General features: G+C 43.3%; 3 protein-coding genes across 12 annotated transcripts in view; 2 read left to right on the forward strand and 1 right to left on the reverse strand.

Moving 5' to 3' along the window:
• Positions 1-7149: 7149 nt before the first annotated feature.
• Positions 7150-12824, reverse strand: LOC105917682 (myeloid-associated differentiation marker homolog). Of its 4 annotated transcripts, none has more exons than XM_012852556.3 (3): positions 12566-12824; positions 9858-9904; positions 7150-8573 (listed from the first exon to the last, which is right to left on the reverse strand). In XM_012852556.3, exon 3 carries the CDS (start codon positions 8450-8452, stop codon positions 7604-7606), a length of 849 nt encoding a protein of 282 aa, XP_012708010.2. In that variant the 5' UTR covers positions 8453-8573; positions 9858-9904; positions 12566-12824; the 3' UTR covers positions 7150-7603. The 4 variants fall into 4 exon arrangements, with proteins under 4 accessions (XP_012708010.2, XP_012708009.2, XP_021166299.2 ...); XM_012852555.3 differs by having other exon boundaries at positions 9846-9904; XM_021310624.2 differs by lacking the exon at positions 12566-12824 and adding an exon at positions 10030-10247.
• Positions 12825-17317: 4493 nt separating this feature from the next.
• Positions 17318-52593, forward strand: arhgef11 (Rho guanine nucleotide exchange factor (GEF) 11). Of its 7 annotated transcripts, none has more exons than XM_036146049.1 (42): positions 17318-18571; positions 22616-22630; positions 22895-22977; positions 23072-23176; positions 25412-25461; positions 25557-25614; positions 25702-25901; positions 25996-26067; positions 26159-26263; positions 26387-26435; positions 27900-27937; positions 28057-28164; positions 28470-28532; positions 28625-28729; positions 31565-31663; positions 31824-31866; positions 31974-32070; positions 35213-35335; positions 35749-35772; positions 35892-36018; positions 37588-37681; positions 38292-38321; positions 38511-38643; positions 38719-38922; positions 39085-39132; positions 39357-39505; positions 39595-39735; positions 40716-40792; positions 41805-41930; positions 43270-43387; positions 43465-43613; positions 43706-43781; positions 43862-44044; positions 44122-44203; positions 44323-44394; positions 44551-44591; positions 46031-46180; positions 46270-46494; positions 46795-46914; positions 47042-47376; positions 48472-48604; positions 48703-52593. In XM_036146049.1, the coding sequence occupies exons 1-42, from the start codon at positions 18537-18539 to the stop codon at positions 48750-48752; spliced, it is 4335 nt and encodes a 1444-aa protein (XP_036001942.1). In that variant the 5' UTR covers positions 17318-18536; the 3' UTR covers positions 48753-52593. The 7 variants fall into 7 exon arrangements, with proteins under 7 accessions (XP_036001942.1, XP_036001943.1, XP_036001937.1 ...); XM_036146044.1 differs by lacking the exon at positions 17318-18571 and adding an exon at positions 18578-19032; XM_036146050.1 differs by lacking the exon at positions 22616-22630.
• Positions 52594-60609: 8016 nt separating this feature from the next.
• The window catches only part of LOC105917680 (vang-like protein 2), a 17776-nt gene continuing 7376 nt past the window's right edge, over positions 60610-71009 (forward strand). The window contains exons 1-4 of the mRNA XM_012852552.3: positions 60610-60850; positions 66741-66864; positions 66953-67560; positions 70618-70754. Of these exons, the coding sequence (XP_012708006.1) occupies positions 60780-60850; positions 66741-66864; positions 66953-67560; positions 70618-70754 (940 nt within the window). The 5' untranslated portion in view covers positions 60610-60779. The remainder of the gene's footprint in view (positions 60851-66740; positions 66865-66952; positions 67561-70617; positions 70755-71009) is intronic.

Consider the following 71009-nt stretch of genomic DNA (forward strand, 5'->3'; position numbering starts at 1 on the left):
AGAAGGAAGTATCTGCAGCAGTTGTGACAGGCCATATAATATAAGATTGGCTTTACTTAACTTACATTACAGATATCTGAAATTAATGTAACTAGACATATTTAACTGAGATATTGCTAATTATATTTTGAACAGAAAACATAGCAATTTGAGATATCTCTTACATTCTGCTTAGTATAAACAATGTCTGATTTACCAATAAGCAGTGTGCGATTTGCAAAAAAAACAGAGGGGGGGGGGGATCATTTCAAGTGTTTTATAAATGAACATAACAACAAGGTTATGTGGCCTGCATGCTGTCTGGCTCGAGACAGCATGCAACCTGTCCTGGGCGGGCGGGTGGAAAAATCGGCTGCTGCTGCTGCTGCTTCTTGTCTTGTGACGCTGCCTGCAAATCTTCATCATCCACAAAAAGTTCGTCCTGTAACATTACCATGGCTGTTTGTCCCGTCATCTACTCGTGACCTTTTTTGTTGATTTTTCGGGCCGAAATATGACAAAATACTTTAAAGTTCATGCTGCCACACGTTCTCATTCATTACTTGGTTAGCTAGCAGCTGCTCTTTCAGGTAAATAGCTAGATCCAGTAGGTTAGACTATTGTTTTTAAACTTGTGTCATCTACTGTCTGGACTCGGGAGTGGGTATTAGTTTACTTTAACCGCTTTGAGCAGAAAACGTATTAATACTCTTTAAAAACAGACAACAAAAAATTAAATTAACAAATGTGAAGGACACAAGACATGTATTTATATTAGGGCTGTCAAACGATTAAAAATTTGAATCGATTAATCACATAATGTCGATAGTTAACTCGAGATTAATTGCAAATTAAATTGCATGTTTTATCCTTTTATTTCGTAAAGTGTAATAGCCTGTTTGGGCATTTTAATATGCAATTTTGCAATAAATGACACTAATAAAATACATGCTTGTACAAAAAATATTTCTATTTTGTTATTTTTCAAGCACTTTTGAGAATTGGAATGAAGACATCCTAGTGCCAGATGTTAAACTCTGGACTATAATGGCTAAATGACTAATCATAACGCCCTGATGTTTACACAATGTGTAAAGAAATTTGTAAATAAATACCATGCAGATATATTTTTTTGCCTCTTAAACAAAGATAGACATGGTATTAGGCATATACATATAAATTAATAAAAATTTTACATTTTAATAAAGTCATACGTTTTATTGTTCGTTTTTACTCTCTCTGAGCTTTCACACCAACAACAATATTTTTGCTTGCTGTTTCTATCCATATTCATACAGTTTAAGCCTGGAAAAAGGTTTTAAATTTCCAGGTCATTCCAGTCTTACACTTTGCTTGCAACTGGGCAGGAGCTTAATAGCCTGAAAGAGACTGTTCAGCAACTGTTTAGTAACTCAAGGTCCTTCGTTTGGCAACGTAATTCAGCCTTAGTTTGTCAAATACAGAGATAACAAATTAATAAGCATTAAAGTACAGTTTATGGGTTGGGTTTCTGCAATGTTATCAGCATGTTAAAAGCTCATCTTCAGAACCAATGTCTGCTTAAAATGGTGATCTGCACCAAGTAATCTACTTTCAGCAGTTATCACCGGTTATTGCACCGTAAACTGCAGAAAATACGTGCAGAGTTGCTCTGTCTGCCTTTACTACCGTCGGCTCCTATGGCGGAGGGATATTTCAGCTGGATACAAAATGTCTAGTGAAGGCAGGTCTCATAATAACCGCTGTTTTGTCACTTATTTTAGAGCCCAAATAAGCGATTTCACTTTCAGAAACGTGCCCAAAAAACCGCAACCCGTGACTCATGAAATTTAGAAGCGCTTTTAGAATAAAAGAAGCCCAAAGTCGCATGAAATGAACAGCCTGTGCAACAGTGAGCGCAGGTCCGTTTTGCTCACTGGTTATGCTACAGTCTCTCTCTCTTGAAACTACGGAAAGCGCCGAGGGTAAAAGAAACACAGTCCGGAGAGCACGGCGGGGAAAAACATTAGGGAACGGTGTGTGTGTTTTGACACGCAATTAACGGCGACAAAAAAAATGTTGCCGTGGTGGTATTGCACGTTAAAACTGACAGCCCTAATTTATATACATTTTTAAATTCAGACCAGAGGGGAGGAGGAATGTATCCCCCCCAGGGATAAAACATGAATGACCAGAGGGGGGGACGTCACAAGCAGAGGGGGGTAAATCCCCCCCATCCCCCCCGGCAAATCGCACCCAGCCAATAAGTTGTAACATAACATATCTGCAAAACAATACTGACTACCTGAGACGTATAGCTCAAATTTCAAGAGTTAAATGGGATAGCTTGCTTTTTGTTTTGACTAGTCATAAGTCTAACTAAAGATAGCTCAAATTAACTCCATCCATCCATTTTCCAAACCGCTTAATCCCTCATGGGGTCGCGGGGTTGCTGGTGCCTATCTCCAGCGTTCACTAGGCGAGAGGCGGGGTACACCCTGGACAGGTTGCCAGTCTGTCGCAGGGCAACACAGAGACATACAGGACAAACAACCATTCACGCACATGCTCACACCTAAGGACAATTTGGAGAAGCCAATTAACCTAACAATCACTTTTTTGAACTGTGGGAGGAAGCCAGAGTACCCAGAGAGAACCACGCATGCACAGGGAGAACATGCAAACTCCATGCAGAAAGACTTGAACCCAGGACCTTCTTGTTGCAAGGCAACAGCGTTACCCACTGCGCCACTGTGCAGCCCTATGTAATTTAGATATCTTAAACTAAGATCCAGCTTGTGCAAATTAAACTGCAGATAACTTGAAAGCAAATAATGAAACAGTCCTTGTGTGTCTGATATCTTAAACTATCATTCTGACTTCATAGAACCGCAGACAACAGCAGTGTTGTATAGTAACAAAGTAAAAATACTTCACTGCTGTACTTAAGTATATTTTGGAGTACTTTATACTTTCCTCAAGTACAAAATGTTTTGATTCGTCGTACTGCATGAAGTGTCTGTTATGCCTGCCCAACGACGTGGAAATTCTCTTACAAAAAAGCCCCGTCCAACTTGAAGAAACACATCGAGGTAACTTCTTATGAAATGGTTATAATCCTCCTGTTTCAGTAACTATAGCTTGGTCACTAGGCACTATTGTGAAATCTTGATCATAAGGTTACCTGTATAAATGAACTTTGTTTGGCATTTTGTCAGTTCCACACGTGGTGTATTCAGCTTAAGCTAAATGTTGACTGTATCAGGGTACCTAGCCTCTTCTGTTCAAGGGGGGACAGAAGCCATAGCGACAGCAATTAAGACTAAAATGAATTAATATAGGAAAGGCATGCAAGTACAAAAGGACAAACCATTTACATGTGCTACTCTTTAAAACTGGAACAAACTTTGTGTGTGCTTCTGCTGTCTTAACAAACCCAAGATCAGCTGACTTTGCAGTCGAACTGCTACAATAGCTAATGATTACATTTACATGATGCCCAATGTTCAATACCAGCCAATTTATTTAAATAACATTGTACTAGATTAAGTATGTTTTGTTTGCATTTCTGTTGCAACCTAAGGAAATTAGTGTTTGTAACTGATGTGTGGGTGAGTCAATTTGTGTCCATTTTTGACTTTTTTGTTGCTGTTTCAGAGAAAGCATCCGCACTATGTTCAGAAATACATTGAATTGACCACAGCAAAGTCAAAAAGGGCCAGTGAACCACCCACCCCCGCCAAGCAGGCCACGTTGACTCACACCATAGCCATCACTCCTCAGAAGAGTATTGAGAAGGCCATCATCAAATATGTTGTACATGGGCTGTAGCAGTACAGCCCATGTACATTGACACCCTTTTCAGTAGTCGAGCAGGAGCCATTCAGAGAATTCATCAAGGACCTTGTCCCCAATGCCAAGATGTTGTCACAGGTGACACTTACATCCAAGATCGAAGATGGCTTTAACAAAATGAAGGCTGCGCTGATTGAAGCAATGAAGAGGGTCGACTACGTAGCTACTACTACTGATTGATGGTCGGTGAGAAGGCAAGGGTTCATTGGCGTTATGGCACACTGGATCAACCCGGATAATCTTGAGAGATGTTCAGCAGCCTTGGCATGCCGACAGCTGAGGGTAACCCACACTTTTGATCTCTTGGCCAATGCGTTGAATGACATCCACGCAGAATTTGAAATCAGAGGCAAGATTGTGAGGATGACCACTGACAATGGTGCAAACTTTGTGAAGGCTTTTCGAGTGTTTGGGGAAGAGGAAAAACAACAATGAAGAGGGAGTTGAAGCTGAAGCGCAGTCTGAAGTTGAAGGAGATACTGGAGTGCCTGAGATCTGGAGTACATTGACACTGCAGCTCTGCTGCATGAAGATGATGGTTTCGAATTCCAGCTGCCAAGACACCAACGATGTGATTGTCATATCCTAAACCTCATCATCACTGATGATGAGGTTGCAAACTCCAGTGACGGGTACAAGAAGCTGCACCATGCAATGTTTGCCAAGTGCTATGGCCTGTGGAACAAATGTGAAAGATCCACACTTGTAGCAGAGATGGTCGAGGAAGTCTGTTCTCTTCAACTTCTAAGGCCAAATAAAACAAGTTGGAACTCGTTGTTCATGGCCGTGGAATGCCTACTCAGGATTTGTAAAGAGAAGGGAGAGGGAGCCTTAAGAGCTATTGCCACCGACCTAAAGGTCCCAATGTAAGTAGGCCTAAGGTTTTTTTCTTAATTAAAAATGGAACAGCGTCTTCCGGCCGGAACATCACCAAGATGGCAGCACGTTAGGAGCGGTCCTGTCAAAACCCCAGCGAATTCACCTAAAGCCCCATTTCAGAAGAAGTACTATTTCAAGATTGTTAATACAAAGGGGGCACAGCTCGCCCTAAGCAACTTTTTTGGAGGTGGGAAGATAAATATACTGTTCAAGCCCGGTAGCCGAAGCTAAAGCTAACTAGCACCTCGTTAGCATCTTGCTCGCCGAGATTAAAGCCATGGCTGATCTAGATGTAATCCTCCAGGAACTCAGAGGATTTTGGCAGGAAAACAACGAAAAGCTAGAGACTATAAAAGACGAGATTTCCAAAATTAATACAAGACTGGACGAAGCAGAGAACCGAATAGAACAAGCTGAGGAGCGGATCCAAACTACAGAAGACATAGTGACGGAGATGCTAAAGCTACATGTGAAGCTAGAGGATAAGATAACAGATTTAGAGAGCCGCTCCAGACGAGACAACACAAGGATATACAGCGTGTGCGAGGGTGCAGAAAAGGACTCAACAACTATGGCATCATTCGTAGAAAAGCTACTACGTGAGGGTCTACAGTTATCCGAGGAGGAGGTGCCGGATCTTCATGTTGAGAGGGACCACCGCTCCCTCGGGCCGCAGCCGCCGGCGGGGGCACCTCCACGCTCCATCATCATCAGCGTTTTAATTTGTATTTGTTTTACTTATTGCAACTGCACTTTTCAACTAATATATTAAAACTGGACTTCACCTGTAGTACACAACTGATTTTATTTTTATCTTCAGCCATTTCTTTACTCTGTTCAGCGAAAATGTCTTATCATTCAGGACCTAATATTTGAAATAAAATAGTTTGTTCCATGGCAGTCAATTTGAAACAGTTGCAACAGATGATACACAAAGTGCAAAATGAGAACATATGTTTTTACTTCCGAAGATAAGGAAGGTTAATGAGACACCTAGAAAAATGTGACAGAGTATCTGCTCAGAGGCTTGAATTTTTTTTTTTAGCTTATAAGAAGTAATCTTATGCTTTCCTGAAAATCTTATTTAGCACTTTGTAGTCGCCAGATACAATCGAGTTGTCTTCAGCCTCTAGAAAATTATTCAAGTCATCTCACGGTTACAAATTGCCCAGGCATTTTCATCAAGCCATTTAGCATCATCTGTGAGCACAAGCATGTTCAACTTGTCACATAGACTTCAATTTACAGTAAATGGGAAGCCATTTACTGTAAATTGAAACAGAAAGCAACACGAGCATAGGGGTTAGGGTGACCACATCTTTGATTATTTTAGCTGGAGAGTGTGAGTGATTGGTTTAGCTACATCCAATTAGGCAAATTAAAGAAATTGAATTTTTCCAAACTGGGACTGCGTGTCTTATTGCACCAAGGTGAGGAGTAGGAAATGCAAGGAAATTTCCCTGATAATCGCATCTTTGCCTCGGATAGGTAATCCACGAAGAAATTATCTATAGGCTACTGAAATAACCTACAACAGTATGGTTGGTAAAGAAATGAAGTCAATGTCTTACTTTGGCTAATCTATTGTGGTGCGATCTTGAGAAAACTGAAGAAAAAAAAAATCCTCTACACCTAGGTGTGAGACCACAATAGGCAAAGATAGAAAAACCATAGGTTAAAAAGAATGGCTTAAATATGATCATCAATGAATAAAACTGGAAATCTGAATACTTCGATTTAGGGTGAAGAAATATTTTATGCTGGTTATACAGATGACTAGAAAAGATTCACTTTCCTGCAAAGAGCTAAAGCAATGGGGAGTAGTAAATCTGATATGACATTTTTCTATCTCCCCGAAAACTCCAGCTTTTTACAGAAAATATTGGTTATTGTTAGAGATAAGCTGAGGACCGAAGGACCTGTGAGAATGGTGCATCTTTGAAAAGTTTTCCTGTATCTTATAAATGTTTCAGAACTAACTGCTAAAACTGATTATAAATAGAGGTCTCATTGAAGCCATTATATTTTGTCCCGTTTAGTTTGAATGGAATGAATAATATCCATAAAACCTATGAGTTAAATAACAATAGTCTGATCACTGATGCCTTGACAAGACTTGGGTTATTCCTAGGTTGTCTCCTGGGTTTTATAATACATTTATAATACTGTACTGTAACTTTACATTATATCACTGTAACATAGCAAAAAGATCATTTCCATAATTAATATACTGCTTAACTATTTACTAGTTACCATGTTCAAGACTAGAGCTTGAAAATTAGAAAAGCAACTGGCTTCTTTTAAACGCAACAACATTTCTTAGAAAGATACATATTTTTCTTTAACAAGGCTTTTTCCTGTTCACTTTTCGAATCAGGAACCATTAACCAGTGCTTCACCTACCCCTGATGTTCCTGCAGCCCCACCCAGGCCCCAGCATTAAAAGACTCAGCCATATTACTTAGTTTAACACTTTATTTATTCTAATCAGGCAATAGAATCTCAAACATTTAAATATAAAAAGGCAGTAAAACATCTGGCAGGTAAATACTGCATGTTGGGTTATGATAAGTTTCCAAATACTGTTGGTATTCCCTTGTGTTCCAGTGTGTGGACCCTTTTTCCCTCTTTTTGTTGCAGAATTCAACAAAAAAAAAAAACTATGTTTTTTTCCCCATTCATGTAATAGTTGCTTTAGACAGCAACTTCAAACAAGCAACTTCACATCTAACAGCAAATACTGTAAGGCAGCATTGTGATTATGCAAACACACACCTACTATTCACACATACGTTTATGTTCTTGAGACTTTCTTTGTATGATCTAAAATAAGGGATAGGAATGAAGAGTCGTGTCCCTTCTGTCAGGAATTTCCGATCTGTGTCCGACGTGTCCTTTGTCTCCCCTCTGCTCAGGCGCTGATAAACACCAGCCTGGCGCTGTAGGCCAGATCAGCGAGGTACAACAGGAAGTTGAGAGCGGTGAGCACAGCCACGGCGATCAGGTTCGTGTCATTGCCTCTCCTCCCGTACTTCTTGTCGAACTGGAACACCGGCCAGAGGATGGTGGCCGTCAGGTACATGATGACGGCCAAGAGGCCGTAGGCTGACAGGAACTTGGAGAAGGGGATGGGGAGACAGCTGGTGCACTCTCCCACACACAGCACCACCACGGCCATGGAGAGGATGAAGCAGATGCAGTACACCGCCATGCACCACTTCAGGGCCGCGTGTTGGTCATAAGACACGGGGCTGCTCACCAGGATGAAGATGATGCAGGCCACAGAGGTTTGGCACACCTTCATCAGACCCGGGGCTGTTGCCATGTAACCCGCCACCTCTCCTGGCCTCGCCTTGGACAGGCTCACCTCTACTATGTACGCAATGGTTGCCAGGCAGGAGAAGACCGTGGAGGCAATGCGATGATCCCGAGTCTCGCCGTAGTAGTTCCGGTTCCTGAGAAAAAACACCGGGAAGATGATCGAGGCCGAGAGGCAGAGCAGGCAGGCGTAGCAGGCGACCGTGACGGGGAAGTTGGACCAGGAGACAGGGATTCTGGGCTGGAGGCTGCACTGCTCCACCAGCAGGACCAGCAGGGAGCAGGCGAAGCTGAACGCCCAGCAGAAGATGCACCAGTCCGCCATGCCTCCCGAGCCCAGCGCAGCGCCGTGTGCCGCCACGCTGAAAGCGGTGCAGGTGAACAGCACGGCTGCCACCCGCGCCCACAGCAGCTGGGAGCTGGGGAACCAGGTCAGCGGCATGCTGGGATGTCGGTCAGCAACGACGAGGTAATTTGTGAGTCTGAGATCGCCACGAGTGCTGAACCTGATCCTGTGTTGGGTTCTTGTCAGGCAGCGTCCCTCTGTGGGAGTGTGTCACAATCTGTGTGCAGAAAAGAAATGTTATCAGAACAAACTGAAGCTCTTTGCTGCATGGATTCCTTAAATTCTTAAAAAAAAAAATTATTAAATAACACTGAGTCTGGTGCTAAATAACTCACTGCATGCCTGTCAAGAGAAAACTGTTTAAGGCCATTAGAAACTGTGCAAAAATTCCCATTTTGTCACCAACACAAGCCTTGGGGAATTCCACGGATGATACGTGATAGAACAGCAGAAAGCAGGAAGCTGTGAGTTTGATTTCTGCTTCCTCCTCGCACATCTTGACGTGACCCTAAGTCACGTTGTGAGGTTAAGGGGATAAATGCGGCTTTAGTGAAAGCACTAGTCCACTTGACTAGAGAAGCGCTTTATAAGTTCAGTTCATTTCCAAGTTGTTTTTTTAACAAGACCGCCATGTATTTAGCTCCATCCATCTCCTCATCAACCCTGACTAGCTCCCTCATAGCTTGATATTGCCATCACTATGCTTTGATGTGCAGACAGTGTTTTCAGGCTTAGCTTTTCTCCACACATCGCATTTTTCACGCTGGAGAGAAAATTACATTTTGGCCTTCATACGACATGTTTTGCTGTGTCCCCTAAGAGTGCAGAACTAAAAGTTACCCGGGCAACCGACTCTCCCACCGGAGCTGTGGGTTTTCTACAGCTCCTCCAGAGCGACCATGGACCTCTGCGCTGCTCCCAGGATTAAGGCTCTCGTTTCCAAACCTGACCGTTTGGAAATGTGGACAATTCTACATGTTTTAAGCCGGGCTTACACTGTACGATGTTTTCAGTCGTGGTACTCATATACAGCTCAAACTGTACGACGAAACCACAGGGTTTAAAAGTTCACACCTCACCATATCTGTTCTTACACTGTGGCGCCCGACGATCTGATGCGACCTGGCTGCTCACACTGTACGTCTAAAAAGCACACATCGGGCGCTACTCGGACTCGTCTATCCGCAAGCCCAGTGTAAACAGTAGAAGAAGAAAAAGACGGAAGCATCGATGTTTACTGTTAAACATGAGGCTCACAAGAACGAAAGGCGATGCTTTGGCAATTCTACGAGTTGCTGCTCCGTAGTTTGACTCCATGGATTGAACAGCAGTTGTTTAAGATGATAAAAGATGATAAAACCTCATTACCCAACACCGCTTTAAACTGTGTTCCTTGGTCTTCTTGATGCAGTTTGCACAATAATGTCTGAGGTCTTTCAATAAGAGCTGAACTTCTAGAGTATATTACACACACGTGGACCCTATTTACCTATTATCCCACCTCTCTGCTGTGGATCGTGATGACAGGCTGCCGCTCACCCAGTGACCCTGCACAGGACGAAAAAAGGTGGAGATAATGAACATAAAGATGGGGTTTTGGACATTTTCAACTTTACAGGCAATGTAATGTAATATTTATTTTTTTTTTCATTGAGTTTACACTTCAAACGTACTGACTAATGAGCTGTTGATGTCTTGACTGCACAACTTGGGCTTGAGTCTAGACATGTTAAAGAGGCAGGAATGAGTGATGTCTCCTGCTCGTGATATGTCGCTCCTCCCACAGGAAGCTGGAGTTTGGCTGCCAGTGCTTACAAGGATTTGGAAAGTCCCTCAGATTAAACCAACATAAGAGCAGTAAGTCTCACAGGTTTGATGCTACTGCCCTCTTGTGTCCATTTGACAGAAGGCAAACAATCTGCCTCTAGGATTGAGAAGCTCCAAACTGAAACGAAGAATTTGAAATTTCATTTCTCATTTCAAAACTGAGTGCAATGGGAGGCAGCTTCTTTAAACCAATCTAAAACAGGAACTCCCTTAAAATACATTAATCATTTTTCCTCTAGGATGACACAGTTAAACACACTTCAGAGGTGTATGACTGAGGAGTGGACCTTAAACCCTAAACTTTAATTCCATTGTTATAAGCAGAGTATGTGTCTTTAGCTGTAAAATTACATTTTAATTGGCTCTGATCCATAATTTTCAGAAAACAATGGAAATTTTGACCTTTTCCTGTTCAGAACAGTTTGTTCAGCCTGTGAAATTAGCAACCTGCTTTGCTCTGCAAATACATTTTGTTTGTTGTAGTTCTTAGAAAATTGCAATCATCCGGTCAGACAAAGAAAACCAATCTGCCCGTGATTAATGGGTCCCACTTTACTGTGATCTGGTGCAAATGAAGCATTCACATGTTTGGACTGCAGCTCATTTCTTTCCCGTTCACTTCTCAGGCTTTTGACAAAATTCTCCATGTCAAATTTTAAATACCATTTTTAGAGTCAAATTTCAATTTTTTTCCTCTTTCTTTTTTTTTGTAAAACGTTTTAAACATTTTACAAATTATGAAACCACTCAGTCCTGAAGTTGGCTTTGGATTCAGCAGCATGGTTTACTGTTTGTTTCTTGGACCAATTTGGATCAGCCGAATTTTATCATTTACAAGACTTGTAAAACCTAGAGAGGATTGTCCTACAGTTAGTACAGATTTTTTAAGGAGCTATTACCGATGTGATATATTTACTTCACCCATTAACTTTTTTTAAGTCTCTGAGCTTTTAATAGTTTGTTTGCTATTTTAAATAAAGTTTAGGAATCACAACTCCTGTCATAAGTCAGTCTTTGGGCCTAAAAACAGTAAAATGGCCTTTTTTAAGGATTTTGGAGTGTGAGCAGATTATCTGTGGAAAAAAATACTTTAGTTTGTGACTTGCCAAAACCGAGATAGAAGTAATAAGGTAACAAAATCAATGCAAAAAAGGCTAGCCTAAATTTTTACAGGCTTTCAGGTTTAAACGCAAAATTCTACACTTTTAAGATGGTTCAGACTCAAATTTTTTTTTCTCAATTTTAGGAAGAAAGGAAGGAGACTTGGAAATAGGGAATGAAGTCTTGAAATGCAAATATCTTTCCATACCCAGTTTGTTTGCCATATTTATTATAAATTCATACTCTGCAGGACTGCTCAGGAAACCAGTTTAGAACATCCTTATCTGATGATTGAAATAACGAAAACGGATATAGTTAATCCACATTTATCCAGATTTAGAAAAAAATAAAAAAATCAGCTTGTACAGCCTACTCCTCAAACCGGAGCAGGATCCCTGTGAGCTGCAACAGGTTTGTTTCTCCCCCCCCCCCCCTCTTCTGCTGGTTAATGCATGTAGGTGTGCCTCTGAAGCATGGCAACAGTCGCTTCGCCTGAAAATTGATAACTTCATCAGCCATATAATCCGTTAGCTGGCTTCCTGTTATGGCTTACAGCACTAACTCACAGGAAGCTGCTGCTGGGGTCTAACTGCGTCTCCAGGAAGCAACATAAGTCACACAACTCACTCATGAAGCGGTTTGGAGGTAGAGAGCTCTTTGCACCTTCGTTTCTTTTTCAAGCACACTTTCTAGGTTGCTGGGGTTAAATTTTCAACCTAACCCACAAACCGTACCACCACCACCACCACCCAGTTTCAGAGCTGAGAGAGATGAGTGTTGGTTCAGCTGCAGCATGAGGGGGAGGGATGTGGCTTCTTTGCTGCTGATATGAAAACCACTTTGGGTTTGACTTCTAGATTTACTACAAGCAACCCCAGGAGAAACCCTGGAGCTCCTTTCATTATGATTACACATAGACCATGTGAAACAGATCTAAAGTGAAATAAAAAAAAAATCAAGATTCCTAAAAGTGAACTTTATAAACATACTACTTGTTACATTCTTTACCGGATCCGTTTGGCACGCAAAACAAAACGGCGTCTAAAAGCGGAACACGATCCGTAATGGTTTGGAGGCTTCTCTGCTTCACATGCGCGTTTTAAGGCGTGTGATAAAGAGGTCTCCTCCTGGCCCACATAGCGGGCATACCGCGCCCATTCCAACTGTAACCACCTCTGGGCCAGAAATCCAGCATGATCAACGCCATTCTCCAACTTCCGCTTCAAATATATCACAAAAACAAAGGAGAAAGGTGTGCCTCGACGGGACACTGGGGCTTACCTGTTTGTTGATCCGGGGTTCCAGCTCTTTCTTGTAGCCGTAAGCGTGAAGTTTCCGTCCGTGCGCTCTGGAAGGCGCAGCAGCAGCAGCATCATCATTGCCTCAGAATGGATCCCACGCCCCGCCGCGGCCATATTTGGTAAAAATGTTCAAAGCGTCTCCAGATGAGTTAGGTCACTTCCCCTCCTCAACAGGCCCTACCTCGCTTTTAAAGAGGAAAACCGCCTGGAAGCAAAGACGCATGAGTTCATAGCTGCTGCTGCTGCTGTGTGACCTGAGGTTTGCTTGGTCAGGGCTGATGCTCTGAACATCAGGATTTTAATCATTTGAATATAAAAGCAAGGAACAGATTTACATAAAAAAATATTCTAACGGAGTTTTAATATCGCCAACTGTAGTAGGAAGAAGGATCAATGAGCATCGAAGCAATTATATCGTTTTAATTGCAAAAAAAAAAAAACTCCCTCTTTCAAATAAACTTGCAGCAGAACTACATCTAATTCTCATTCTAATCTGCTTTGTGACCATGTGTCGTTTTCTGGACTTTTGAAGCAAGCTATTTGAGGGAAATATATGTTTGATTCAACGGTGTTGAATAGCTTGTCATGATTTAGGTTTTTGTTTCATTATTTTGGACTTTTCTTGGATCAGCCTTCACCTCTCAGCCACTATCCAATCAGCTCAGTCTCCTTCCAGCCAACAACCTTGCTGTTAATCAGACCCACCTGCTGCACTAATTAGTGAACTCTGGTCACCTGTCTACATATACCTTAGCCAACTCATCCTTGCCAGGAGGTCTCTTCTCATCTGATAGGATCTTATCTCGTGTGTGATGGGCTTTAACTACCAGTTCCTGTGTGTTAAGCCAGCTGGACTCTTCTGTTTGCTTCGTTGAAGAGGGTTGCCTGTTTCTCCGTGAGTTCCAGCTGCCCGTTCTGGTGGTTCCCTGGTCCACATCGCCTGTTCTGGTCTGTTCACTGCCTGCACCTTCTGCCAAGTCTGTTTCTGCTTACCCGTCTTGGCTGTCGCTACTCATTTTCATAATAAACCTTTTTTTAAAACGTAGCTGTGTCCGGCTGAATATCGGGTTCACCGGCAGTTACCATTACATAGCTAGAAATCTCATATTCAGTCCCAGGCAGCCTTAGAGAAATGTATCCTCTCATCTGAGGGCTTACTACACTACAAGAACATTACATCTATCCAGCTCAGGATGTTGAAATATTCATTCTGAGTAAATGTATCTGAGTAAATGTAGGACACACAGTAGACATCTCCAGTCTGTTGCAGGATAGTCTCCTCTTTATCATGGTAACTAATGTTTTGAACGCTCATTTTCTGTGATGGTCACATTCTCTCAGGCCAGAGAAGTATGGGGTTCCATTAGTGCCAAAAACGTGTCCATGTACTTGTGTATAGGTAGTGTGATTATAGCTATGTTAGGTGCATGTAGAGAACTTGTAACCACACTACATGCACCTTACATATGTAAGCATTACTTAGACATGTTGGCAATTTGGCTGCCATCTAAAGCATAGTAAAAGTAGAAGATATTAACTAATTTGTTATCACTTCTGATATATTATTTCAATGAATCAGTATTACACATAGTGCGAACTCTATTTGTGATTTTTTATTAGCGTTTGAATGCTTAAAATGTTGAGAAATGTACTATCCACTTGTATAGCAAGGAGAAGTTAACATCACAGCAAATACCAGTAGTGTCATAATTTGTGAGGGAGGTGCATGGGCCCCGGTGAAGACGTGAGAACGGGAGCAGGAAAAGGTGAATTTACAAGTGTGGAGGAAGGGCAAGAGCATCCGATGGTTCTGTGGCGTCGATAATAAGCTGAGAATGACGAGGAGGCAAGATCACTGCAGGATACGAAAACAGGATCTGATGAAGAGTGAAGCGAAACTGAAAGGCTTGTAACTGCTGGGAACGTGGGAACCAGAAGAGCCTGAAAGGAAAGTGACTAATGAACTATAACGTGAATACGCAGAGAACCACTGCATCAGAAGAGAGTGACATAAAGTCTATATAGTCATAGTCTATATACATGAAGAACAGAACACAAGCAGGAACCAAGACTACAGCTAAGCAAAAAAATGAACAAAGAGAAAACAAGCTTCATTAAAGATCAACTCAAAACAGTGAACTCGCTTTCATAAAACATTTTCATCATTAACTCAGAGCCTCCAAGCTCCCCATGGCCATTCATAGACAATAAGTGGAGATACCGTTGTCCCGCAAAGCCGTGAGCTCACAAAAATACAACATGAGTTGTAAGACGTCAGCAATATGCAGAAACTCTGCATGAGGAAGTCACCAACTTTCTGTTCTTTTCAAAACAATAATGGAACATCTTTTTTTACTTTCGTTTCAGTACAGCCCATCAAGAGAAAGACACGCATAGGTAGACGGGAGACTGCAGCCTCAGCCTTGCCAGGCGCCGGCTTCATGCAGAGTGGAGAAAGGAATACATTAGGATGGTTGGGGGGGGGGGCATAATTGATTGAATTGTGCTCCGACAATTCAATCAATGCAAGAACAAAAACATCAGCACAAACAAAGCAAACAAACAAACATCATAAGCAGACATATTTCAGGTGGGAGGGTTTTCGGGGGGCATCGAAGTCCGGTACCCCAAATGAGAAGCACTTACGTGCGCATCCAATCTAGGTTCCTGTCCTGGGGGGAAAAACATCAGTGACAGAGGGGTGCACTTATCACCATGTTTGTGTATGTGTGCGTGTCACCATGGGCCCATGACTCTCCAGCCGCTCACACAGGTGTCGTGAGCAGGTTTGGGCGGAGGTTACAAGGTTTTGTTTGCAAAACATCTGGCAGAATTTGAGATAGCCGGCTCCAAGGCTAGCCATCAGGGCACCCGATTTAATAACAAGGAGATTGTTTTGTGTCGGGCTGACTGTGGAATTTGTGTCAGCCGTCAAGTCTCTGCTGGTCCGTCTGCATGGCAAGTCCCAAACAGCTGAATTTGTTGGACTTTCTGCCGTAAATCGAGCTGGAATCTTCCCTGAGGTCTTACCATTCGACCGTACAGTTCAACCCCAGCCGGCCTGCCATACTGTGCAGGTATGGCATCCAGCTAAGCATCTGAGTCTGGGTGATCACGGCCCGGTTTAAACCCTCTCAAACTCCCGGCAGCCTTACCATGGCCAAAACTGCCGCCGAGATCTTTCGTTTTTCTCGATATATCAGGTAACCGCCAGCTGCTATAAGCTGAAATCCTGTTATCATAAATCCAATTATGTAAGTGTCTTCCACGTCCTTGATGGACAAAATAGACAGACACACCATCTTCCAAGCTCCTGTCTCCGCTGGACATATCGGCTCCCCACTGGCTGGTCTTCTTGTTGAGAAAATTTTATCAATTGCGTTGAGCGGCCAGGTGATCAGATCCATAGTTTTTGATTCGGATGATTTGCAGAAAAGGGCTCTGAGAGAGTTACACAACATGCAGACAGAGAGGCAAGCAGGAGCGGTCCAGGATGAGAGGTGCAGAAAAGAGTCCGCCTTCGCTCAGAGCAGGAAGAGAAAAAAATGGTACACGAAGTTAGTGCGTCGATGCCAAGCAAATGCTTCGACTCTGATAAATATAATTTCTTACTCTTCTCATCACAAATGATTTCTGAGTCCTATTCAAATTTGTAAACCACGCATCAGGCTGCTCCCACAAGCCGTGCGTCATCACTACATCACTCTCTTGACCTGCAAAGTTAGCTTGCCCCTTTAAGAGCCAACCAATAGGGAGGCTAGGACTACCTCACTTGGCAAGTTAGGCGGCCGGCATGGTTTCTGACTTCTACCTCACTCTACACATCGGTCCTTCCATAAAACAGAGACGTAATGTGCCAGAGCCCCGCCTTGAATCCCTTTGTGAAAGGGACTAGAGATGAATCAAAACTGAAAGTTCGTAGGAACATGAAAACCAGTTTTCAGACAAGTAATTACGGTGTATTCCAAAGTCAGATTTTACAAGTTTCCAACCAGAAGCACTTCAAGCATGCTCCGAGAAATCAGAATTTCACCTGGCAAAGACAGAGATCCCACGCAAAGCCGAGCTCAGCATCCAGTAAATTACCACGGCGTTTGATTAGAGAAAATAAATTGCTATTGTCGTGGTTATTGTCATCTAGTATGTAATACAACTTACAACTCACTCTGCTTGGGCGTAATTATTATTATTATTATTATTATTATTATTATTATTATTATTATTATTATTAAGTGACATCTCTGGCATCATAAGTTAAGTGGGGTACCTATTAGTAGCAACCTGACTGATAAATTTTAAATGAAACAGATAAATTAGAATAAGCCAACATACTAGAAAATCCATATGAGCTAAATGTAATTATTTTTTTGTACATAAAATTACAAATAAAGGCTCCCTTATATTTGTCATTTATTGAACAGAAAAGATTCACACCAATCCTTCAATGAGGCAGCAAGGACAACCATCACTAGATTAATATTTGCTTTTAGTTTCCATTTTCCTGTTTTGCTTACATTTTCCCCACATTTAAGTTTTTTTACTTGCTTTTATTCTGTTTATTTTTTATTTTGCATTGACTTGTAATGAAATGTGCTATACAAATAAATTCCCCTTGCCTAGATGGTCGCAGAGACGCCACAGTTATTATTATTACTATTATTATTATTATTATTGGCTGGTTGTTCCAAAGTTCTCCAGACGGTGTCGCTGTTTCAGCGGTTTTGCTGCTTGTGATCTCAGAAGCTGCAGGCTGATCGTCAGTCAGGAGGACAGCCAGATAACAGAACAGCAGGGATCGTTATTTTAACAACTGGGACTGTGGCGAAAGCGACGGAGATCATAACTACATTGGCATTTTCTGCTGTGTTACCCTGACAGGAAAGCAACCCGGGACCATCTACGGTTTCTGTCTCTTTTTTTGTTGGAAGGAGGACTTGCTTGTGCTTTGGAACTCCACTGGAACAGCGTCCAGCTCGCCCCGCTAACATGCAACCCTGCGCCTGAAATTGCTCCTGGACTCCCGGATAAATCCAGCTGGATCGCCGCGCAGACCGAAGCACTCCAGCGCCCTGTAACCCCCAAGTATTGTAAATGTAGCCGAAGCTATGCGGCGCTTTCGTTTCGCAGAGCTACCCGGTTAGCTAGCTAGCTAGCGAGCGAGCTAGCTCGTCTGTCCAGCGCCGAGCCGGGGACGCGGCGCTGAAGGTCGGCGTGCGCGCAAACGCCATGCCGCTGGCCGACAGAGGCCTACTGGTAGTGGTAGAGTTTGGCTCAGCTAAGGCTGGCTGGATGTAGCAGGCCGCCGCGGGGTCTCCCCCATTAGATTAGCCACAGGTGTTAAACGTAAGCTCCCCCGCGATCCAGCTGAAAACCAAAACCCCGCGGGGAGGCTCGGTTAGCTGGAAGCCCCACATGTAAACAAGCCTGGCAGCGAGCCGCCGAGAGGCTGCCACCGCGCATTCCACATAATCCCGAGTGGTTTTCTGTCACGGCGGCGCTAGGTGTTAAAGTTAAGCTCTAAGTTGTGTAATGGGCTCAGATGTTGCTGATCTGCGGCGCTGTCAGACGTACCAGCCATTCATCCATGATTGATGGCCGTCAGGAAGCAGACTCTGTTATTCAGTGTCACTCAAGCCAAGCCACAGCGTTCTGCCACTAACACTTTCTGCTTTATGTAGGGTCTGCCCTAACCAGGTAAGGGGCGCACTTTATTTTAAAGCCCCACTGACCTGACCTGGACCCCCCCCCCCCCCCCTCAGGGGAACATGAGGGACTGTCTGTTTGCTCTGAGCCAGCACCCAAGTAGCTTCAAGGACTGATCCAAGCCCAACAGAGAGCCCCATTGTGTGGACCTGCAAGCTGAAGGGGGCAAAGAGATGGTGGGGATGATAAGAGAGGCCCAGTGACTGTGTGTGTTGACTCCCGCACCAGGAAGCAGAGGCAGGGCAGACATGAGCCTCCGCCAGCCCACATCCACCCTGGACAGGTACGAGCCTGCGGGCCTCCCCGTCTAGACGGGGTCCTGATGTTAGCGTCTTATCTCGCCGCACTCTTCCAACAAAAAGCGCAAGCGCTCTGTTTCGCCGGCCCGAGGTCCGGTTTGGCTGTGGGGGAAGAACAGGTCGGACGGGTTGACTTTAGGGATGGTGAAACCGCCGTCTGGAAGGAGAGAGGGCTTAATGTCAGATTGTTTTTCTGCCTGCGTTTGGTGTTGCCACCTTCTTGTACCCCACATCCCCTGGGATCCTGTCCTTCCATCACCCACGGCCTGTTTGTGATCACCTCTGTCTTCATCAGGTGTCTTTGCTTTCTCTCTCCCCCCTTCCGCTCACTGTTTTTCCCCCCTTGGTGTTCTCTCACCGTTCCGTCCAAACGCTTCCCACTCCTGCGTCTTTGTGTGTCATGTGACAGCGAGGTGGCCGGTAAAAAACACACCCACCTGTTCAGGTAGGACCGCTGCAGAGTGAGTGCTCATGTTTAAGTGTGGGGGGGGGAGGAGGGGGGGACAATGGTGATACCCACAGATTGTACCGTACGAACACATCGTTGTAAACCCCCTACATAAGTTAACCGTTCTAGCGTTAATCCTTGCGTGCGTTGACGTACGCGACTGATGGATCAGTATCGAGGCTTAAAAACAATACCGACGTTTCTATAAAAGCGATGGTCTGATTTGCGTGATAATTGTAGTTTTACGTATTCAAGAAGGTTATTTTCATGTTTGTCATATTTATCTGCAGCTGTTTGATAAAAAAATCCCAAAAAAGATATCTGGGATAAAAGTTTGGTGCAGGGATGCGTTTTTAGAATTGCTTTCTGAAAAGAAAATCATATCGCGATAAATATCGTATATCGGGATTGAGCCTAAAAATATCGAGTTATTATTTTTGGTCCATATCGCCCAGCTAGAGTCACGGTTAACTCTGGGGTGAATACTCTTAGCCTACGCTGGGGGTCTCTGATCCCAGCCTTTGAAAGCTGCAGCTTTTAGACAAGTCCCTGCACCAACACACCTGACTCAAGCAGCTGGATTACTTCTGTAGGACCCCATCAGGATGGGCTGAGGCCCAGTAATGGGCCTTCATGGGATGTAGGTTTATTGGAACAGGGATGCTCTGCGATGGACTGGCGACCTGTCCAGGCTCCCCGCCTCTCGCCCATTGACAGCTGGAGATAGACACCAGCACCCCTCACAAAACACATAAGCGCGTTGGAAGATGGATGGATGGAACAGGGATGCATCTAAAAGCTGCTGGATAGTAGCTCTTAAAGGCTGGTGTTTTAAACCCCGGTTGAGATCATTCCAACGAGTGGGAACGTCGTCATCGGACCTATTTGTGCTGGATCCGATGACGACGTTCACCATCGTGTTAGAGAGAGGGGAGGTGACTGCGCATTCGTTGCTGATATTATCGTATTCTTTAATCGATAATATCGCCATCTTGGGATGGGCTCTTATCATATCGTTTTATCGTGAACAATTTCTTATCATGATAAGTATTTGGATTTATCTTTACACCGATAAATTCCAACTAGTGGTGCCTGCAAACGCCCCAAAACTGTCAGGTTGTTATTTTTTGCTCTTTTCTTTCCGCTGTTGGTTCATTGAGAGCATCGGTGAATGTCTATAGATTCAAAAAATATAATTAAATGCAGTTACTGTGTGTAGTTTAGTGATAAAAAAGTCACACTTCTTTATGTAACTATAGTCCTAATGAAACATATTTTGAAATTTTTCTTAATATGTTAAATTTTCCAATGTTTCTTAAGGACAGTATTTGTGGTTATTGGGCAATAGTTGGCACGTAGTCACAGCCACACAGTAACCTGAAAAAGACTGCAAGAAGCTGTAAATAGTCTTTTATCATCACTTTTGACATTATCACCACATTACCACTATATGTCGTGATACAATGTAAAGTCCACATCTGGTATCCTGCAGTCTTTATTTGTGACATTCATTAACAGTTAGCTTTAATTTTTAACAGATCTCAGTTCGGAGCAGCTTGTTTTCCGGCTCTGGAGTCGACTGCTGAGCTTTCAGGTCCAGATCATGGCATTTATTCTTATAGTGACTTTGCTTTGTAACTTAGGAAGTTCTCTCCTCAAACATCTTGGTTGGATAGATCTGAGAAAATGAATGATCGTAATGAACCCAGTTCTGATAAAAGATCTTACTTTTTGTGTCTTTCCATGAAATCTAATTGTCTTGGGAAGACGAGTCTAAACTTCACACGTTAGTGAGCGAGACTTTCTTGTGGTCCTGATAGTTTTCCAGCTGCCTTGGAGTAATTTCCATGTTTTTCTCCTTCACTAATTTTCTGTCCAGTCCTTGTGCCTGAACATGGTAGCAGATTGTCATACGTGTGTCACGTGTGCTTAGAAACGAGGGGGACACGGTGCGGTGAGGGACAAAAGAGGTGTATGGTCAAAACAAAAGTACCTGCATTTTATAATCCTTCAAATGATCACTTACTACATGCCAAGTTTCAGTGTAATTGCTCTATAAAATGGTATTTTATGCCTCAGTGACTCACTGGTCAGAGTTTTATATCTAATCTAATCTGACAATATAAATGTTTTAGATGGTTAAAAAATGGTGGAATTGGAGGAGAAGAAGCCAAAATAGAAGAGTTGTAAACCAACTTCAGAGACTGAAATATTCCTCAAAATGAAATAAAAAATATAAAACTGAGCTCTGAGTCGAGGATTTTGGGCAGCACTAATTTTTTTTCCACACTTATTACAAAACTGAAATGAATGTAAACAAAATAGTGTTGACGTAGCATTTTTTTTTTTACTAATGTTCAGCAGTAGAATAAAGATGAGATATTACAGTGTGTATCAGAGTTACTCCTCTCTAGTAAAATACCCCGTTTGATGAGCTAAAAATAATTAAATGGTGAAAAAGAATCATTTTAACACGTTTTCCTCCTTCTTTTTTGGCGTGTATATAAGTTTAACGTCCACTGAAAAACACTCCGACGTATTGGTGGAAAACAGCAAATCAAAAAGCTGTAGTTACCTGCTTGTATAAGTCAGCACAGTTAAAACTAATGCTTTGTTAAAGCTGCTTTTGGTTCAAAAATAGCTTTCAGTCTCCTTAGGCAGGAATCTGTTAGGATCCCACATGTGGACTCAGTACCGGCGCCCACTCTGCTCAGTGAGACCCATATGGGGGGGGGGGGGGTCTACAGCCCTTCTCCCTGACTGATACCTTTAATTTATTAATATTTTGATTCCTTTTAACTGTTCTCTGGACCCTGTCTCTGGCTAAAGAGTGCAATCGCCAGGAGAATCCTCCTTAGAGTGCTGAGGTTTATCTCAGGTTAATCAGTCGGCGTACACAGGAAGACTGGATCAAAAGGCGCATAAAACAAAGGATCAGCCCAAGTGCTTTATGCAACCGGGTTACTGTAGCTCTCTTTTACTCTTACATTTATCCCAAAACATTTTTTTATTTTCCATCTTAGGTTCTTTGTTTCGCTTTGTTTTTTTTTTTTATTTCTGATAAATCAGATGTCACTAAGTTCTTCTCTGACAGATGAAGTTCAGGTGCCACAGGCAGCTTTTCACCTTTAGTTCCAGTGGTTTTATCGGCTTTCCTTCTAAATACGTTGTTGGACGCTGCACAGTTGCTGCTGCTTCTTACCGTTTTGCATCGGTCCTCTCAGTAAAGCCCCCCCCCCCCCCCCCCCCCCCCACCAACACTTCCTGACTTAGTCATTAAACATTAAGTAGGCTCTAAAAACATTTACACTGAGCTGGGAAACACACGCAGCCTGGTTCCTGTGCTTCAGATACGTTTTATGGGCCTTAACCCGCACCGCTTAGGGGTCAGGGTGTGTTTGTGTTCATTCATCACACACCTTCACGCCGAGCGTCCTGGCCGCTCTCGTACGTTTTGAATCTGTCGGAGAAGGAAAACAGACGGGCCTGTTGAATTCTCCGTGTTTGTGACTCTGATTCTCTGTCCTCTATTTATCTGTTTCCTTCTTCTTTTTTTTTTTTTGCCACGCTTCGCGTTCAGCCCCTTTGCTGCTTGGTGAGTTTTCCCGTCTTAACGTTTCCTTCTTGATGTCTCGCTCCCATCTTCTCATCTCGTCCCCCGTCTCCCTTGCATTGAATCTCTTCCTTCACTTCCTGCCGCTCATTATACGGTTCATTCGTGGTTCCAGTCACTCCTCGTTTCCCCCTGGTTCACTGGCTCTCCTCTTCGCCCATTACCTTCAGGCCTCTCGTCTTTTATTCCAAATCCCCATAATTTGATGCTCAGATGCTCTTTTGTCTCTCCTTCCTTCAAACTCAGGTTCAACAGTCTGACGATCGGCGACTCGGAGCGCAGGGCCCCCGCGAGCCAACAGAGAGAGCTGACGGTCGACGACAGTGCAAGTAACTACAGCGCCCCCTGGCTTCTGGGCGGGTTTTAGAAGCGGAGCTGTCTTTGTCTGTCAGACTGAGCCGTTTACTCTTCTCTCCCGGCCAGGTCCTGGTCTGGTCCAGAGGTGCGTGGTGGTGCAGAAGGACCAGCTCGGTTTCGGCTTCACCGTCTGTGGCGAGAGGGTCAAGCTCGTGCAGAATGTGCGACCAGGTGAGGAGCGGGTCACAGCTTTCTCTCTGTTTCACACAGAAGCCCGTTTACAGAATTCAAGGATGAGTTCTGGCCCTTTAACTAAAATCCACACATCCTCGTCATCCATGTCTGACGGTTGCGGTGTTAAGCAAAAATCAACCCGAGAAGCAGGCGAGAGGCCCGTGGGCCACTCTGGGGGAGCTGCAGAGATCCACAGCTCTGCGGGGGAATCTGTGGGCGGGAAAAACAAGATGTTGTGTACTGGTACAAGTCTAGCCTTGATGGAGGAGTGGCAAGAAGATAGCAATCGCTGGGAGAAATCCACAAGATGGCTTGTTTTTGTTTGGAGGGAGGTGCTCTGGATGGGTCAGACTATGCACGAAACTATGTGGAGAAAAAACAATCACCTTGAGCACAACACAGCATCATGCTGTGGGGAGGATTTAGTGGCCTTTAATTCAGTTACCAGGTAGAAATATGCGGTCAAGGTCCCTGCGTTGGGAGTCGGACCCCAGACTGGTGCCTGGAGGCCATGCCTTCATCCCGCTCTACTGGATGGATTCTGTTGCAAAGCACCCTGCGGCCTCATGGAGCTGAAAAATTACGCACAAAAGTTTAACTTTCTCCTTATATCTTTACCATGACAAGCTGTTGATTGGAAGGCCAGCGTGGTCTGATAGAAACATGTTTTTTCACCCATAAATTTATCAAATGTGACAAACACAACCATGGAGAATAAAAGGAAAGAGAACTTTATTCAAACATTTATCTTCTCATAGTTTCACTGCCGTGCGGGTTGTGTTTACAGCGGTACGCTTTCAGGTTTGTTTCATAAGCTCAGCTTGACTGAGAGAAGCCGAGTGATCACAGGTTTAGCCCCACCTTTGTCCTCTGTTATCGTCCCGCTGCCTTTCATACAACTTAGGTATGGCGTTAAAGTCCACTGCCTGGGGATTGGTAGCCCAGGTCCAAGCTCTACCGCCTCCTGGTGGTGGAGGCTGGGAAAAGCAGGACAGATTCGTACCGCTAAGACCCAGCATCCTCACATCTACCACCGTGTCCTCGATCACCACTAGAATATTATTAAGATCATCAAGAGGCTGCCTCTCTGACCACAGATCTCTCTGTGCCAATCTGCAAGGTCCATTCTTTAACAATAATTTCACTGCGGTTAAAAATCTTTTGCGCTGTTAAAATATTCTCATCGCTCCCACCATAGCTGAGGCAAAAAATGTAGTAAAATTGAAACTCCATGATGCAAAGCCTCGGAGCAGGTCAGTCAGCCTCGCCTCTCCGCTTCTGTCCGTCTCTCTCAAGCACACGCAGGAAACCCGTGCAGGCAGCTGATGCTACCTGTAGCATCCAGTCAGCCCAGTTTGGAGAGGTTTGTTCCAACTGCTGAACATGCTGCATTCAGGTACAGCTGGGATACTAAGCTGTCAAAATCTCAATATGACTCCAGTGTGATTTAAAAATATTCTTATCTCAAATATGGGACCAGTTTAAGGATTTCTAAGCATTACCACTGACCGCTAACATAGTTTGTTGTATAAGCTACATATCCAGGCACTGGTAATGCCTGCTTCTACTGCTTTATTCAATAAAACAGATCCATCCAAATCTCCAAATATACCTTCCACAAGTTTTAGAATCTAATAAATGATTTTTTAGAAGTTGAAAATTATTATTTTACTGTTGACTGGAAAAAAACTGCATAAATATCTTACAACACATGCACTTTTTTTCTTGATTGAATACCAAACCAGGAATTTTGTGTACACCCCTAATAATAACCCTCAATTTAGCATCCTGAAAACAAATTCTTGGTTGATATCCAGTAATCTGCGCTCTCTTCATAGAGACGGGTCCAGTGTGTGTTGATGGCAAGAAAAGTCGCTCATAGCTACCAGCAGCGTTGCTCGATCGTTTTCATCTGAACTCGTTGAAACGTAGCCCCTCACAGCTTCCCGGTGCTTTCCTCTTAAATGATCAGTAGTTCTGCTAGTGACGTCCAGCTCAGCTTCAAACAGTCTGCAGTCAGCTTGCTGCATCCCAGAATGCACTGCACTAGGAAAAAAAAACCTAGACTGTTTACGTGGTTCAGTACAGCATGATGGAAACAACAGTTTGCATTTTTAAGTGGACCCCACCGTCGCAGCGCTGCCTCACATTAATCATGTGGAGGTTTTAGAAGGGAATGTTCTCGCCTCCAGTAATTATTGTTTGACTGTACGTCTGACTCCTCCCCTTCAGGTGGCGCTGCAGTCAAAGCTGGGGTACAGGAGGGCGACCGGATCATTAAGGTTTGCACCACACTCTTTGGTACGGTTCCCCAACCAGAACATGATGTTGTCCTCCCGTTCTGAGTGTTTGTTCTGTGTCCGTCTCCCCCTATCAGGTGAACGGCTCTCTGGTGTCCTCCATGACTCACCAGGAGGTGGTAAAGCTCATAAAATGTGAGTTTGTAAATGAGCCTGACTGGAGTGGTGTATATATCCCTGTGTTTTCCTTCTTTTTACTCACTCTGTTCTGATGGCCTGCAGCTGGACCGTATGTCGCACTGACACTACAAGGACCGGCCACCTCAGCCACCTCTCAGCCCCTGGAGCCCCTCCCTACAGACCCTGCACCCAATCACAGGTCGGCTCTGGCTGGGGAGGGTCCGCCGCCGCCACCTCCACCCTTACCGTCTGGACCGGGTAGCACCGCATCCCAAAGAATCACCGGACCCAAGCCGCTACAGGTGGGTGGAGGCGCCGGTAAAAGCCTACTCGTTGGTGAATGGGCAAGAAGAAAAGCGTTAGGTCTGTGAAAATGTAAAAAATATGTGTCTGTAGGATCCAGTGGTGCAGAAACATGCAAGTCAGATACTCAGGAAAATGCTGGAGCAGGAAGAGGCTGAACTCCAGGTAGGATCGCCGAAACAAAAAAAGTCCTAATTTCTTTTAAAGTTCACCGGCTTCGTTCCATTCGTCCGCTTGAACTTTTATTTTCCTGCAGGTCTTGATGGACGAACGGCTGAGAAACCCGTCGCCGTCGCTGGAGGAGCGGATAGAAAGTGCCAAGAGGAGAGCTCACCAAGTCAGAGTCAAGATTCAGAATCAGGTGAGAGGACGGCGGCCTCGCTCTCGTTGTCAGAGTCTGCCAAAGAAAAGGAAAATAAAGACGTGAAGCGTCTGTGACTACCTCCTGAAACGCTGATTTACTGTTTCCCTGTGCCTGTTTCAGGAGGGAACGCGATCAGAATCTGTCACCAGCTACATCCAAGCAGGAGAAGGTTTGTGTCTGGCTGGGCCTCGCTGTTGCTCTTTATTTAAACGCACCTGAACCATTTTAACAGGTACCAATTTCCAGGAAATGTGGCACACTGATGAAATAAGCTTTTAAATCCACTGTAAAAGATAGAATGAAAAAGAAAGAATGCCACCTAGGATGTGTCTGGGCAGACGTGGATGGGTCAGTGGGGGAAGCCCTGCAGAAAGGGAGCGCAGACGTCAGCCAATGAGTGTTAATCAGACCTTTAGGCTCATTTCTAGTGAGCGCAGGTCTAACTCCAGCGTAGTTTTGACAGCTGACAGCGTAGCGGCTGGTTCCGCTGAAATGCGCTGGTAAGAACCCTGATTTGTGTTGTGATGCCGTCACCACCATGTTTCACGGTGCATGTAGCGTTTTCAAAATTAGTATTACTTGAACACAGATTTGCATGTTTGCCAGAAATGTCCATTTTGGTCCCATCAGACCAAAGCAGAGGCTGGCTTTGCCGCCCTGCAGAACCTCTTATTGTTTTTTTAGAAAAGTTCTTCCTTAAACATCTCCACAGCTTTCTCTCTGACCTGTCTGCTGTCCTTCTTTCTTCTTAATGCTGTTTCTCATCTAATGATCTCTAACAGACCCCCGAGGGCCTAACAGAGCAGACAGCTTTATACTGAGAACAGGGTGCTTGTGCAAGTCTTGAAAGTCTTAATAAGTATGGAATTTTGGAAAACTGTTTTCCAGACCTTGAAAAGTCTTGAATTTTGTGTGAAAGTCTTAATAAGATATGGGGAAAAAAATGTGTGGTAGAATTTTACAGTATGCTCAAAGGCATTGTGAAATGAGAAATAGGAAGGTAGGCTATAAAACTATAATTTTACTAACTGGTGACGTACTATATTAGCCTAATGGAATCAAACACTTGTTTGATGTGAAATTCATGTACTTGTGATTTTCATGTTTTGAAACGTTTTCATCAGTAAAAGCATAATTTACTGTGAATAATGAATACTAGCCTATAAAAATTAACATTTCTAATAAACAGTTTGTACAATCTCAACCAATGAAGTAGGCACACAAGTATACAAGTACATAAAGTTAAGGTCTTGGGGGGAAAAAAATATCAGTTTTGAAAAAGTCTGGAATTTTAATTTGGAAAAAGAGCAAGCACCCTGTGAGAACAAATAAGTGAACAGAGTCCTCTTGTGTTTTAATCAGCCAATCTGAAGGGAGTCGCTAGCGTCGGATGTTGTCCAGCATATCAGATGAAAAGGGCTGGAAACAGATGCACGCCACACGGTTCATGTTTTTATATAAAGAGCGTTTCAGAAAGCATGCATCTTTTGACTTCCATATCAAAGCCTGCCTGTTGGGTTATCCCCTCAGACCTCCGTAGAATAATTCATGGCCGTGACAAACTGTGGAAATGTTTAAGCCATGGTCCACCTAGTCCCGTTCAAGTGTTGCTAACCTTGCTGTTCCTTCACAGGACGGCTGTCGATGGACTCCAGCGAGGGAGACTCAGAGGTAAGCTTGGCCGTCCTATCAGGACAGGGCTCGGCTCTCTCTCTGTGTGTTTGTGCATGGGACCGTCCGCTCATCCCGCTCCCCTCATCCTCGCTCCCTCTGCTCCCCCCTCTCCCCAGTCCGGCTTCTCCCAGGCCTTTGAGACTCCCACCTCCTCCCCCTCATTACCCTTCAGGATCACCCATCACCAACGCCAGAACTCGGACTCACACATCCCGTCTGACACGGTGAGATGGACGCACATTTACTTCCATCCTTCGTTCCCATTGGTCCTTATCTCTGTGCCAGTCATTGTGCTGAACGAGGTCGTGCACTCAGAGGTCTGATTTCACCTGCTTTTCCACTCTCTGAGTCACGCGGCGATTAAAAAAAAATAATAATAATGTTACACAGCCACGAAGATTAGAAGAGATATGTGAAATCTCTGTCAATGCCTCCTGTTTCTTTATTCCACGAATACGCAACAATAAGAAGAGGACAGCTGATGATGTTTCAGAGTCCAGCCCATTTAATGGCTCTGTTCCTGTCATAGGTTGTAAAGAGCCAGATCATCAGCCCGGAGGAGGAAGATGAAGATGGCTACGCCTTTAACGAGGTGTGTTTTTTAAGCTTTTGCTATATTTTTATTTCTGTCCGATCCTAAAAGCTGGTCATCATTGGTTCTTTGTCCTCGTCACGCTTCCATAGATGGACGGTCCCTTCCAGGACATCGAGCTGTTGAAGTCCCGGCCGGCTCACATGACAGTGTTCATGAGATACGTCTTCACCCAGCTGCTGGACCCCAACCCTCTGGTCAGTTCAGACTAGTTGAATTTGAATTTATACACTACTGGTTTTTTGTTTTTGCTATAAAAAGCTTCAAGTCAGGAATATATGTTGTGGTTATTTCCCAGATATTCTTTTAAATGGAAAATAAACCATAATTTTTAATTTTTCCTTTTTTAGTCTTGCGACTCACCATGATTGTGTTCATTTCTGTCAGAAGTCAAGAAAAATGGAGGAAAATAAGCACAAAGCAGCTAAAAGTTGCAAAAACATCAATATTGTTACACTTGGGACAGTCAGCAAGGCCATGAAAGCAAAGATTAGAGAGAAGAGACAGTTTGTCCTGTGAGGAAGAGGAAGTCTGAGGGATGCTGTCTGAGGGCAGAACCTTAGAGACCTAGTAGACTGGTACCATATCCAGGAGCTTAAAAGCTCAGCTCCATCAGCCCAGCCAGCCTGGAGTTCAACACAGTGGCTAAAAAAGTCCTGAGACAGAAATTATAAAAAGAAATGTAACGAGGCAGCATCAAGTAGACTCTATAATGCGTGCTCTGCGTCTGACCAACAGTGTTACTCTGGAGAACTCGCTGTTTTTCACACTGCCGTGCCACCAGAGTAGCGCCCGTTAAAGCTGCCATCTCTGTGGTGGTTGTGTAAAACGGTGAAAGCAAGCGGCAGACGATCTCTGCTTCCTCTGCTGCCAGTCTGCGTGTTACTCATGAGGCTTTAACTGCAACTAATGTTGTGAAGGTGTCAAAACACTGTTTCAGGGGCGGTTTTGGCTGCAAACGGTTTCAGTAGATCGTTTTGTCCCATTGTTTGTTATGAAAGGGTTCGTTGAAGCTGACGCTACACATGTGGCGATTGGAACGAAAGTCAAAGCGCTGATGTACCATTGGCCGATCATTTAGATGAGTCAGTGAGGGTAAAAACCTCACGGGCTCTGTGTTTAGATTTGCTCCAAATGTGAGAAAACATTTTGAATGAGCGTTGGCTCTGAGAAAAAGTGAAAAGGTGGAATTCTGTTTGTTTATATCTCATGGTTTCAAGATCTGTCTGTGTTGGATGTGTTCTGGTCTTAAAAATGCAGAGAAATCTTCTCCTGAAATAAAAACGGAGTAGAAACCATCAATCAGCTAATAGGATTTATCCACAGGCCCCAGAGGGTCCCACCCCAGCATTAGCATCAGGAACAGGAATATACCAAACATTTCATCTCAAAATCATCAAACCTCCACCACTGTGCAACTTTGCTCTTTTTCTTTTAATGTATTTTATGATCTTTAATGGCGAACACTTCTAAATCACAACCTTTTACACTGTTGTGTTTTGTTTTTTGGTCAACGTTGTCATCGTGATTCATGCAGATTCATTCCCGGTCGTATTTACTCTACAACCCCACTTCCAAGGAAGCTGGGACGTTGTGTAAAACCTAAATAAAACAGAATACAACGATTTTTCAGATCCTTTTCAACCCGTATTCAATTGAATACAAAGACATAACATTTAAGGTTTAAACTGATGAACTTCATTGTTTTGTGTAAATACTCACTCATCTTGAATTTGATGCCCCCAACATGTAATAAAAGAGCTGGGATAGGGGCATGTTTCCCTCTGTGTTACATCACTTCTCCTTTTACCAACACTCAACACGCAGGCCAGTCTAGAACCCGTGCTCTGCCGCTCTCTGCTGCACTCTGCTGCTACCAAGCCACGCAGCTGTGGCAGAGTGTGGCTTGGCATCGTCTTGCTGAAATGAGCAGGGACATCCCAACGTTTCTGGGGGTTGTTGATGTATGGCGTTGGCTTTGCATGGTACACTGCAAAAATAGAACTAAAAATAAGAAAAATCTTCTTGAAATTAGAGTATTTATCCTTGATTTGAGCAGGTAAATAAGATTATATGCCAATGGAATAAGATTTTTGCCCTTAAAATAGGGACAATTCATCTCCATCATCTTATTTCAAGTGGTGTATATCTAATTATCTTATTTTAGGGGTAAAAATACTCATTCCATTGGCAGATAATCTTATTTAACCCTCAAATCAAGGGCAAATACATTCATTTCAAGAAAATTCTACTTATGTTTAGTTCTCTTTTTGCATGGTAGAGTTTTGACTTTCACCTGTAGATGTAATGACAAACGTTGTCTTTAAACTGTTGGACTATTTACTTACGCAGTTGTTCCCAAAGTGATTAGCTTCGCCCCAGTCTGGCTTGTGAAGGACTGAGCCTCTCTGGGAAGCTGCTTTCATACCCAATCATGATAGTCACCTGTTAGCAACGAACCTCTTCAGTGTGAAAGGATCCAATCAGGTGTTTTTGGAGCGTTTTTCAACGTTTCCAGTCTTTTTTTTTTTTATTCTGACCCAGCTTTTTTGTAACGTTGTTGCAGACATCATGTTTAAAATGAGCGGAGAGAAAAAAAACAAAGTTTATCAATTTAATCATTAAATATCTTGTCTTTGTAGTGTGTTCAATTGGATATAGGTTGAAAGCGATTTGCGAATTATCCTATTTTCTTTTTTCCTTTTTATTTAGTTATTCACTTATTTTTTTGCCGTTTTAGACAATGTCCTGATTCATTAGCATTGGGGTTGTATATTATCCATTTTCACTCTTTGGTTTCCAACCTCACTTTGACTGTATTTTTTTTTTTACTGGTTTTGTTGTTTTTATTCTTTCATTATTTTTACGCTGGTGAGCTAGCTAGCTAGCTAGCTAGCTAGATAGCTCTTGATATTCTATTTTGTGTTTGTATTTTACTACACTCCTCAGACATTTTGACCCACAGCGAGACATGGAAGGTCTCTGTGTACAAACCTGGATTTTGTTTCTTCATGTTTTTTTTCTCTCCACAGCTGTTCTACCTGTCTGTCGAAGCTTATTTAGGCTCCAGTCCTAAAGACGCTCGAGCTCTTGCACCTCAGATCTGCTCCCATTTCCTGGATCCAGACGCAGTACGTAACCCTGTTCTACTCTGCTGTATCAACTAATGTTTGTTTGGTAATAATAGGCAAACATGGTTTGTAGAGATTGATATTAACAGATTATACGATAAAAGTTTCACCAAAAGGTTTGGGCTTGAGTGTCAATTCATGAAATTCATTTTTCTTACAGCCTTTGAAAATCAAAGTGCGAGAGGAATATCTAACAGATATAGGTAGGGCTCCTGAAAGCTTCGTAAATGATCTGATAGAGAACCAGTTTTATTTGTTTATTTATGCTGTTGTTTGTTGTATTATTAATGTCCTGCTGTTGTACCACCAGAGACTCGCCTTCACGCCCAGGAGGACATCAGAGGTCCTCTGTCTGAGCTGCAGCAGCAGGTTCTGCCGGACATCCAGGAGCAGATCCTAGACTACAGGTGCATTATTCAAGGATGCTGCACTGCAAGGCCTGCAGTCCCAGATCATAATTACCTTTCAGCTTCTGGCTCCAGATTTATTTACGATCAAATACAGAGAAGACCAGTGCCTTATTACACTAGGTGATATGTAGCATTAACCATTCATGTCAGTATTAACAAAGTTAAAAAGAAAACTTTATTCTATTCCTTCTCAAATGCAGCGGCTCTCAAACCTTTTCTGTTGCGATCCCCTTTGATGAATACAATTTTTCCTACCCCCCAATCCCAGCAATCCCCCAATTCTGCTTTGAAGCTGTGCACTCACACTTTTTACAACATTAATACTAAAGCTGTGCACAAAGAAAACATTTTTTTTTAGTAAAACATGAATCCATCAATTTGTGCTGAGTATTAACATAGGACTGCTCACTGCAATGAGCCTTTTATCCATTGCACACCTTTTCAAAGTGCAAAACAGAGTAAAGATCAAACAGAAGTGCATTTATCGGTAATTGGCTCTTTTTTAATCTCCTAATCTGTAATAATCTGTAGTCACTGGATCCCAGTTTTAGTGACTGCAGTGAACCATTTTTCACTGCTAATCTCGTCATAGTGGGGCTCCAGGCTGGTTGCTGCCACTCTCAGTTCACGCTTAGATTGGCGCTTTGTGTTCAGAGATGCAGCAGCAGAAAAAAACGATCTCAAAGAGATGAGATAGAGGCAAACAGAGGCAGAATACTCACTTCTCCTGAATGCTCCCTCTCTACACCAGTCCAGAGTTTACTCAGTGTCTGTGAGGTCAACCTGAATTTAAGGGAGGAGCCAGACGCCATCTCTATGTTCTGGTCCTCATCAGCAGAGCTGACATCAGCAGGTACTGGTGCACTGAGAGGATCTAACCCAGTCATGCTGAGCACTGCTGAGCTGAAAGTCATTTTTAAAGAATCCTCTCAATAAGGAGATGTGCTCCTCGACACAGGGGATCACTGTGGTGGCATCCAAGTCATTGTTTTCAATAAATTCACTCAGACTCTCACAGGATTCAGTATTTCTCCCCTCAAGGGGGTTCCGTCCTCTTTGCAGAGACGCTGATCTGCTAGGTGAGGAAGATGCTCGCCTCTCCCTTGATTCTGGAGAACTAGATAATTCAGCTTTCCTAATACGCCACTGAGATGCGGCAGCTTCACCAGAAAATGTTCTTCCGTGAACTTTGCTCCAACTTCCTACATTCGTTCCTCCTCCAGAAACACTGTTTTCCATCTGAAATCCTCGTTAAGACTTTTCCTCGAGAGACACTGAGCCTCACTGCGAAGCAGCAAGCGTGTTGTTTCACATCGCGTCTCGTTTTCTCATCTCTTCACAGGGTGCAGACCGCAGTCGTGCTTTCAGTAGTCTTGTTTTGCTGAAATTGACGACACCAAAACCTTGTTAAGTGCAATCTGATCTGAGCTGCTCTGTATTTCTGCGTGCATCCACTGTTCATGTGCCTGCAGCCCTTTGCGTTTCTTTCCATGGACTGTGCTCCAAACACCCACCCAGTTCTGATATTTTAGTCTATGTGTTGTCAGGCACATGAGCTATAAAGCTGAAGGTATCACTGCAATGTCAGAGAAACCTGCCTGGGACTAGAATAGGCAGATTTTTCAGCTTAATCAAGCGTCCACCAGCTGGATGGAAACCCAGATATTTGGCCTTTTCCTGATCAGTAAATGCACCGTACCAGGCGCTGCAGCTTCCTCTGACAATAACCGTCTTGGGTATGGAGGCCGTCACTGAGAGATGGTGTTAGCTTTCATCACCGTCCGCAGCATATTACAAAGGAACTCAAAGAAATCTGTTGTGAGTTGCTATTTAAAAGGAAACTGTTTATCTTTACACGATTTGTGCTTTAACCCGCCTAGAACTGCCCGGAAGAGGGAATCGCCTCACGCAGACGGCTTTAACCACCCCCACCCTCCCCCCTTTCTGTTTGCGTATTGACATTTTAAAGTAATCGATGAGAAACTTTCTACAGTGTGAGACACGCTTGTGGTTAAGTGAGACTGTGAGAGTAAGAGAGCAGCATTTTCAGCAGATAACAGGAAGGCTGAGTGAAGTACAGCATGGACACAGTTTTTTAAAAATAAGCCTTTTGAGGTTTTAACATCTGTCTGTCGGGAATAATGTTGGATTTGGAAATGTTGACAACCTTTTAGAAATGTCCTGAGTTAAGTAAAAGAACTCCTTTTTCCAAGGAATACACACAGAATCGTACTTTAAAACTTTAAAGCGACTGATGTCACACCTGATGTGATGTGGCCTCTGCTGCTGATCCAAATCAATGCTGACAGCCGGGAGGCTGGAAAAACATAGATCTGATCCTTTGCTCGTATTCTTTATTATACAACGCTTCTTAAAAAAATATTTCAGGGCAGTTTTAAGGTTTACAAAAACCAAAAATTAAGAATCTGTGCCTTTTGTTCTGGTGACTCCAGTTCCTCTTTCATGATCACTTTCCAGAGGAGGAGTTCTACACACAGACAGGCTGTATATCAGATCTGTGGATTTATCGAGGCTTTCTCTCATTTTACACAGAAAGCTGTTACGTTTAGTGTCTGATGAGGCATTGAAGCACTGAAGCAGGCAGACAGCAGTGCAGAGGAGCTGTGCCTTATTTCATTAGTAGTTTAAGCTGATGTGTGATCCAGATGTTTATCCCGACTGCATCGTTTTATCACAAAAACATATCAAAGAAAATCTTGCATATACAATTATACAAACATTATTCGTATTTCCTTCTTTTATTTCTAATGACGTGTTTTTTATCGTTTACCATTTCTCATCGATTACTTTAAAATGTCAATACGCAAACAGAAAGGGGGGAGGGTGGGGGTGGTTAAAGCCGTCTGCGTGAGGCGATTCCCTCTTCCGGGCATTTCTAGGCGGGTTAAAGCACAAATCGTGTGAAGATAAACCGAGTTGGGAAGAGCGGAGCTGGGCGAGCCGAACCGAGTTGGGTCGGTAAAACTGCGGCTAGATCCCTCCGTTAGTTTCATAATGGAGTCTTAAAGTTCGTAATGTTCATTTCTTGTAGGTCGTAAAACTGCTCCGTGTTTAGGATGCTGTTTTCCATTTACTGATAAATGTAACCTGTCCGGTGTGGGTTGTTGTTTCCTAACAGGAGCAAGCAGATGATGGGTCTGGGCTCTCTGTTTGGGGAGGGAGACCTACTGCAGCTGGACGGAGACCCCCTGAAGGAGAGACAGGTGGTGGACAGACAGGTCACCGCCCTCTGGGAGATTCTGTGAGTCATCAGGAAAAGCTGCTGCTCTTGTTTTTTTGTTTTTTTTTTCTCTGCCTCCATGAACTAAAACTCTAAAGGTAGTTCTTAGTATTCCTCCTTTCTTGGCTCGCCTTGACGTTAATGAATCTAGGGAGTTTCTCTCCTTTAAAGAGACGGGTTTTTCTGACTCTGCGGTGTCTCCGCCTGCTCAGGTGTTCCGAGTCCAATAAAATAGTTAATTCACCAAAGCAGTCCTAACAAAGGTCGTTGCTCCAGATGTAAAGGCTGAGAACCGTGTGACTTTTTTGTCTTCGGGCTCTGCACACACCGTCACATGACCGAGGCGGCAGGGTCTCTGCGTCTTATGCTTCTGGATGTAATTAACGTGCCGCAGATAGTCAGCAACCTTCTCTCTGCTTCTTTCTTTGTTCCAGATCAAAGCATGAAGAGGACAGGAGGTACGTTTTAAACGCGACGGCAGAAACGGTCGGAGCCGTTTGCAGACTTCCTGCTTTACCGCTTTCCTCACCTCGTTTGCCGTCTGGTCTCCTCACCCTGCTGCGCTCTGTCTCCGCAGTTCTCCTCTGGCCTCGGCCGTCGTCCTGTACCTGCGGCATTCTGGCATCAAGCTCAGGGACTCCAAGGTCTTCCCCGGCCTGAGCACAGAGAAGGAGAAGTGGCTGGCTTTTCTAAAATCCAAGAAGGTAAAGACGGCCGCTCTTCTCTCTGGTCCTAAATATCAGAGCAGACCTCTGCTTGTGAAAAAAAAAAAAGAAAAGAGAAACGAGTATTCACTGCTGCTCACGCAGGTAATCTTTAACCACATAGCATGACAGCTTTTCTTTTTATAGCATGTCATATCTGAGGTTTTAATTTGAAAAGCGGCTCAACAAACCCGTGTCGTTTATAACTCCGAGCTGTTTGGGCTCCAGCGAGCCTGAACTCTGCTCTCAGTCAGCAGGGTGCTGTCGCAGCTCGGCAGCGGGTGAAAACCATAAGGCTGGGTACAGAAGTCGGTTATTCAGCGAGCGCTTCATGGACGGGCATGACTAAACATCAAAATGTGAGATCAGAGATGCACCGATCAGAGTTTTGTGGCCCATTTTCGATCTTTGGTTTTGTGAGGCTCTGGCCTGAGAAAAATGATCCTAGCTGGAGTTGATTTCTGTGGCATAAATAACACTGACAGCGTTCAGAACATGGTTTCCAGTTCTTTTTTCCCTCCTGCCGTGAGCTGTGATGCTCTGGATGAAGAGAATATGCGCCATCACACGGTGTTCAATAAAGGTAGTCACTGTTAAACAGGGTTTCACTATCATATTAAAACAAAGGCAGCATGTTCACAGGGATGGCAATTTAAATGGTTTTTAGCTTCTTAGATAAGTGATTAGCTTTACTGAGTAGAAAGATCAACCCTTAATACAGAACCAGAGATTTCCAAAATCCTGCATGTCCCATAACACAGAGATGAAAAGCTCCAGAACAAATTTGTTTAGGTCTTCGTATAAGATCGTTTCCTCTCAGATAGCTTTTTAAATCTCTATTTCCTGTGGCTTCATTTTAAACGCCTCACTTGTTCCACCTAAATAACCGAGCCTGCCTCCTGCAGTCACAGCGTCCACACCGAAGAGCGCTGGAGGAGGCGTGACCTGTTAGGGCTTGGTGATGGTACGTTCACTGCCTGGAAAATGGGTTGGAATTTTGGAGTTTCTGACCAGCCAGTCGCCCGTCAGGCTCATTCAGGCTAGAAAGCATGACTCTAATAATAAACCATAAATAATATAAACCTGTTGATCTGCTGATTTAACGTCATCTGTGAGTAACAAAGCTCTTGTTATCCACACATCTCTAAATAAAGTTTTCTGTATGTTTGGTAATATACCATTGGAGTGTCATTGTTGATTTTGGTATTTCTATGCTTATTAACAACAATTAAAACTTATTCAAAGCAGAATATATTAGACTACCTCAAAACTGTGGTTATTGTGCCAGTGAAACTACGTCAACAGAGAAAATTGCGAAAATGACCTGGGAAAGGGGGACCAACTATTCATTGGTCAATCCTTAAAAGGATAATTTAAGGATTGAGCCTTAAATGATCCTTTTTCTAGTATTATCACTGTGGAAAAGAGCAAAATAAACTGAAGTTTCTGGTATTTAAACACGTGTTAAGGAGACGGTTGAAGCTAACAGATGTAAAAGACGCATTATATCTACAGTCTGACACAAAGGCAACAGTGTTTGATGTTTCTTTATGTTTCGTCTCTCCACAGCCCAGCAGTGTAAAGAAAGACAAAGATGGAGACGATAAAAGGAGAAACCCCATCCTGAAGTACATCGGCAAACCCCGGAGCGTCTCTCAGTCCAGTAAAGACACACAGATTCACATCAGCAGCACACAAATACAAATGAGGTCCTGACTGAAAGGCATGAGCTGGCATGAGGTGCCGCTAGTTTCTCACTCAAAGTCTACAGTTTCACTGGATTTGCAGCAACACATTAGATAAAAAAAATAATATGCACTTACATACAGAAATAATAGAGGATAATGTTTATTTTAGTTTTGTTTGTCTGAAACTGGAAATATTTCCATACAACAGATTTTGGCTTGTAAGTAAGGGAAGTGCAGCAGCTTTCTTTCAGCCAGCTGACCTGGCAGTCTGCAGCCACAGGTCTGTGAAGGCTGGCGCTGTATTGAGCTGCGATCCAGAAAGTTGTGTAATTCTGTGCAAGACAGTAACCATTTAAAAACTTGTAGCCTAGTATTGGTCACTAGGCCAGCGATAAAGTATGTGCACCCTGAAACTCTCTGTGTGGCTCTCTGTGTGGCTACTCAGATGGGTTTCATTTTGGTTTTTGTTTGTCATGCTGTTTTTTTTTTTTGTGATTATTGATTCATGGATCTTTCATTCTGTCTTGTCACTCATGATTTGATTTGATTTTTGTTTTGTTTTTGACTCATTTTTGTTGTTTTTAGCATTCCACGTCCCGTTGTCACCCACCGAAGGTACATTATTATTTTCTTTCCTCCTTCTTATTATTTAAATTCTGCTTTTTTTTCTTTATCAAACATCCATCGACGTTGTGCTTGAGCTGATTGTAGTTCGACCCTTCCTAAATGCGTCATTCCAGCTCTACCCTCTGTTTGCCACGTCATTGTTTTTGTGATCACACTGAGACTGAGATGTGTTCGCAGTGCGCTCGGGCAGCGTGAGGAACATCATCCAGCAGTTTGAGAATCACACCGAGCTTCCAGGAGAGGAGGACGGGGATGGTGCGGACCCCCAGAGGCTCTCCTCGAGCAGCCTGGGAGAAGAAGGCATGGACAGGTGACGGCTCCTCAGCGGCCCCATCCTCCCCATGCTCCCAGCAGGTCATTAATGTCTCTGCCTTCCCTCTCGCAGCCCCACGGTCTCGGTGCGTCTGGGACGCAGTGGGTCGTTGAAGGCTCAGGGAGAGGACCGCCGGCGGGGCGCCGTCCCCGGTGGCGACTCCGTGCCGCGCTCTCGAAGCGACGTGGACATGGAGGACTGCGAGGAGAGGGAGCAACCTGGCCTCCGGCTGCTCCATCTCAGCACCTCGTCGTCCGCGTCCAGCAGCTCTGCTCGGTAACGATCGTCGACGTCGGACCCCTCGCAGGGCTTTATATTCTGTTGACAGCTCTGAATGCAGGGGCCTCGTCTGACATCAGCGTTACAGCCGCTCACATTACCCCCATCAGGGTGGGCTCGCTCCTCACCCAGTCTCTATTTCCGCTCTCCCACACTCAGGTCTCTTGAGAACCCTACACCCCCATACACCCCTCGGTCCAGACGCAGGTGAGTCTCCCTGTCATCCCTGCACCGGATTAATGAAAGATCGACAGGATTGAAGGAAAAAGGAGCCCAGAAGCGGAAATAGCGGATTTATGTGTTTTTTTTTCTACCCTTTTACGGCTTCATATGTTAAAGCGCCCCATAACAGCTGCATCAGGGCATATTCTTTGTTTATGTTGGCCATTTTGGCTTTAAAATAAAGCTGTTTAAACTACATTACCGTACAGGAGCGTGGACTCCCAGCTGGCCCTGCTGCCAGACGCTGTGGTGCTGGAGGACGAGGTCTGTGACGGTCAGAACTGGCGGGACACGGTTCCCCCCGAGCTCCTGGCAACTCTCAGCCCGAAGGAGGTGGAGCGGCAAGCGGTCATTTACGGTGTGGCTCGGATTTACCAGAATTTAAGACAAAAAGTCAAACAATGAGGTGGTTCTCTTTCATTTACGATCTCCCTCTGCTTCATTCAGAGCTCTTCACCTCCGAGGTGTCCCACCTGCGGACCTTACGGGTCCTGGATAAGGTGTTTTACCGGAAGATGAGATCTGTGCTGAACCCCGAAGAGCTGGCCTGCATCTTCCCAAACCTGCCGCAGGTCTACGAACTCCACGGTCCGTCTGGGTGTTGGCGTGTCGTTGCGTCATTAGGGTCAGATAGCAGCGTTAGATTTTAAAAGCCGCCTTTCATGGAAGAGTTTATTGTAAATTAGTTGACTGTCTCTGAAGCTTTCTTATAGTCACAGTTTTATCCCTTCATTATTTCAAAACTACAGTCATCTATATCAGAATTTAAAGCCTTTTATAAAATGAACACATGCTGCAAGAAAACAAGAGAAATTGTCACTTTTGCTTATTTAATCCCATTAGGCAGCCAGTGAAGTATTTCTGAAAAAGGACTTGGGTTAATCATGTCTAATGTTAACGGCTGGATGCGAAGCACCGCCTTTTAAAAGTCTTGGTTGGTTGAAATAAGCTTTCATTTCAAGTTAACAAGCATTTCACTTGTTCTTGGGACTTAACATTTTTAAAAAAAGTGGCTTCTGCAGCTTAAGAGATAAAACCAGGGCTGTCCCTGATTCTGATCAAAACCATTTAAGACCAGACATTTACCGACACACAGAGCCTGGGACTAGATTAAAGTTCTCCAATCGATACCAGATAGATGTCTGACAACTCAGCCGCTGTGAAGTAAAATAAAACGCTATGAGTTTTACACTCATTCCTTTGGCCATCATGTTCCTTACTGCAGCATCTATAGCGCTATAACCGGCTGCTCTTACTTGGGTTTATAAAATTAAAGAATGCAATAGTATTCATACCAAAACATGGATGGCTTTATATTTAATTTCTAAAGATACTCAGAATCAACTACAGTATGCAGTTAACTCATGTCTCTCTTCTTCTGACAGTTTTCATCCAAAGCAGTTGGCTGCCGCACTAGGCTAACGTTAGCATGTTTTGCTATGACTCATCGATAATGCAGCTCCTAACACTAATGGAGAAAATTTACAGATGCAACAGCCATTTGGTTTTCTTTCACTGTGACCACTTCCATGTTGTTTATGACGTTGGTTTCTGTTTCTTCTTTTTAGCAAGTCTCTGTGAGGAGATGAAGAAGCGAAGAGAAAGTCCCATCGTTCAGGACATCGGAGACGTCATGCTGGCCAAGGTGAGCCTCCCATTCTGGTCTAACTAAACTCCACTGGGAGTTAAACCGAACTAAGATTTGAGCATATCGGTAACAAACACTCCAGGTATGTTTAGCCAGTGGTGAGCACAGCTAGCCAAAGTGCTATCTTCACAAACTCAAGATATTAGTTTTACAACCGTTGAACCAATGATAAATAAGGAAATTTTGAGGAAGCTTACGGTAGCCGCTAATTGCTAACCGCAGGCTGTCGGTCTGTGTCACGTCTTCAGACAAAAGGTGCTACACGCATGACAAACAAGCGCAGCGCTGCATGTGTGGGGGGATTGCCATTTTTGTCCTGGATAAATTACTTTTAAACTTTAACTTTTACATGGCAGTTAAAGCTTATGAGAAGAATTGATATTCTATCCCTCTGTCCACAGGCAGCTGCAATTTGGGAAAAAATGCCGCTGCCTGTGAGCGTGGCCAGCCAGCGTTGCCAGCCAAGAGAAACGAGCAACCAGTTCTATGAAAACAAACAAGCACAAAGTCGCTGATAATAAGCAGACCTGGCAACACTGCTGGAATCCTGGAACACAGTGCTGAGCGTTTCCAGCATTTTATCAAACGTGCAATAAATCATTACTTTTTTGGTGTTACTTGTTGTAACATCAATAATTTCAACATTGTGACTAGATTGTGAACTAGTTTTAAATTGAAAAGCATAAGTAAAAAGTCATGTCTGTGTTGAGCACTAGCGATATTAAGACCACATCATAATTATAAGACAGCACAACTATTAATACTGTAATACACGGTGCTATATGTAATATATAAACGATGATCATGTGGGCCTTCACCTCAGTTAAAGGCCATCAGCCAACACAAACCTTTTGAAATACCAGGAGATTTTAAATGATTACGATCTTGTAGTCATGGCCAGAATTTTCTTGTGACTTTTCTCCAATCTTCACTAAAAGTGAAAAGTGTTGACGGTGTTTCGGGATCTGCTGTTTTTATGTTCTGACGGTTGTGTGTGTGTTGTTTTCAGTTTGAAGGAGCAGCCGGCAGCGAGTTTCAGGAACACGCGTCGCAGCTGTGCTGCCAGCAGACTCAGGCTCTGGAGCTCATCAAGAACAAGAAACGGAAAGAATCCCGCTTCGCCCAGATTATCCTGGTCAGCACGCAAACATTAAGACACCCTATGAAAGCCTTCCTGTCATTATAACAGATTCCCACATATTATTACTAAATATTGACTTCATGATATTAATTCAAAGAATGTAACTAATATATTAAGAGTGAAAAAATAACCCTTTCTATAAAATACAGCTTAAATGTTTCTGTTCAAAAATCAATTCAGACGCTCCCTCACAGGCCTCCATATCTGGTGTGCATTATTAGCACCACCGTACTCAGCATCCTGAAGGAAAGTTGCCTGTTTAAACCTCAGACTTTAAATATGGCATGCTCATGAACACCGCAGTGAGATGCAAAGAAATGTCTTTGCCCCTCAGAATAGAAGATTGTAGCATTTTGAGTCCCCAAAGAATTAGAAATCAGCCATGGTCCACTGTATGGGCTATAGATTACAAGCTGAGGACGTGCAAATGAACCAACAGGCCCAGTTCTGGTTCTCCTAATCATGTTCACCCCTGAAAGCAGACGGTAAGATGCTAAAAGAAGTCTCCAGAAACTCAAGTATCTTATCAATGGAGCCACAGCAGGCTCCTACTGATGCTGAGCTGAAAATGCAGCATGCCCCTATAGACAGACACAGGTTCAACCTAATGGGAGGTGTGCCAGTAGGAATCCCTTGTTCTCAAGGAAAATGTTGAAGCACGGGGGTGGAAGTGTTGAAGTTTTTAGATGCTTTGTTGCATCAGGACCCGACCAGCTGCTATTTTTGAGTCCACTAAGAGTTTTTGCAGCCTATCAGGAAAATCTGTAAACGGGAGCAGAACTGGACCAACATGAAAATTATCTAAAACACACCAGTCAGTCCATGACTGAATGAAAACGATCAGATCAAGTTTTCTGCATGACAGCCCAGAACCTGGTCTCATTCAGATGCTGTGTGGGGACCTGAAACGAACTCCGTTAAACTATCTCAGAACTGAACGTGAGGACTGGAGCCCAACTCTCCCCTATGCCATCACTAAAGATATTTTAACCAATGAGGGAAACACTACGGGCATGTGGTGTTTGCAGTTTTCTCAGCTCCAAAGCACATTTCTGCTGATGTCTTATAATGATTAAGAACAAAGTTTGAATTCCTATATTTTCCAGAGATGAATGACACCAACATTAGACAACTGAATAATTAATGTGGTGTTTAAATTTTGTTCAAATCGCTGTATATGTTTCTGTTGTTTTTTTTTTTTATACCTATTCTTTTATTAGACCTGTCTTTATCCTCAAACATGAACAAATTGCAATTATGTGAACATCTTATATGAGGATATGAAAAGGAAAATCAAAAATGAGACAAATGTTGCTGCTCGTCTCGTCCTCAGGAGTGTGAGGCGAGTCCTCAGTGTCGGAGGCTGCAGCTCAAAGACCTGCTGGTGTCTGAGATGCAGAGACTCACCAAGTACCCTCTGCTGCTCGACAACATCATCAAATACACGGAGGGTGAGGAAGCAGGAGTTTAGATCAAAACGAGCTGTGCCTTGAAAAAGAAACTCTTGTCACTTTTTGTTTTTCTGCAGGCGGGTCGTCGGACCTCCCGTCGCTTCGGCGCGCCCAGGCTTGTTGCCGGGGGATACTGAAGGCGGTCAACGAGGACGTGAGGGAAACGGAGCACCGGCAACGCCTCAGCCAGTACCAGCGCAGACTGGATGCTGCGCCTCAGTTCAAGGTGGGACAAACGTGTTTAATCTAGCAGTCTGGCATCAAGTTTTCTTCCATCAAATCTTCTGTAAAACTCCTTTTTCCTCCTGTGGCTCACAGAGTCTGGACCTCACCACCAAGACGATGATTCACGAAGGTCCTCTCATCTGGAAGGTCAACAAAGACAAGCAGATCGGTGGGTTTTGCTGCCCGATCAGCAGCGCTTCCCGTGTTTGCTGTGGTTGCGGCTTCATCTTGTCTCTGGTCCTCCTTCAGAGATCCAAGCGCTGCTGCTGTCAGACTGCCTGGTCCTCCTTCAGAAAGGCCCCGACGATCGGCTGCAGCTACGCTATCCGTCCCGCTGGTTGGGAGGAGCAGGAGGGGTCATGGTGGACAACAAGCCCTCGTTCAGTCCTCTGGTGAAGCTGGACGCGCTGCTTGTCCGCTCCGTAGCCACAGGTACACGGTGTCACTCAGTGGACTGAAGTTTAGATGGCCGGGTTTTTCATGTTTTATTTAAATGCCTACTTTTCCAGACAAAAAGGCGCTGTACATAATCAGCACTGCGGAGACGCTGATTTATGAGCTGGTGGCAGGATCGCCATCTGAGAAAGACACGTAAGCTTGTTTTACCTGTGATCTTTTTAGGGTTACACCACAACCCTTAATAGAAAATAATTTCTGCTTTACTCTAAGTCTGGACGGTCAGCTGACTTTTTTTTCTATTTACTTCACAGCTGGATAGGTTTACTTGAAAAGACCACCAAAGCTTCATCTCCAATGACCAATCACAGATCACTTTCTGTACCGTGAGTATCTGTCATGTTTAGAGAAGCAAACGAGGAATAAAAGTTATCAGCCATGAAGAAACAAGTTCCTTTAATTTATGTCTCTGCTTGCTATGAAGTTATTTCTGTGGTGGCGGCACATGTTAATGTATTTATTCTGTGTTTGGTTCTCTTCAGTTCTCCCAGACTACGCGGCACTTCACCCGTCTTAACTGAAGGTAAAAAATTATGTTCTGTCTTCATGGAGAGAAAACTGTACAAATATTAGTTCTCACTGTTTATACAAACCCAGATGAACAGCAGCATATAAAATGCTGCAGTGTATCTGTTTAGTAAGTTTTTAAGTAATCCCAAATTCAGAATCTTTTGTCCAAAGCTTGATTCAGCAGCTTGAACGAGCAACTTTCAGCAGCGGAAACGTAAAAGTTCCATCATGTAGCTTATTTTAAGGTGGACCCATTCCCTTCTGCTGTTTTCACCCATTCTTTGCTAGCTGTATGTTAAACCTGTGGTGGTGTGGTGTGGTGTGGTGTTTCTATGGTGGATACAGAAACAGAGTTCTAAGTGATGTTCCTGCGTTGCCTTTTTTATGTGATCCTGTAGCATAAACGGTTTGATCTCCAGCTAAAGCACACTGCTACAGATTTTCTTTTTGAGGATATCACAGTTCTGTGGTATTAGCGCCTCAACTTAAAATCGCCAACAAAGTGCTGCTTGAACTTAGCGGCAGTGACCACATACCAGCTTAATCTCATGCTACCCTCTGCTCTTTTTGTACCACTAAAGGATCACTCACCTCAGCCTGCTGAATGCTTAAGAGGCTCCAGCAGGAGGACTGGCTGACCTGTTTTCTCATTAATTTAGCTGATAACTGTTGGGCCACTGTATTGGGTGTTGAACTTTCAGCCCAAGATGGTCAGTCTATCATTAGTTATGAAGAGATGAAACAAATGGTGACGCCACAGCAAATGCTACCTGGTTCTGACCCAGTAGAGCAGCGGGCCCAAACTTTTCTTGCACCGCAAAAAGGTTTAGTGTCGAATGAAATTTTAACGGACTGGCCTTTTAAGGTGTGGCAGATAAATACTACAAAATAAAATCACATGACTGGCATAAAAGCTGTAGTATTTTCTAAATATAATAATAAACGTAAATTCACTGTGTACTTATCTGCAACCTCATTAGCATAAGGTCACAACATAACATGAGCAACATCCTCACTGCCCCCTAATGCTCTGTGGTCACTGTGGTAATGTTTAAACATGCCTCCAGAATAAGTTGCTCCACAAAATCAAATATACAGTGCATGAGAAATACAACTCACCTTAACGTAGCATCCGTGAGAGCTCTGAGGTTGTTTCTGCAGCAAGACGGCACCATCTAGGGGTGATGGGAGGTAATGACACCTGAGGCGTTGCTCATGTGCAGTCTGATGCATTGTTTTGTTCTGGGTTTCTGTCACTTCATAGAACCTCGTCGTACACAAATATAACGCCGGACGTGGTTTTCAGTGCTGGTTGGGCAATCTCTGGGTTTTCTGTCGTGACTTTAATCCAGAACACCGGCAGAGCTGTTGTCTGGAACGTACGTTAAAGGCTGCTGTCATTTACCGCCTCCAGCATGTGATCTTTGCATTTCTTCCCATTTAATCCACCAGTCAACCCTGTGGAGGAGCAGGTGGGTTTCATGGAGAGCCTTCCCTCCAACCATGGCGCCGTGTTGGGTGACCTTCCCTCTGACCAACTTGGAGCTGGTAGCTGTGATGAGAACCTGGCAGTCGGAGTGGCCGACGCCGCCCTACACGACGGTGAGAAGAAGTCAGAACCCACCGCAGAAGCACTCAAAGCTCTGGATGTTTGAATCCTAAAAGCCTCGTCTGCTTGTGCTCCTCCACAGTGGAAACCCTGCGGAAGCTGCTGTTACCAGATGTGGAGGAGGACAGGTGGAGCCACGACACAGAGGACACACCCACCAACACCATGAGCAACGGAAACGCTGAGAGACGGCGGCAGGAGTCCACGGAGACCGTCCTGGACCTCTGCATCAACGAATCGGAGCCCAAGCAGCCGGAGGCTCCGCCCCCAGACAGCAGGCAGCCCGATGTTAAGGTCGTGAGGAAAGGTAACGGACTGCAGGGACCATGAGCTTTGCTTGCTTCACAGTTTAGAGTTAATCTCTTAACCCTCACTTGTTAATGTTGGCTAAATTGAAGGAGATTTAATTTATTTGCCTGTGATTTGTCTTTGGAATCTGCATGTTTCTTTTCAACCTGTGATTATATTTTTCTTTCTCTTTTTTTTTTATTTTTATTTCATTTGCTTGCAAAACAAACACATGCTCCATTAATTTTTTCTTCACCTCTCCGCCTTCTTTCCATCTTTCACGCACTTTTCTTCACACACATCTATCCTCCGTGCGTAGCTGTGGTTGCGGGTGCTCCTCCTCCTCCTCCTTCTTCTTCTGTCCCTGAGGACATCACTGACGGTGTTAGCCTCCCCTCCGATCTGTCGTCCCAGTCTGGAGGCGAGGCCGGCACGCAGGGTAATGGAGACGAAACCTGCGTCACTTTAACGAGGCAGACACAGAACTGAAATACCCAACGTAACCTCAAATCTAACCTGTAATTTGGGTGATCATGCTGAACTGAAGTCGTATTTCTGGCCTCTAGGGAACATGTTCTACCTGGTGTTACCCTCAGAGCAGGGCGAGAGCGCCACCGACGACCTCCCTGACCCTCCTACACCCACCGCCAGCCACTTCCCGCTGCCTCTAGAGGAAGTGACGTCAGCACAGACTCGACCAGAGGAGGAAGCAGCCGCCTGCAGCCCCGAGTTCAGCCAATCAGAGACAGATGCTATGCAAATGGAGGTAGATCTAGAGGAAGAAGAAGAAGAAGAGGAAACGGGCCCAGCACAGGCTGGACAACAAAGCCACGTGATCAAAAACGTAGATGAGATTTTTGTCGCCATCGAGAGTTTGACGAGCAAGTTGCACAAATTGAAGGTGAGTTGTTGCTTTTTTAATGGGGCCCCAGAGAAGGAGCCAAGATGATCTGTTTAATACTGTGTCCCACAAAAGTATTCATACCCCTAAAACGTTTTTATTTTATTTATTTTATTTTTCTACTTTTTGTCAAGTTACAACCAAAGCATTGAGTTTAGCTGGTTAGATGGGATTTTATGTAGAGCTACCCTAGTAAATACGGGAAAAAAATCTGTTTTATGTGTGAAACATGCTTTTTTTTTCCTGCCTCTACTTTGCGTCGGTCTGTTCTCAAAAATCACAGTAAAATTCATTTAAGTTTGCATTTGTAACTACTAAAATTATTTTTAGAAAAAATCCGGTGGAAGGAAGTCGTCCGAGGTTTCAGCCGTGCTGTAATCCCAGAACTAATATGGGATGTTTTATTCTTAGTTGTGCTTTGTGTTATGGTTTGTTACTGACGATATGAACCTGCCGTATTTCACGTTCGGTCTCTCATCTCTGTCTTTCACGGGTTTATTTACGCTCCGTCCTGCCCTAAATTTTAGCTCACCACCAAATGCTTAAGGGTCAGAGGGCTGCTCATAAGGGAACTAAAAATAAGTAAAGGATAAGTAACCAGGTGTTCCTATGCTGGGTCAAAAAACATTTTTTTTCTGAAAATGTTTGAGCTGAGTGACTTTATCCATGATGTAAAAGAAAAATCCACTTTTTATGCTTTTTTTTAATTGATTTGTCTTTGCGTTGTCACATCACAAGCTGAGTTTCTGTCCAGCTTATTGATCATTCATGTTTATTCAGAAATCTAAATTGGACGTTCTCCTGCTTCATGGCCTCTAGAACCTCTTAGGTCAGACCGTTTAACTGGAACCGTGCTTCTTACAAGACGTGTAATAATGACACTTTATCACAGCTTTGCTTCTACTGTCTTAATCGGGCTGAAAGCAATGGCATCAGTGAAATTTAAAGGACTCCGAAAGATTTTAGTTAAAGAAACAAAAGATGAGCCCATAATGAGGCGCACGCTTTACCTTCAGCTGGTCTTGGACCCGTTGACCAGAAGTACATTTCTGAATGTTTCAGCTCTGCTGACGCTGACGTTTGGTGCCTTTGCAGGAAATTGAGAGGGCCCACCAGAAGCTGCTAGAATCGCTCAGAGATCCCTCCTTCAGTCAGGAGTCAGAGGACCAACCGTGTCGCTCTGCAACCGTCTCCAGGACGCCCTCCATGGATCGCAGCTCAGTAGACGGTCCGTGAGCGCTGTGTTTGGATCTTTCACCCCTTTTTTGACCTTTCAGGTTTTTTGATGTTAAACATGTTTTTCTGCTTGTCTTTGAACCTGAACAGGTAAGGAGGGAACCCCAGCAGAGCCCAAAATCCTGTCAACTGGATTCTAAACTGATTCGCTCGCTTTCAGCTAATCTCCACATGTATATAGGTTGAACACTACTAAGTCTGGGGGGATCTGAATGCACTCCTATGTGCGTCTTGTCCAGATCACATGGGAGACAGATGGATGGATGGTGATTGACTGTTGTTAAAGGAGAAGGCATGGAAGTCTGGAGATAGCTAGGAAAAACTAGGAGGAAATAAAGAGAAGTTTGCCGATGAAGAGGAAGAAGGAAGTTTGATGAACTGAAGTTGGGAGCAAAATGGACCAAGTTGGATTTTTGTGAAGGAAAAACAAGACAAAAGACTGTTTGGTTCTGTAGAGCTGGTTGAAGGAAACGGAGCAGAGAGGTGTTGAAATGTTAATTTAAGGAAACTTTCCTAGGGACCCGTCACCCCAGCACTTTACCCGTAATGCATCCCCCCAACCCCCCACCCCCCACCCCGTCGTGTCCGGACCGAATGAGGAGCAGAGGACACTACATTCACCTTCCACCTCGGCCGAAGGACTGTGTCTGATTAATTCAGGTCATTTGCACTGCGTAAGGAAACCACCGTCACACGAACACAAGCACCACTAAACTCACTAAGTCACTGTGGAGAACTGTTTTTTTTTTTTTCTTTTTTTTTTTTTTTTTACATTTGGTTTCAGCTTTCATTGAAGCTACAGGAAGGCTGTTCATCCAAGCAGGACTATTACTAAGCTCTTGTTTTACTTTACGTTTTGGGAAACACTACTGCTCTGTTTACTACTGATAAAGCAGGTAGGTTTTACTTCCTGCTCCCACGGTGTGGAGGGATCTCTGTAGGTTTACACAGCTGCTCAGACCGTGTGAGGTTTGATCATTTGGGAGGTTTCAATTTGCTACTCGCAACCAACAGTGCTTCATCCTACATCCCTTATACAGTGTTTGGTACAAAAGTGTAGAGGACTATGATAAGATGGAAACTGTGAGGTGCTCCCCTCAGCCGGTGAGTGCTGTTCATTTTGTGCCGGCCCTTGTACAAGTCATGCGTAAAGTTTCAGGAAGAAGTTCAGAAAACCTTTGGGAGAAATATCATATTCAGAAAAAAAAACTATTTCTTTGGGGAAAGCGCTTGCTTTCATGCATGTTAGCCTGTTAGCTTAGCATAAAACTGGAACACGTCACATGTAAACAATGGTGACATTCACCCACAAGCACCTCAAAAACTCATCCATTTTTTTATACAGATTATATTGACATGTCATCATTTTATTACTACTAGCTGTGAATTTCAGTAGATTTGCACCAGAACCTGTTCTGTAGCTTATGTTAAAGGCGTCGTTCTGGTTGTTTGAAGTTGGGTTCTGTGGAGATGTTAGTAATGCAAAGTTAAGCCAGAAAGGTTTCGTTTTTTCATGTCCAGGTTTCGGCTGGAACATCATGGGTAGTGGACAGACTCCTCTGTGCCAAAGGCACATGTGGCCAAAAATGTCAAATACAAAAGTAGCGGCTGTTAAAGTGTTTACATGAACCGCTGATATTTTTAAGGTTCCCGTTATTTTAATATGGCAGAAATTTACTTTGATCTGAGCCCACCCCTGACTAGCCGTTCGAGTGTATATATATGATCTAAAGTCCGTTCTCTTGATCCAAACTAAGTTGCTTTTTTTCTGAAGGTGTAACCAACTGCAGGTCGGATATTGACTGCTGTTGACCGCTTCACAGAACCCCACTTTAAATAAGCAAAACATGGCTTCCATTTTCCTTAGCATGAAAAACAATATTAAGCTTAAAGCGGTAAAGATTAGCAGCCTACCTTCCTATTTTCTGTTTGTTGTGTAACTGATGAAGGTTTTGCGACATGCTGGTAAACTTTGTGACAGTCATGTCTTATTAGCATTTTCACATGTCAGCTCCAAGTCAGTCTGCACCTTCGCCAACTCATAACCACATTTTGTAACCATTTCACTGTTTTCTGCTTTCATTTCTTGCTCCTAAAGGAACCATTTTATACCCATACAGTTAAAGTGATGTATCAGTTTATAAATAATCTTATCTGTGATCTAATCTAATATATTTTTAAATTAAAAGTATATTATTCTATAAATATTTTATGACACTATATGACCCTAATTTCATTAGGAGTGGTTGTGATCCTATTAGGACCAATTATTTCTTATGAAGGATTGTGACAACTGGTCAAACTAAAATAACTGAGGGACCTCCTGTCAGTCAATCTTCATTATATAACCCAGTTTTCTTAAGTTTATTGTGGAAAATAATCCAATAGTTGGTTTTCAAAGCAGCAGAGAATCCAAACACAGAACAATATGGCTCCAAAAAAAGCAGAGTACATAACTGAAAAGTTAAAGTATAAAATGGCAAAGAGGCGAAGCGACAAGAAAACATCTTGCAGTGAATGGTTCTCTGGGTTTTGTTTCCGTTCCTCAAAAGTAAAAATAAATAAATAAAAAATCCAAGCTAAGTCCCACATTAGCATAGCATTTCAAGTCAAGCTAGCGCTTTCTATCCTGAGCTCGCCGAAATTTGATCTTGGTCTTTGTAGTCCTGGCATGATAGTAAAAAAGTAGATCCCATCAACCCAAACTCCTCCTGGATCGTCTGTTGGAGGTTTTTATAAATATATTAGTTTTGGTCCTGGCCGAGACACCCAAACCAAGTGCTTTTCTCCTCTTTTTTAACTTAATCTTTACTAATACATGACACAAACTACACATTCTTTTGTACTAACCTATATGTTTCTTCAAGTTTCTACATTCTCACAGAGGCTTGTGTGAAACACTGGAGGGATTTATTCTGAGGTTGTTGTTTTTTTTACCCCCACTGGTAGCGATTACACCTGCCTTACGTTGCACCTCGCACCTGAAGCTGACACACTAGCAGCCTCTCTGTGTGCTGCTAGAAAGAGGTTTCCTGTCCGGTAAAAGAAAAGTATTTTATGCTCTCGGGACGAGGAACAGGAAGAAAGTAGCATATGTACAAATTAATAAAATGCAGCTGAAGGAAAAAAATAAAAAGACTGACATTTTAATTACAGCTGATCCTGAATAAACTTGCAAAAGGAATCCTAAAGTTGGGAAGTGATCTACCAAAGTGAGGGGCTGAAGGGAACACTTTTTATTTTAATTTATCATTTTGGCTGCTGATTTTCCAGCACCACAGACCAGCAGAGTAATGTGTTGTTTTTCCCCAGTCCTCCATTTTGAAAACTCAGCACAATAAAAACAAAACAATAACATATGATTGTCTCTGGTCTGAATCAGGATCAGTTTCTGTTTAAATCTCTTTTCCTCCATCTCCTCTTTTTTCCCTCCCCCTCCTCTACTAGTCAACTACAGTGGTTGTATTTCCTGTTTCTACCTCTACACTTCGATGTATCTTCCTTTTTAAGCATTAACTTTGTACATTGACATCAATGTTGTGACCCTAACTGGCTGGATTGAAAACAGCTCAAACTGATTACAATATATATATCTATATATAGATATATAGATATATATATATATACACACACATACGTTGCACAAATGAATTTCCCTGCACAGTGCAAACTACTGTATGCATAAACACATCTTTTAATTTCCATCTCATTGTCTTTTTATTTGGTCTCAGTCATGTGTAATATAGAGAAATCCAACCCACTTGTTTTATAATGTTAATTTTTTTTCTTCTTCTTCTGTAAAGCCTTAGTCCTTGTATTTGATTTTATTTTTGTAGACATGATTTTAAGAAATGGATGCATAAATTATTTTCTGTTTGGTTTTAAACGATGGGCGCGTTTGTTAGCTGCACAGAAGGCAAACAAGTGTTTTTGGTGTATGTGTTTTTGTGAGATTAAAAGGAAGAAACTGGAAGAAGGAAATGCCCTGTGTGGACTTTGATTAGCAATAATTGTTCTTTCTACCTAGCCTACATTTCTTCTGCTTTAGGCTGTGCTGGAAAACCAGCCTCCTCTGTAGTTGGTCAATTAGGGAGAAAAAACAGGCAGGGATGGTCCCAGCCAAGCAGAAAGGTCTCAGAGTCCAGCAAACAGCGATAAAGAAACCGGATACGCTCCTTCAAAATAAAAGCTAAATATTTCTGAAGGCCATAAGTATCTGTTAAAACCTCCCGGTAAAAGACTCGTCTTAACGTACTTACATGCTTATGTCCAGCGGTCACTGGGCGAGAGGCCGGTGCACCTGGAGCGATGGCCAGATTGTCCATCAGCATGGAGACACTGGACAAACAACCAGGCACATCTAATGTGGAGACACCAATTAACCCAACAGTCATGTTCTTGCACTGTGGGAGAAAACCATAGTTACCGGAGAGAAGCCGCACATGCACAGGGAAAATATACAAACGTGCAGAAAGACCCCAGGCCAGGATTTGAAACAAGGACCTTCTTGCTGCGAGGCAGCAGTGTCAAGTTACTTCAAAATATTTCCTGTGTGAAACAAGTAATGTGTAACTAAACGATGGAAGGCAAACGATAAGCAGTTTTCTTTCTTTCTTTTTGTTTTTAGCAAATCAATATGTGAGGAATGTGCCACCTATCCTGAGTCAGTACTTTGTAAAACCTTTCGCTGCACTAACTCCTGCAGGTCTTGCTGCCTGCCTCCCTTAGCTTTGCACATCTTGATTTCCTTCTCTTCTCCCATTTCTTTGTTACAATATAGGTCAGATTTAATAAGCAGCTGTAAACAATAATTGTCAAGGCTTCCCACACGTGATTTGGCTTAACTATGACTGGGCCGCGGAGACTCTTCGATCTGAACCATTCCGGTTTAGCTCTGGCTTTGAACGTTGGGTTGGTGCCCTGCTGCAATGTGAACCCTGGTCACCGGCTCACATCTTTTGAAAAAGGCTTTCCCCCATATTGTCCTGTATTAAGCCTCCCTGGTTTTGCCATCACCATGTTTCACCATGGGGATGGTGTGTTCAGGGTCTTGTGTGGTTTTAAATTTTCAGCACATATTATTATTATATATTTTTTTTTGCATGTATGGCAAAAAGCTCCATCTTGGTGTCATTTGAACAGAGCACACGTGGATGCTGTGCTCTCAACATGTTGTGGAAATCTGCAAGATTTTCAGTGCCTTGCAAAAGTATCCCCCCCCCCCCAAAAAAAAATGTTTTATTGCCTCAAAACGTTGAATAAAAGTCGATTGAGAGTTTGCACCATCTCATTAACAGGACATAATCTTCAAGTCTAACCACCGATTCTCACCGATTGAGGTCTGGACTTTGACTAGGCCATTCCAACACATTTAAATGTTTCCCCTTAAACCTGTCGCGTTGCTTTGGCAGTATGCCTCGGTTAATTATCATGCTTCAAGGTCAAACTCTGTGCCAGCCTCCAATAGACTGACAGGTTTTGCTCAACAATATCCCTGTATTCAGCAGCATCTCTTTCCCTCGACTCGGACCAGTTTCCCAGTCCCTGCATGATGCTTCCACCACCATGTTTCACTGTGGGGGTGGCGTTTTAGAAGGCTATTTGTTCAAGGATTTTAGTTTGGGAAATCAAAATGCAAAATATATTTCCTGTTATCTTCTGTCTACTCCCCTATTATGCACTACATAGTTGTTTTGGTCGTTTTGGTTGTATAAAAGACCAACCCTAACGACCACCTAGCTAGGGACCAGTTAACAACCCTAAAGACTCCCCGTTACAGAGGAGTGGACCAGTTTCGGTTCAATCTGCTGGCTTAATGACTTCAACGACTGCCCATTACTAAGGAGTGGACCAGTTTCGGTTAAATTTGCATGTTATCTAAGCCATTACAAGGCCTTTGTTTGAGCAGTGGTATATAGCTTTGTACTCATCATTACTCCAGACTTTTTGAATTGAGAAAGCTTCCCAGAGAGGAAGCAAAACATTTTCAACTACGCAAAACAAGTCCAGTTGCTTTGTTTTTCACTTTTTTTTTTCTTTTTGGTATAAAAGACCAATATAAAATTTGACACTTCGAGGTGTATGCATGCTTTTGCATGTATAGGTAGAAAGAATCTTGATGCATACGCTCTGGCTTTTAAGAGAGAGCCAGGTACATGATTGGCTGTCGTACATTCCCTTAACGGCTTTTATTCCAGCCACCTCACCGGAAGCTGTAAGTGAACTCTGGTTAACTTGACGCCTCTCCGCCGGCGCTGGACGTCCACCCCATCCCTTCTCAGCGGGACTCCGGGACACAACAGATGCGCGGAGCCGGGATGAGGTGCTGGTAGCAGCCTGTTGAAGCAGCTTTTTATTATCTCCCTTGGAAAATAAAGAAGAAAGACTGTTGGCACTGAGAGCGCTGCTGTTGAGGCGCGGGTTTTTTTTTTACCCTAATGGTTGTAGAAACTGCGCGGACTGATGGGACAGGACCTAAAGTAAAAGACAAAAAGGGACTTTTTGGTCAGGGACGCTGCTGCTAACTGACTCTTTGTGCTGAAGGCGTTTTTTCCCCATTCTGGGCAGTGAGGTAAGACCACCCTGCGGGATTTACAGCCTTGCGTTTTGAGTTGGTCTCTTACGCAGTGTGGTCACAATGTTTCTAATTTGCAATATGAACGTTTCTAACCAGTTTAGCGGTGTCACACGTTTTAATCATTTTATGCCCCGCTCCACCAGTTGAGGACTGATGAGCTGGCAAAGCTCCCTGCTGCTGGATAAGAACTTGTTTGCACGCTTTTGCTCACCGAGGCGCACACTCCAGCTTGTTTGGCCGTGCGCGTTTACGCACCGCGCGTTTCAACGCGACAACTTCTACCTGCGCTGCGCATCTGTAAGACCAGGTCTTGCAGATGCGCAGGTCGTACAGCGGTCACACGCGTTTCTGAGGCATGGGCTTGTTGTTTAGTTAGCGTGTGGCTGCAGCGTTGCATGTTGGGTGTGTTTGCTTTGTCTGAAACGGCACCCAAGCGGGGCCCGGGGGGATGTGACACGCACCCGCCCCTTGCCAAGACATGGTATCAGAATAAGCCTGGCCAAAAGAATTTGGACTACGGGGTCACACTCGCACAAAGTACAGACAAAAAGTATTATTACCAGAACTTTAAATGTAATAACATAGAGATTAAAATAACAACATGTACACAAATGTGTATATACACCTAATATATATTTATTTTTATAAAGGCAGGTTTTGGTAGTGAAATATGCTTATTTTATTATTTCAGTGTAGAGTAGCTGACTCCTCTGGCTGTAAATTGTTCTTTGTGTTCATCAGAGGTGCAGCTTTTCTCTTTAGACAGTGTAAAGACTGGGGTCTGCAGAGATGTTGGCAGTCTGTTTTGTTTACCTCACACCTGCACACAAAGATGGACAGTCATAAGACAAACGGAATGATGGCGGTGACCAGCAGCTCCAGTGGAAAGTTGCTCTTTTTGAGCTGCCGCAGGAGTCTTGTCTCTGCTGGGCCTTCTTCTGAACAGTGTCTGTCTGAGGAACAGCTCCGGTCCCGAGAAAGAGGGGATCCTAGGAACCAGCAGGGATCTAAAGTAGGCGGCGTTGTTGAAGATGTTTGAGTAGAGAGCGATTGTGTGTGGATGCATGCGTGTCCATTGTCATCTCCGCTTATTATCTACAGACATAAATTTTAGAGAGGAAGATGTGCCATTACAGTTCCAGGTATTAGCAGTTCTTGCTTGATTGGTGGCCAGGGCAATCCCCTCCCTCTGCTTCTTCTCAATCAATAAAATGCAGAGAATCATCTAAATCCTGGGGTGGGATAAAATGCAGTGCTGTCCTGCACAAAGTGCATAAAATTCCTTTTCTTAGCAGCAAGACTGGAGCATTTACTGCTCTTGCACAAAACTTCACGGCTCAACTCCAATTTTTTATTTATTTATCAGGTAGCTATGTGCCCTTCTTTGTAATGCCGCCCTGGATAACTGCCCAGAAGCCCATTTCAAAAGCTGTGGTAATAAACAGTTACAATTTAGAGACTATTGTTTCCAAATTTTTTGTGTGATATTTAAAGACATTTTCTTTTAATAAATGTTTGATTTATCTGCATGAAAACAAATTGAATCAAGTGAGAATAATTTTTTTCACATGACTCAAGTTTGACTCGACGCTGTCAACACAGCTGGAAAGGATTTTCATGGGGGGTCCTCTAAGGCTTGACAGCTTGAAATTATTTCCTTACAAGATGAATTGAACCCATTCTTTTTGTCATCTATAGAGTCCCTTTTCAATGCCCACCCCCCCACCCTTCCATATCAGCGACAACAACAAAACCTCTGAAATTCTTGAATTGTCAGTGGCCACCTTTTTTCCAGAACTTGCTGGCCTCACTGCGAACTCGGGTCACATCTGGCTTCTGGACTGTGTTGACTGGTTATCACACTTGTCATTTATTTCATTTATTTAGTTTTTCATTGTTTTTCAGTATGAAGGGGCCACTGAGAGCCCCCCATGAAAGTGAAAGCAAGCAACAGCACTCTTATCCAAACACTCTACACGGAGAGAACATTGCCCTTGATGGCGTGATAAACTATAATGCAAAAATAAAAGTGGGGTAACAAAAGAGGTATGTTAGGTTTTTAGATTACTGACCTAAGTAAATAAATTAATGTATAAATGCTTAGGCTATTAGTTAAAGAAGCACATATGAGAGATATTTTTGGCTGATTTCAAATCAGATTTATTTATACAGACCTGCCAAAGCCATTTCTGATTATATTCCAGTTTCTCTTTCAGAGCTTTGAATAACAAAAAACTGAACTGTCTTAACTATAAAATGCTTATACCATGACATTTCATAAAAAAAAAAAAACCCGCAGTGATTTATTGCTATGTGTAAGCCAACATGGCTGTACAGAAAATAGTTTCATTTTAGACAGCTGCTTCCTATCGTAGTTCTTATGGATAATTTTTTTTAATAAATAATCGATGACACAGAAAATAGCTACTGGAGTCTTTTTTTTCCACATAACTTGTTTGAGCAACTCAGTGGAGCTTATTTATGTTGCATTCACTGACTAAAAAATTATTTGACTTTCTGGTTTTGCACCGATAAGTACCAGTGAAATGCTTTATCGTCCGATCCCAGTAACTAGACAATTTCTCTATACATCTGTAAACAGTTTTCACGTTGCACGTTGGGGATCACGTTCCCTATGGAGTTCATCATGGTATCCAAAGGGAATCGATACGTTTTGAATGAATTACAAGAGTAAGCGTGTTGTTACAATCAATAGGATTGACTCTATACCCTGACTGAATGAGAAACAGAGAGCCAGAGAGGGACACAGCTCGTTTTGTTTACGTTCACTTCACAAGATGAAGGTGTTAAACTCAAGACATCACAGTCTGTTACGACTTGATTTCCATTAAATTCAGCTCGCATTGATATTCAGATACAACCTGCCCATCTAACATTTATTTACAGTGATATCAATTCCCAAAAAAGAGAAAAATACCAAATATGATTTGACCATTTTATTTCTAAGCTCTTACAGGTATCAGGCATTTGAATAAAAAACAGCATTCTTCTAATTATATATTTATATAAAATCACCTTTGATGATATGGATCAAGTATTGTACAATTATTGAGAATACAGCCCTCTTAGTGTGATTGTTCCTACTATAACAAACAAGCCTGATATTTCATACTCATGTTCAAACCTGATAACGCATTTAAATTCTGTCCATCACTTATACCTGAATGTATAAGAGGAACACAATAACTTTGCCAAACCGCTAAATAATTGGCCTCTGAATCACTCAGGCCTATAAATTCTGCTAAGCTCATGGTCAGAACCAGCCATGAAAAGCATCAACCAAAATCAGTAGAATAAAACAAAACAAAGTTGAACATAAAACGTTATCAATGAAGGATCACCTTTATTATATGACAGGCCAATAGTGTGTCATATAATAAAGGCGATGCGTAGTTTTGGTCCTGTATCAGTTACATGATTTTCTATTTTTTTGTTTGTTTTGCATCTCCTAGTGAAATGACGTACACTTATGTTAAGTTGTTGATTTTAAAATGAAGTCAGAGCTCTGATATAGGAATCATGTCACAAGTGACAATGTGTTTAAACTTCCCAAGAGTTGCTTCGTCAGTTAGCAGCAGGTTTTCTGGCTGAATGCGAAATGGAGTCTGGGGCTTCCACTGCTTCATGAAATCAGATTACTGATATTGTGTGATGTAGAATTGAGTTACAGACCAAACGGTTGTTCAACTTCCTTATTGTAGTTGATATTTGGGGAGACGTTCTCAAGAGGCCATCCTTCCCGCATAAAGAGAATGCAGCGACAAATATCATTTAGTGCTTTCTTTAAACTGCTATTGGTTTAACTCATCAGTTCAACCATACAATCGTTAAGTGGAACAATCACTCAACTCTTCCTGGCTCTTAAAGCTTTTCAGCAGTACCTTAATTTGATTTATTCTTGTGATTGAGATTTGTTCAGTTATATTATTAGTTTGTATTTATGTAAATATTTCCTGGATTGCATTTTTTTTATGTTAGAGTGTATTTCTTGTTTTCTGATTAGCTGCTTTCTTCCTGTAAATCACTGAGGGTATAAAAGGCAGCTAGTTGTTTTCAGAGAAAAGAGGGTGTTGGTGCACGCATGACCTGCAGTACAATAAATCCACCTCAAACTTTAACTTATTGTCCTGCCCCTCAATCAATCATTGAGCCTCCACTGGTAAAAACTGACCAAATGTTCCATATTTGTCATTTTGAGTGGCTTATTTGTTAATTTGATTCTCCCTGACAAGGACACAGGAAGCGTTATACATTATTGACATGAATGCAGGATATTGTAGATAAATCCACCTAGAAATGTTTTTCTCTTGAATGCCTATCAACATATGTTCCTCTTTGCTTTGCAGCACGTCCCTCTGTAGAGGTCCACGTGGGAATCACATGAAATCCCTCAGAGCAAATTGAAGTGTCTGATATAGAAAGCAGGGACAGGAGGTTGGGACGCAAATGAGAAAGCACGAGGACATTAGTTATTAGATTAAAGGTCGGTTCGTAAAGTACCAGGAACACAACGAGAGTCCTGTCCTGACGAACACTCGATACTGGAACCAGAAACAGATTTGGGACTTGAAGATAAAGTAGAACACGTCCTTAAAGTGAAGTCAGACTCACAGCTTTGGTAAAAGGATTGTCTTGGATTTTTTTCGGGGGGTAGGGGGGTGTAGCTGAGGGATCGAGGAGATGGAGCACTGAGTTGTTGTTCTGGTCTCCATGACAACGCCCCACCACCTCCTCCCTCCTTTGTCTTTTCTCACCCTTAGACTCCCATTCATCCCCATTGTAGTAGCCGGGCTGTGTAGCCCTGAGAAACCGCAGGGGACACTTTGGAATGTGGCGCTTGTGTGCGGACATCAACTCAACACTGCAAAGTGCAAGAAAATAGACTGCGTGTTGCGTTTTTAGCATTGCTCCTGTGGATATATAATGAAAAACTAGCATGTTTTGGAGCTGCGCAGATGCCTCATCCGATGTTTCCAGAAAATTGGAGACTTGAAGCCTGGGATAGAGGGTGGCGTAGCTGGCCTTCATCAGGCTGAGGGCACACCAGGGGCCAATGCGCTTATGGTTTCTCATGAAAAAGTCTCCCATAAAGCGGAAGAATGGACTGAGCTATGCCCTGTGCTGCAGACAGCGCACAGGCTTTCAACAGAGTGCGCAGTGCCAACATTTTAACAATGCTGTCTCTCCTCTTTCTGCTCCTGCTTGGTATGTGCCCCTTTGGAGACACTTTTACTACTCTCACATGACAAATTATCCTCTTCCTTTGCACTCCTCCTCACTCCTAATCTCTCCTCTGTCCCCAGGCTCACACAGACCGTGGGCTCTACCAGGTTACAGATTCTACAACCCATCTCTCTCTGTTTGTTTTCCGCTCTCATGCTTCCTTCTGTTCCCGCAGGCCTCCAAGATAGATTCCCTCAGGAGTAAAGTGGACCTGCTGCGTCTACCGTTGGTCCTTTCCACAAAGTCCATCGGCAACCGCAAGAGCCAATTGAGCGTGGTCTGGGAGAAGGGCGGCGGCTCAGGGACGGGAGTGGCACGCAAGCTCCGCCCACCGCCGGCCTCCGACATGGACAACGAGTCAACGTATTCCGGCTATTCCTACAAGTCGTCCCACTCACGTACCTCCCGCAAAAACAGGTAAGGGATGGTCATTGTTGGTTGTTACCTCTCAATGAGACCTTTTATGGTGACTTGCAGAAGCATTTGAGTATAGCCAAAATAAATTTCCTGAGCAATCTGCCAGAAGTCCTGAAGGGGAGGCAGCAGGCATGTGGAAGAAGATGTTCTGGTCAGATTAGATGAAAATGTAACCTTTGGGATGACACGCAAATCAGCGTTGCATGTCATCCTGAACACATCATCGCCTGGTTAAACATGGTGGTGGCAGCATCATGCTGTGGGGATGCTTTTCTTTAGCAGACAGGGAAGCTGTCTCTAGGTTGAAGGGAAGATGTATTGAACTAAATGCAGGACAATGTTGCAAGAAAACCTGCTAAAGGCTGCAGACAACTGGGGTCTGTCCAGCAGGGAGTCAACCCTGCGCATACAGCCAGAGCTACAGTACAATAGGGGGTTTTCACTGACATCACTGGCCAACTTCCGGTCCGCCATATTGGGTGGTTCACTTCCTTATCTCTAGTTGTCGTACACTTGTTATCGTATCGCGAATGGATAAGTACACCAGCGGGCTAGAGCGACCAGATAAGGACGTATACCTGAGGAGATGTTCCGTGATCGACCATATGGACCCCTATGCCCTCCACGGTGCCTTGTTTAGCCGTAATCCAGATGCATTACCTGGTGTTCGGTGAAAACCCTCTGCACACTCTTGAGGAAATGAGAGCTTACAAGGGTCTAGAGGCTCACAACCAGTTCACATCTGGTTATGTACATCAAGGAAATCGCCATCATACGTGGACGGGTGAGTTTTAATAAGATGGTAAAAATGTAAACAATCCGACGCAAATGCGTCGCATGCTTCTGCGGTGGCTGACGGCCTGCGGCCGGCGGTGAGCAAAGGCGCTTGGCTGCAGGGCCGATCAACGCCACTCGCGGCTTTAATTATTTAAGCAGAACAATGACCAGGGCAAAATTAAGTTGTATTTACCGTATTGGCGCCGGTAGGAGCTGCAGATCATAAAGCCAGCAAACAGTGGGAACACAGTAACTCGTTCAAAGGTAAGCTGTGCTCAGACGGGCTCTGGCGCATGCTAACCGTTAGCGCTAACAACCACTCACGCATGTAATGTACTTTTAACGAGCTGCTATGTGTTTCAAACGTTTAGAACACACTCTCATTGACATCGGGATACTGTGGAAAGTTATGTTCGGTCGACTTACAGCCGCGATCCAAGCGAGCCGACGACTCTTTGTTATCACTAACAGTTGTTCTCCGTGGTTGCGCCTCCAGGCAGGAAAGCGGTGGAAAATTAATCTGTTTCTATGTTTTTCCCATGGCGATCATGTGTTGCGCTGTTACAGCCCACAATACAGCAACGGTTTACCATGGTTGAAATCAAGTTAAGGTGAAATTAATCAAATTAAAACACGGCTGAGAGAGGGAGTACAGTATGCGGTAGTAATAGGCAGTAGAGGCGGCGGAGGCAGTCAACATGACACCCAAGCCCTATTATTAATATATTCTTCTTACATGTTTTAAATACTTAACAGTTAATTACCTGTGACAAAGTGAGCACTGCAGACTCTGGCGTATTCCAGCTTAACACCGTCCAAATCGGACCTGGATATCCGTGTCAGCCATAGGTGACGGCGTTGTTCAGATAGCTGTTTTGTTTTTTCACATTGATTCACTATTACGGCTGGTAGGCGATAGAAAGAGCATTGATCTCCACCTCCACGGGCCGTGCAACCAACCATTAAACACGTTTTCCCCATTGTTCACTTCCAATACTGCCTAAGGCGTCATACAACGCAGGTCAACGGTGCGAAACGACTGCCACCCAATATGGCGGACGCGCTGAGTAGTCACGTGAGCGTGACGTCAGCTGAAAACCCCCTATTCAGTGGTTTAGATCAAAGAATATTGACACCAGAATGACCCAATCAGATTCCAGACTTTAAACCAATTGAAAATATGTGAAAACACGTAAAAAAAAAAAAAGAATGTTCACAGACATTGTCTAATACCTGGTTCACGCAGCATGATTTTAAAATTGTTGGCCAGCTTTCAGAGCCTGAGAGACTCCACAGATATCGATAAAAAAAGAAATCATAGCTGTAACAGGTTTTCTCGTACTGTGTGTGGTGTCTGGTCAAACGGCAAGAACAACACACCACAATAACAGATTTAATTCAGGAAGATTCAGTTGTCAAATGGAAAATCTTCCAAAATCTCTCGAGATCAAACGTGAATTCAGAGTAAATAAACATGGAGGTGATGGTTTGTGGACTAATTTTAACAGAGAACAAAGTTTACAAAAAGAAAAGCCGTTGGTTAAAGAACTGGAGGTAGCAAGGACAGGGGTGTGTGTGTGTGTGTGTGTGGGGGGGGTGTCTCCAAATGAAGGTGAGTTGTGTTTCTTTCTCCTTTTTTCTCCCGCCATGCTTTCTGATTGGCTACACGCCACATTCAACAGGCGGCGTGCTTGTTTGTCCTCAGGGAACACCACACATGCTAGGGTATCGGATCAGGACATTCCAGCATGTTGAATATTGAGGTCGGAGTGGTTCTGTTGTCCGTCTGAGCAGACTAACTAACTCTTAACACACGACAGGAATCTCATGATTATCTTAAGAACCATCCTGGTGTCGGAAGGGAAAGATCGGACAAACATCGGCTTACTATCCTGCCGTGTAAACACTTGAAATTTGACTGAACTGGACCTAATTTGCAGTCAGTGAAATTACAGCTATTAGATGAGAAAAATGTGTAGAGACCTATAACCACAGTGCAAAATATGCATATGAGATTATTTGGCTCTTCTGTATTGATTTATGGTATAAGTTTGAATGAATACAGTTGGATCTGCTGTGATGAACTGCAACCTATCCACGGTGTCCACCTCTCACCCAGTGATGGCTGGGACAGACCACTAGATGTCACCAAATAAAACACATTGAATCCATCATCCTGCAGCACTGTTTTCAGCCTTATCTTGGTTCTACAAAGAACTTGTAGTGTGTTTTCTTATTTTAAATGTGAAAAGTAGTTACACTTGGGGATAATTGGGGTGTGTCTTGTGCCTTATCCCAGGAGATTTCGTAGCTGTCCATTACATCCCAACTCTTTAAAAAAGAAGATGATCATGACTTTTGTACCTCACAAAAGACATCAAACAGAAAATAAAATAATAGAGTTGACGTAATAGTATCCAAATTACCTATTGTTTTATGCAAAAGTAATGCAAAACAGGTTAAATTAATTAAATAAATTATCTATAGGCATTCTCTAGATGTTTTCTTAACATTTGTAGTTATGATAAAATGGCAGTTTATATTTTCATTTATCTAAATCAATTCAATTCAGTTTATTTAGCACCAATTCCTGTCATACCAATGCGATTTACAAAGTAAATTCTATCAAATCATCCAGACAGAATGATTAAAAAAAGGAAACCCAGCAAATTGCAAGAAGTCATTGACTTGTATTGTTGATGCATTGTTGTACATGCATGCTCATACCGAGCATGCATGTACAACAATCGAGGGTCAAACTCCTCTTCAACAGGAAGAAACCTCCTGCAGAACCAGAACCAGACTCAGTTAGAGTGGTCATCTGCCACGACCAACTGGGGGATTGAGAAGAGAGAGCGTACACTCAAAAAGAGCACACAAGCACTGATCCAGGATTCATCGCACCTGATGAAGACCCTCAAGAGGCTGATCCTCAGCCATCTTCACCCCCCAGTGAGGTCTTCACCCCCCAGTGAGGTCTTCTCTGGATCCTCTGCAGCTTGCCTACCAGCCTGGCATCAGGGTGGATGATGCCATCATTTATCTGCTGCACCGAGTTCTGGGCCATGTGGAGAATCCTGGGAGCTCTGTGAGGATCATGTTCTTTGATTACTCCAGTGTGTTCAACACTCCTGAAAACCAGGACTCCTGAAGGACAAGCTGGAGCGGTCAGGAGTGGACCACCACCTGTCCCAGTGGATTGTGGACTAGCTCACTGGTCCACCGCAGTATGTGAGGACACGGAGCTGTGTCTGACAAGCTGACCTGCAGCACAGGAGCACCACAGGGAACTGTGCTGACACAGTTTCGGTTCACCTTCTACACTCCAGACTTCTTCATCAACTCACTGCCACCAGCAGAACTTTTCAGATGACTCTGCCATAGTCTAACCTGACTCTTGCCAGGTGGATTTTGTTCCGCAGAGCTCAACACATCCATCTGGAATTGCTCCATTGGAGATGTATTTCAGAAGGAGGGGCCTAATCAAAAATCCTTGCATATGATTGGATAAACCACTTATTCGTCATCTTTACTGAAGTACTACTTTAACCACTCACATTGAAACTGAAACCATTGTTTCTACTAACAAAAGTCTTCAGTCTCTGATTTTGCTGGGTGGATGGGCGTAGAGTCTCTATTGGTGGGTTGGTTTGTTTTGCCCGATCAGCAACGCCGACGGGGCGGTTAAGGTGTGTTCGGCTCAGCTCTTCTACTACGTCTCGACAGCGGCAGGACCGAGTAAATACCTCCTGCTGCGTTAAAGCTTTTTACTCCATCATGATACACTGAAATCAGGGACAGCTTTTACCGAGGGCAGGTCATTCGGGTACATCTGATCACCCTTGCTTCATCACTGCGAGCTGCCATTGTTGTCTGAATCCAAACTCTCTCTCATATGTCACATCTACAAAAATCCCGCCCGGCAATCCTGATTGGATCGTCCATTTTATGTGGTATTCAAATCCCTTCCAATGGCAGCGAGTCCAGATGGATGTGTGGAGCAGTGTGGAGAAATAACATCTCTGTCCTTCATTTTATTACTAGAAGGCAATTTAATGCCATCCAGATTAGGTGACTGATTAAGCAGCTTCCTTTTCAAAGATTCTGGTCCAAAATGGACAACTTCTGTCTGGGCAGAATTTAAAGCAGAAAATATAAAGTGAAGCAGGTTTTTATGTCATCAAGACATGCCTGTAGTCTTTCTAACTAATTATACCCATCAGAATTTATAGTTAAACATTGCTGAGTGTCATAACAGTGGAAATTCATCCCATACTGTCTGGTATTGTTATCAGTAGAAAGCCGTGTAATGTATAAAGTAAAGAGAACTAGTTTGGGTCACACAGATAACCTTGAGAGGTAAATCACAGAACTGTCTGTGCCATTGCTGGTATGGGCTGCCAAATCCAGACTCAAAAGTTGAGGTGACTCTACTCTTTGGAACAACCTGCCTTATAGCAGCACAGTCTGTTCATAAGTTAATGCCCCTTTTAGTCTTTTAAGACGGAAGTTATTTTTTCTACTTCAGGCCTAATTCAAATTCTTGAGCTAATCTATAACCTCTTTTAGTGTTTATTTCACGAAAAAAGAAAATTAATTAAATATTTTAATAAATTTAAGTGGAAAAAAATAAGGTTAGTCTCGGAGGACAGTGGACTTTCCTTTTATTTCTTACTTACTGTATAAATATTCCCAGGTTTTATTTACCCAAATTAGAAGCCACAAAGATGCACGGCCATTTAAAATGACTTAATCCAGTCAAGGTTAAATTCCTAAATAGATTAGTTTAAATGTGACAAGCTGATTCTGTGTCAGCAAGTTGACGTTTAAGAGAAACTAGAGAGAATGAACTTCATCTCAGAATCTCAAAATTGTACAGCATGATTATAATTATGGTAAGACATAATATCAGCAGATCAATGTTAACCATGACATTCATCATATAATGTGTATTATTCTGTTTAATTATGTTGTAATATGACCCCTCTGAAATTCTTTTAAAGCTACTAACAGAATAGTAAATAAATGACACGTTGAAAACTACATTGAGAAATAATTGCACCTGAATACTTAACCCTTCCTGACTTTTTCACTTTGTCTATTGTTTCTTCAGAGAACGAAGGGATCGGCATCGCTTAAAGAATCGGGATGGCTCCCTTCGGGCAGATAAATCTGTGATGATCCAGGCCCCGGGGGAACCGCTGCTGGATCCTGAGTCCACTTTAGTAGACGACAGGGTCAGTTGCTCATTTAGTGATGCCTCTGTCTTTACATGTGATCTAAGTGGACATAACATCAACAACACCTGCTCTGATGTTTCCGCAGGATGATAACTGGGGTGAGACCACCACTGTGGTCACTGGTACTTCTGTGGACAGTATCTCCAATGAGGACCTGACTCGGGTCTCTAAGGACTTGGAGGACTCCTTACCACTCGACTGTCGCCGTTACATCAGCCCGGCTCTAGGAGCCATTTTGGGACTCGTCTCTGTGATCACTCCTTTGGCGTTTCTTGCCATTCCACAGCTCCTTTGGCGGGACACATTGGACCCTTGTGGAACACCCTGTGAAGGCCTTTACATTTCTCTGGCCTTCAAATTGCTGATCCTCCTTATCTCCACGTGGGCATTGTTCCTCCGCCCCCCCAGGGCCACCCTGCCACGTTTCTTTGTCTTCCGCTGCCTGCTGCTGGCCCTGGTCTTTCTCTTTGTAGCGTCGTATTGGCTCTTCTACGGTGTGCGGGTGCTGGAGCCCCGAGAGACGGACTACAGGGGGATCGTAGGATATGCTGCATCTTTGGTGGATGCGCTGCTCTTCATTCAGTATCTGGCTCTGGTTCTACTGGAGGTCCGACACCTGCGACCCGCTTTCTGTCTGAAGGTTGTCAGGACCGCCGATGGAGTCAGCCGATTCTACAACGTGGGGCATCTTAGGTCAGTGTGGGTGAAAATCCATTCGATTCACACGGCAACATTTCCCATCAATAAGTCATCCACTGTAGTCAGGAAGTATTCAGACATAATCTCAATCCATTAACAGTAACGAAAGTCTGACTGAAACTGGAGCTGCACTCTTGCCATTTTCTGCCTGACAACAGTTTCCACATTCATCAAGATATGAGCCGCAGTTTCCAAACTTGAGTGATTCAGTTTTTTTTTTAATTCAACACAAAAATGAAGAGATCAAAATGCATGTTTCATCATCTTAATCTATTTTTCTGTTATTAAACTCATAAAAGTGCATCATAATGCATGCTGTTGGTTAATGTGTCTACAAGTAAGGTGCATTTAACAAAAAGTGAAATACAAGTTTGAAGTTTTTGAATATTTTCCCTGCAGATCCTCAATTACAGCCAATTAAGGGAAATCAGGAGCAGCAGCTGTTACAGCGATGCCACATGATGCAGAACTCTGACTCACTTTACCACTTTGCCATTTTTAATTTGTTTTTCACCTTCAGCCTACCTCAGTTTTGCTCCTACACACAAAACCACAAACTACCTATGGTTTCCTCTTGTGAGTGAAGTATTGTGTTTAATTAACATTGATTAATTCTAATTAACTAGAATTAATCAAAGACACACTCAAATCAAGATTTTAATTTACACACTACTTTTGTTTATTTTGGGTCTGATTTGGACCAGTTGAGATAAATGAGAGATCTTGAACGCCAATCAAACCCAAAGAGGTGACCTCCTGCTGATAGAAAGTATTTACTCAAGTCACAAGACCACATTACGCAATAAATAACATATAAAAATGACTTGAAAGCTTTGGTTGTCACAGATGGTACAAAATGGACATTGGTAGGTAATGTCCATTAGCAGATGGGTTAGAAAATTTGGTACACTACCACCAAAACTATGAAAGTAAAAAATAGCAAGCAAGCCAGATGCCCTTAACCAAATTACTCCACATCCTTGCTTCTAATTAGACAGCTCTTATAAACTATTAGACTGGAGTATAAAACTTTAAAGTCTAACTCTTGGACTGAAAAAAAAAATCCTGAAAACCGTTGAATAACTTCCAGAACAAGGTAAACTTTGAATATTCATGTATCAAAAGTGTTCAAATTAAGTTTAAATATGAAATACTGCGCATTTTTTACACCGATTATGGTATTCCGAGTTTGAGTGCTGCCTCCGTTTACGATCGGCCATTTCCGACGTGTGACGTCAGGTCAAGAACACCAAGAATGCGCACAGCAAACTTGCATAGAAACACACAGGCGTTTACGTTGTACAACCGGTACAGCGAACAAGGATATATGCATGTTTTCCAGTATCTTCTTTCACACACCAAATCTGCTGATCCACGTCTACTTTGAGCAAGCTTTTAAAAAAAATTGCCGAGCTAAGTCCACAATAAAATGCCTTCTAGGTGCGTAGTTGGTGGCTGTAGTGTTGCTTATAGACCAGATCACTGCTATTGTTTTCATCCGGGTTTTTCGCGCATGCGCACCGGACTGGAAGGCAGAAGGCGCGCTCTCAGCTGCTCCCTCCTCCCATACGCGGTGGGACCGTCAACAAATCTGATTTGATTTTTGTTTCTCAAGAGTGCTCCGCTGACTCCGCGGAGCTTGAATGTCCAATGTCAAGCCAACTTCACCGCGGTCTAGTGCAGGCCAGAAAGTAGCGATACATACTTGGCCGAAGAATCAAAAGGTCCGAAAGAAATGGGATAAATTTGTAAAAGAAAGGCGAAAGGACTGGATTGCCGGCAGTGACAAAAGTGTGTTATGCAATTCACACTTCACGAGCAAGGATTTTGAGGGGTACTTACAATGGAGCATGGGCTCTATGTCTTGGGCAGCGTTAGATATAGTCTCCTCAGGTTCACCTTGTTCAAACTCCGTTTCTTCGTATATATATTCGGTATCGGAGTTGCCGATGCTTGAGGTGGAGTTTGTAGATGTATCAGACATTTTTTTAAATAATTTTTTTGGTACGTAGCATAAGAGTTATTAATTAAATTTAATAAATCGGTAGCGAAAGTCGTGTTGTTAGCAGCTGGATGCACGGTACTAGTTCTGTTTGTGACGTCACATTCCGAAACAGCCCGATTGAAGAATGTTCGGGCTCTTTCGCTTATACAGCAAGTTTTATCGAAATTACTTCCAAACGGCGCACATAATTCACACATAATATACATTTCTTTACTCTGGTGACTATTTGAAAGCATTTGCGTAAAAATACATTCAGTCCAAGACTTAGACTTTAAAGCTAAGTTGCAAATGACCCAAAAAATATCACAAATAAGGATTTGTGCGTGCGTTTTAAATTTCCAAACATCTTTACGCAGACAAACAGAAACTAGGTTGACAACCAGCGAAACACACGGTTCACCTAACCCAACGATCACCGCATACTTGCAGCTTGAAAGGTGCCGAAAGATAAACTCTTGCACTCAGTTACCTTTATATGGACAGTTCTGGAGGAAGGAACTGAAACCTCAAAGACTTAAAGTTGTTCATCAGAGCAGCTGAAATGTCTTTCGGAGTTGCGCAGTTGTTACCAGATCAGGTTCGAGAGTAGAACTGTAAGAGATCTAATGGGCCAAAACAAGCTCTAACTACAATTTTAGCTTATGATCCTTAGTTGTGTCCGATTATGTTTACTTCAGCACTCACAAACTCTATTTAAACATAGCCATGTGTGGCTTCTACCAAAATGTCAAATTGTTTGAAGAATATAATAATTTTTTTTAAAATAGTTTGTTTTGCTGAAAGCTTACGTTCTTCCCCGAGTAGTGGGGGCTAGATCAAGGCCTGGGTTTAAGAGGTTTTAAAGTAACTTATAGCTTTTGAGCAAAACTGCGTGTCCCACTGGCTCCTTATCATTTCCGTCCCGGCCATGTCTTGCTCGTTGTGGTTTAGCTGTGGTTCCTGTGTGAAGTGCTGCAAGCTTGTAGCTGCAAACGGTCACACATTCCAGCGCCAAGTATTTCTGGTAAGCTAATTTAACATGTCTTCCTCTTTGTGATACAATGCAGCATCCAGAGGGCAGGAGTGTGGGTTCTGGACCAGTACTACAGTGACTTCCCAGTCTATAACGCTGCATTGCTTAACCTCCCTAAGTCCATCCTTACCAGGAAGATGTCCTCCTTCAAAGTCTACAATCTGGAAGACGGTATTTCCCCGCCTATATTACAATAAGTCGTCACTGGGTAACATCGTGCATGTGTGCTCTTTTTCATCTTTAAAGTGATACACTCTCTCTCTCTCTCTTTCTCTCTCATACACACACGCACACACACACACACACACACACACACACACACACACACACACACACACACACACACACACACACACACACATAAGGAATACGTTAGTCTAAACTGCAAAGCTTCCATCGGCCTTATATTGTCCAGTCAAAGATGAA

The sequence above is a fragment of the Fundulus heteroclitus genome, chromosome 14 (assembly GCF_011125445.2).
Source record: "Fundulus heteroclitus isolate FHET01 chromosome 14, MU-UCD_Fhet_4.1, whole genome shotgun sequence".
In the NCBI taxonomy this organism is placed as follows: domain Eukaryota; kingdom Metazoa; phylum Chordata; class Actinopteri; order Cyprinodontiformes; family Fundulidae; genus Fundulus; species Fundulus heteroclitus.

Excerpts from the sequence above, each read along its gene's own strand:
- LOC105917682 (XM_012852556.3), bottom strand. The coding sequence starts at position 8,452 with ATGCCGCTGACCTGGTTCCCCAGCTCCCAGCTGCTGTGGGCGCGGGTG.
- arhgef11 (XM_036146044.1), top strand. The coding sequence starts at position 18,611 with ATGTTAGCGTCTTATCTCGCCGCACTCTTCCAACAAAAAGCGCAAGCG. Across the intron at positions 22,978-23,071 it reads GACGGTCGACGACAGTGCAA|GTCCTGGTCTGGTCCAGAGG; the intron begins GTAACTACAGCG and ends TCTCCCGGCCAG. Across the intron at positions 44,592-46,030 it reads TTCACCCGTCTTAACTGAAG|TCAACCCTGTGGAGGAGCAG; the intron begins GTAAAAAATTAT and ends TTAATCCACCAG.